Raw genomic sequence first — 72,089 nt, forward strand, 5'->3', positions numbered from 1 at the left:
ACATTTCAGGAAGCACAAATGCCAAGCGTTTTGACTAATCCATTTGCATTTTTCCTATAAGGAACACTACTAGATTTAGATGAAATATACTTCATTATATAAGTGAGGCAAATAATCTGTAGTACCTACTAGTCATATTCTTTACTACAACAGAGAGAGAGAGAAAAAGTTAATAAATAAAGAGGACATACAACATAAAAAACCCTTTGTATATGTTAGACATTTCAAGAAATACAAACATTCACTCTCTTTTATAAAACCCTATGATGATCAGCTTTTACAGTGATGCAGTTTTCAATGACATTTAATATTTTGCTCCACTGTATTCAGTAAAATACAGCATGAAAAAGGGAATAACCTTTGCATGCTGATTTGGCACCCAGTATGTTCTTGTGTATACACATATATTAATTTCAAATGTACATCACAATTAAATAAATCCTCCTTCGGGTAAAGATATGGAATGTTTCACATTATCGCCTTCCCAAAGCCATAAAGACACATTATCAATAAAATTAGTTCTTTATACATGTCAAGTTAAGCCTTATGGCAATTCAGTGCCCAGTATCTGCATAACAGCCTTAAAAATCATAATTTAATACTACTTTCTAGTTTTGTGTCACTCTCCTCAGTGCATGGCCACATTTCTGATTTTCCTGCTACAAATCTCCAGTGATTTGAATGGATGCCTCATAGGTGCACCAGAAATGGGTAAAAAAATTGAAGGACACCAACATCCATATGTAAGATTTCTTCGTCAATAAATTCTCAAGTGAACAAAAAGAAAAAAAATCCTGAAAGAAAGGAGACAAATTTTGTAGAAAGACATTAGTGAAGTAATACAAGTAAAATGGGGTATTCAAGTTTAATGCACTTACTATCTGTTTGCTAGCTGAGAAGTAGGCTTTAGCCAAACCTCCTTTGGACCTCAAATGATTGCCAGAAAAGGAACACCGGAACCCCCCTCCCCAGCCACAAGAATACAGCTGGAAAGAGTTTGAATGAAGAGGTAAGGAGGTGCATGTTCATTTGCCACTCTATTCAAAGTATTCAGCGCTAGCTGAAACTGGTCGACAGTGGGACTCCAAGTAGACGAAACCCCACCAATCTAGTAAATTTCACCTATTCCTACGATAGAAATCCCCTTTATGTCTATTTCACAACAGCCTATAAAGAAGGCAGTTAATATTGTTGTAAATATCCATTCCATGGGGATCACATTACAACTTCCAAGTAATCAGTAACATGACGAGTAGAGATGAATGTTCTTCATCACCCTCATATTTTGTACACAGAGAAGTTTAGGGTCAGACAGCACATGGTGGATAATAGGATGACTAATACCAGTGTGCTATAGGAAGGTCATAGTAAATTAATAATGAGTGTCAACAAAAATCTAATAGTACTTCTCCGATCTGTAATGGACGTAGGAGTTTCTTCTCACTAACCTCACTAGGCTCAAAGATTTTTATTTTTTTCTCTAAGCCTGCAATATCACACTTACATGTTTCAGGTTGGTAACACATGATGGAGTACCGTATATACTCGAGTATAAGCCGAGTTTTTCAGCAATTTTTGTGCTGAAAAAGCCCCCCTCGGCTTATGCTCGAGTCAACCAAAAACAAAATTTTTTTTTTTGTGTTTATGACCAGCCGCAATAATAATCTATAGAATAGAATCTCCCATAAAATAGTGAAAAAAAAGCTTAAAAAAAATAAAAGTTTTAAATCACTCCTTTCCCTAGAATACAAATAAAAGTAGATTACTGTGAAACACATAAACATTAGGTATCCTGTGTCTGAAAGTGCCTAGTCTACTGAAGATAGGGGATCTGCAGTGCTCCTGTTCTGTCGGGAAGGGGTTAATAGGAGCAGCGCAGATATCCTATATTCAGCCAGGCTGAATTCCAAGTGGGGGGAAGAAAAAAAAAAAAAAGTCCTCAAGCTCAGGGAAGGGGCAGACAGACAACCAAAACACCCCCTCCCCTTCCCCTGCATCTACTGCACCCAAAAACTCCGACCATTTTAATTTTTGAAATTTTCTAGTAGCTGCTGCATTTCCCCCCTAGGCTTATACTTGAGTCAATTAGTTTTCCCAGTTTTTTGTGGTAAAATTAGGGGCCTCGGCTTATATTTGGGTCGGCTTATACTCAAGTATATACGGGTACTTTTCTAAAATAACATTTACCCTTTATCCATTTAGAATTCCTGTAACCTTCATATGCAACTACTCAACACAGCTTTCATACTACAGAAAGCAGAATACAAAATGAAGGCTACACACAACAGACAGGTTTTCTTTTACACACTTATAAATCTCCTCTACAATGGCTTGCAAAAGTATTTGTACCCCTTGAAGTTTTTCATATTTTGTCACCTTACAACCACAAACTAAAAGTGTAACACGAAGTAGCAGATAATTGACAAACGGAACAAAAATGATAAATGGTTTACAGGTTTTCAGTGTGACGTGTAAAACCAACCAGCCCCCTCTACTCCCCCTGTACTCTGATACCCCTAAATAAAATCCAGTGCGCACAATTGCCTTCAGAAGTCACTTAGAGTCCAGCTGTGTGTAATTTAGTCTCCGTGCAAGTACACCTGTTCTGTGAAGGCCTCAGTGGTTTGTTAGAGAACACTAGTGAACAAACAGCATCAAGAAGACCAAGGAACTCACAAGAAAGGTCAGTGAAAGACGTGGAGAAGTTTAAAAGAGGGTTAGGTTATAAAAACATATTTCAAGCTTTGAGCATAACAAGGAGCACTGTTCAATCTATTATCCAAAAATTGAAAAAGTATTCTACAACTGCAAACCTACCAAGACATGGCCGTCCTCCTACACTCACAGATCAAGCAAAGAGAGTGCTGGTACTGGTCAGAGAAGCAGCCAAGAGGCCCATGGTCACTCTGAAAGAGCTGCAGAAATCCACAGCTCAGGTAGGAGAATCTGTCCACAGGACAACTATAAGTTGTGCACTCCACAAATCTTACCTTTATGGAAGAGTGGCAAGAAGAAAACCATTGCTGAAAGAAACACATCCTGACATTTGCAGTTTACTACAAGCCATATAGGGGGACATAGAAACATGTGGAAGAGGATGCTCTGGTCACATGAGACCAAAGTTGAACTTTTTTGCCTAAATACAAAGCTCTGTGTGTGATGGAACAGTAACACTGCTTATCCCCCTGAACACACCATCTCCACTGAGAAACATGGTGGTGGCATCATGTGGGGATGCTTTTCTTCAGCAGGGACAGGGAAGCTGGTCAGAGTTGATGGATGGTTGGATGGAGCTAAATACAGTGCAATCTTGGAAGACAGCTTGGCTGCAAAAGACTTGAGACTGGGAAAGAGATTCACCTTCCAGAACGGCAATGACCCTAAACATACAGCCAGAGCTAGAGTGGAATGGTTTAGATCAAAGAATATTATCCCATTGAGCTTCTGTAGCAAGACATGAAAATTGCTGTTCACAGATGCTTTCCATCCAATCTGGCTGAGCTTGAGCTATTTTGTACAGAAGAACGGGCACAAATCTCTAGATATGCAAAGCTGGTACAGACATACCCCAAAAGACTTGCAGCTGTAATAGCAGAAAAAGGTGCACTACAAAGTATGGATATAGAAGGGCTGAATATGTTTGCACGTCAAACTTTTCAGATTTTTATTTCATTAAAAATTTATTGATTATTTGATTTTGAAAACCATGCATCATTTTGGTTCACAATTATCTGCTACTTTGTGTTGGTCTGTCACTTAAAAGCTAATAAAAAAACGTTTGTTGTTGTAAAGTGACAAAATATGAAAGAGTTCAAGGAGTATGAATACTTTTGCAAGGCACTGTATATTTTTACATGCCATTATTCAAAAGAGGCACGCTGTTAGCTATGATTCTATTGATCTTCCCTACCTCATGGATGTTCCACATGTGTAGGGCATGGTTGGCTATGTCTGTACTGCATAATGTAGACTGTAGACTGGTGCCACCAATATAACATTACCACAGCTAGAATATGCCACAGCTGATGACTGGAACCAATATAGTTTAGCTGTCCTGTGGAGGAGACAAAAAAAAAAAAAGTCACTGGAAACTCAAGAACTATACAATTTAATAAGTCAAGGATAATATATGGAAACATAAGGAATAGAGATGAGCGAACAGTATTCTATCGAACTCATGTTCGATCGAATATTAGGCTGTTCGGCATGTTCGAATCGAATCGAACACCGCGTGGTAAAGTGCGCCATTACTCGATTCCCCTCCCACCTTTCCTGGCGCCTTTTTTGCTCCAATAACAGCACAGGGTAGGTGGGACAGGAACTACGACACCGGTGACGTTGAAAAAAGTAGGAAAAACCCATTGGCTGCCGAAAACATGTGACCTCTAATTTAAAAGAACAGCGCCGCCCAGGTTCGCGTCATTCTGAGCTTGCAATTCACCGGGGACGGAGGTTTCCATCCATTTATCTAGGGCTTAGATTCTGGGTAGGCAGGGACAGGCTAGGATAGGAAGGAGAAGACAACCACAACAGCTCTTGTAAGAGCTAAATTCCAGGGAGAAGCTTGTCAGTGTAACGTGGCACTGACGGGCTCAATCGCCGCAACCCAGCTTTCCCAGCATCCTGAATGGAATACACTGACAGTGTATTCCCGTATACCCAATATATACACACCAAATCCCCGTTCCAACGGTGCGCCCCCCCCCACCTTCACCTCAGAAATACCCTGCAAGTCCCCTAGCAATAGAATTGGGGCTATATACACCCACTATTTTTGCTACTGCCATATAGTGCCATTGTCTGACTGGGAATTCAAAGAATATATTGGGGTTACATATAACTTCAATTCCAGGGAGAAGCTTGTCAGTGTAACGTGGCACTGACGGGCTCAATCGCCGCAACCCAGCTTTCCCAGCATCCTGAATGGAATACACTGACAGTGTATTCCCGTATACCCCAAATCCCCGTTCCAACGGTGTGCCCCCCCACCTTCACCCCAGAAATACCCTGCAAGTCCCCTAGCAATAGAATTGGGGCTATATACACCCACTATTTTTCCTACTGCCATATAGTGCCATTGTCTGACTGGGAATTCAAAGAATATATTGGGGTTATAAATACCTTCAAGTCCTGCCACTGCCATATAGTGCCATTGTCTGACTGGGAATGCAAAGAATATATTGGGGTTATAAATACCTTCAAGTCCTGCCACTGCCATATAGTGCCATTGTCTGACTGGGAATTCAAAGAATATATTGGGGTTACGTGCACCCACAATTTTTGCTACTGGTATATAGTGCCAGTTTCTGAGTGGAAATTCCCCAAATAATTTGGGGATTCATTCACCCTACATCTCAGGCTCTTGCCATATTCACCCAGGTTGTCAGTGCTGCACCAGCTCGTTCCCAGACAGCTCGGCCCGAAAAACACATTACCTATATAGAGGATTTGGACAATGAAGACAACATGTTCTAAATCTAATGTCTGCACCTTCTCCAGAATTAAAATAAAGGCAGCGTTTAACTTTCAAATAGCACTGCACAAAGGAAGATCTTATCAGCTTGTCTCATGACATGCTACTAAAAAGTGTCATTTGTGTATCTTAATGTAAATATAGTTGTATAAGCTTTTTGGGTTTTAGGCACTGCCAAGTTATTTATTACCACCCGCTCCCTTATAATGATGATGACGCCAAAGTCACTGTGGGTGTTCAGAGCTCGAGCTCACAGCTTTGGTTGACATTTGTCTTGCTCTCTGTCGGTACCAGCTGTCTTTTTGGATACGGTAAAGTTATGTTGACTTTATTAAAAGCTATAGAAGCTTTAGCCAGGTTGTGACGGTGTGTAACCCTAACAACACTAAGTGGGATACACATTAATAGTCAGTCTATGTACGCTAAACGTATCACTGAAGTAATTTTTTTCCCCTCTCCCCTAATATAAGAAAGGAACAGACATTAGACCTAGGCCGGGGTTTGAGGCTTGTAAAAATCCAGTATTATTTGTTCTTCATGATGTGAAATATGTGTTGAAAAGCAACCCAAGATGAAGTCAGCCATGTGTGCCAGTGTGTTACTTGGCATGCCTTTGCTGGCCCCAACTGTAAGGGTCACTCTCCATTTCCTCCATTTTCCACTCCCCTTCACACCATTTGTGGTGAAGCAATGGGATGCACTGAAGTGCACCCTCTAGCCTCGTGTGGGACAGGGACATCAGATGCCACTCCAACCCCCTCGTCTTCCTCCGCCAGCCAACGGTGTGAAGATGAGAGGAGTGTGCTCTGAATGTTTTCTGCCTAGCAGAGGCTAGTTCTCACTTACGAAAATGGCCCCACTTTGACCTGTATATCAGGCACAATGGTGTAGGTTTCAAAGAAACATGGCACCAACAAGTTGAAAAACGTGGGCCATGCGTGGACCGTGTTTGAGTCTGGCAAGCTCCAGATCTGCTACCAGGTTCCAGCCATTATCACAGGCGCAAAAATGCCAGGCCCCAGGTGTAGCAGGGAAAAAAAAATGCCATCTCAGCCAGGATGGCATCCCTGACCTCGGAGGCACTGTGCTGACTGTCCCCCAAGCTGATCAGTTTCAGCACGGCCTGCTGACATCTCCCCACGCCAGTGTTAGAGCGTTTGCCGCTAGTAGCTGGGGTGGAGGTTGCAGCATCGTAGGGTTTCAGTCTACTCCTGCCATGAATTTTGGCCTGGGAGAGGAGATAGGCCACCCCAGTTTGCACCCGGGGACCAGACTCCACCACATTCACCCTGCCTGTCATTAAAGATAAGCACTGCAGCATCCCTGACCACAGTCGCTTGTCCATGTGTCGGTGGTCAAGTGGACCTTGCAGCAAAGCGCAGAGCTCTGGGCCCGACTGATGTTATGGGACACATGCAGGCGCAAGGCAGGGACAGCACACCAAGAGAAGTAGTAACGGCTAGGCCCAGCATAGGGAGGTGCCCCAGCTGCCATCTGCTGACGGAAGGCCTGGGTATCCAGAAGCATAAACAAACACCAACATCTCCAGGGCCAGCAGTTTATCGATGAGGCTGTTAAAGGCTTGGGCATGGGGGTGGGTTGTGTTGTACTTCTGCCTGCAATGAAAAGCTTGGGAGATGTGGAGTGGCTGGGAAGAGGCGCATGATGGTGCAGGTCAAAAGGGCGCATGAGGGTGAACTCCCCAATGTGTCAGAGATAGGTGTGTAGGTGTCCTTGCATCATATACTTGCACCATACTTGGCTTTGGAAGTTAATTTTGTGCCAAAAAGTGGTTAAGACAGCGATACCTCAGCTACTCCCGTTACACTGTCTATTGACAACTCCAGCCCTGAAATTACCACCTTTGGAAGTGGACCACCACTTCTAAGATCCCAAAGGAAGTAGGCAAGAGATGTGCAGTGCAGAAAAAAAGATGAAAAAATAAGTGTAGGCAGTAGAGCACAGAGGGATCGGAGAGGACAGAGCTGGTGTCGGCCAGGTATTCCCACAACATGCGCCTATACTTGTCCCTCCTGGTGACACTAGGCCCCTGAGTGGCAGTAATTTGTCCGGGGGGGGGGGGGCATTAACGTGTTCCAGACCTAGGAATAAGTCTTCCAACAGGGTAGAGTTTTGCATGCCTTTGCTTCTACCCAGTTTTTGCTGCTTAGCTTCCCTCCACATCTACACTGCTTTAGCCCCTAAACATCACCCCAGTTTATGCCTTTGCTTCTACCCTGTTTTTTTGTTGAATTAGCTTCCCTCCACATCTACACTGCTTTAGCCCCTAGACATCACCCCTGTCCATGTGGGGTCGGTGGCCTCATCATCCACCAACTTCTCTTCCAATTGCGCACTGCCCCCTTACTGCAAACCGCACATGACCACAGCTTGCCCTGATGGCAACTGTGTCTCATGATCCCCACTGAGGTCCAGACAAGTCGGTGGCGGGTCCAAAACCCCAAAATTGGAAGGAAATGGCGGATGCTGCAGTATTTCTAACACCTGTTCCTGGTGCTCGGGCCTGGTCTGTGTTGTACCCTGCACCCTGCTTAACGCAGCTGCCATATCCGGAGTTGTGCTGAGCGCATGCTAATGTTTCGTGTCCAGTGCAATGGATGGGATTTCACATAAGTCTGCCACCCATGGCCACTCATGGTTGAGCAACTGAGGGAGTTGACTTTGACGAACTCGAGGGTTTTGGAGTTGGAACTACATCAAAGGTCTGTGCTGCTCACACACTCTGCTCAACACATGATATGTTTAGTGCCAGCAGTGTGGAGATGTCGCACAACAGCCGTTGTTCCAGCAGGTACAGGCGTTGTAGGAGTGCATAGAGGCTAGCAGTGGCAACTATAGACTTTAAAAACTATCCGCACAAGCGCCACACTTTACCAGTAGCTCAGGAACATTGGGGTACCTTTTTAAAAAGATTAGCAGCAATGAGTTAAAAACGTGGCCCAGGCATGGAATATGTTGCAGGCTGCCAAGCTACAGAGCCGATCCCAGGTTACAGCCATTATCACACATGACAACATGCCTGGGCCCAGGTGCAGTGGCAAAAACCACATTGCCGTCTCATCGAGGATGGCATGACTCACTTTGTAGGCAGTGTGCTGTCTGGCCCCCAAGCTGATGAGCTTCAGCACGGCCCGCTGACGTCTCCCCACACCAGTGTTGCAGCGTTTCCAGCTCGTAGCTGGGGTCAATCTAACAGCGGAGGAGGAGGAGGGTGGTGTTTCAGCCCTCCTCCCAGGAATGTTTTGTGGGGAGACAAGTCAGGAAAATTCTTGAAACAGGGGAGAGTTTTGCATCTTTGCCCTTGCTGCCTATGGATATCCCTTTGCCTCTAGCCACCATTTTCCCTGCTTTGCTTGCCTCCACATCCACACTGCTTTTGCCCCTACACATTACCCCTATCCATGCCTGTGCCTCTAGCCATAACTCTGCCACCCATGGAAACTCATGGTGCAGAAAGTGAGGGAGCTGACTCTGAGGAACCCTTGGGTTTTGTAGCTGGTACTCCATCAAAGGTCTCTGCTGCTCACACACCCTGCTCAACATACGGTATCTAGGGTTTGAGCGTGTGGTGACCTCGCACAACAGTAGGTGCTTCAGGCAGATGTAGGCCTTGCTGGAGTGTATTGCGGCTAGCTCCAGGTACTGTAGACTTGGGAAAGTGGGTGTCCAAGTGCCCCACTTTCACCCTTATCTCTGCTAATTTGGGGTATGTTTTTAAAAATCGTTGCACCACTAGATTGAACACGTGGACCAGGCATGGAACATGTTGGAGGCTGGCAAGCTCCAGAGCCCTCCAACAAGACAAAAAAGCCTGGCCCCAGGGGCAGCGGGGATAAACAAATTGCCATCTCATCCAGGATGGCATCCCTGACCTCAGAGGCAGTGTGCTGTCCATCCCCCAAGCTGATGAGCTTCAGCCCGGCCTGCTGACGTCTCCCCACACCAGTGTTGCTGCGTTTCCAGCTCGTAGCTGGGGTCAATCTAACAGCGGAGGAGGAGGGTGGTGTTACAGCCCTCCTCCCAGGAATGTTGTGTGGGGAGACAAGTCAGTCTACCACATTTTGCGACCCGGTCCATGCCTCAAGTACATTCAACCACTGTGCCAAGATTAAAAGTTAGCGTCCCTGTCCGCATGCACTTGTCCATTCATAGCTGGTCACGTGGAACTTTTGGGCAAAGCGCTGAACTTAGGGACCGCCTCATGTTTGGGGAAAAGTGCTGGTGTGGACGGCACAGTGAGGTGGCGCAGTAGCCAGCAGGCCCAAAAAGGGCAGAGTGTCCACAAGCCGGGACCCCAACATCTCCTGGGCCAGAATTTTTGAGATGAGGCCGTTGAAGCCTTGGGCATGTGGGTGGGTTGTGCTGTACTTTAGCCTGGAATGAAAGGCCTGGGAGATGGGGAGTCGCATTGCAAAGTGTGTAAACCACACTCAGTTTGTCCTCGACCTATACATTTAGAAATTATCTCCCCCAGCGAGGAACGTGGCCTCGATGGGGGAATTTTTCTAAGGAAGCTAGAAAAGAGGGCATCTTGGGCCTTGCTGGCTCAGGCCTAGCTTCTGTCATGCAGCTGTCTTCTGCCTCTGGACATCCCTTTGCCTCTAACCACCTTTTTCCCTGCTTAGCTCGCCTCCACATCCACACTGCTTTTGCCCCTAGACATCACCCCAGTCCATGCCTTAGCTTGTACCCCCAGTTTTTGCTGCTTAGCTTGCCTCCACATCCACACTGCTTTTGCCCCTAGACATCACCCCAGTCCATGCCTTAGCTTGTACCCCCAGTTTTTGCTGCTTAGCTTGCCTCCACATCCACACTGCTTTTGCCCCTAGACATCATCCCTATCCATGCCTCTTCCCCTAGCCATAACTCTGCCACCCCTGGAAACTCATGGTGCAGAAACTTTGGGAGCTGACTTTGAGGAACCCTTGGGTTTTGTAGATGGAACTCCATCAAAGGTCTGTGCAGCTCACACACCCTGCTCAAGATATGGTATTGTAGGGTTTCAGCGTGCGTGAATGACGGACAACAGCCTGTGTTTGGACAGATGTAGGCCTTGCTAGAGTGTTTTTAGGCTAGCAGCGACTCCTGTACACTTGCAAAAGTGGGCGCACAAGCGCCGCATTTTCAACAGTAGCTTCGGTACATTTGGGTATGTTTTCAAAAAACGTTGCACCACTAGGTTAGACGTGGGCCAAACATGGAACGTGTTGGTGGCTGGCAAGCTCCAGAGCCGCTACCAGGTTCCAGCCATTATCACAGGCGTAAAAATGCCAGGCCCCAGGTGTAGCAGGGAAAAAAAAATGCCATCTCAGCCAGGATGGCAACCCTGACCTCGGAGGCACTGTGCTGTCTGTCCCCCAAGCTGATGAGCTTCAGCACTGCCTGCTGACGTCTCCCCACACCAGTGTTTTAGCGTTTGCCGCTAGTAGCTGGGGTGGAGGTTGCAGCGTCGTAGGGTTTCAGTCTACTCCTGCCATGAATTTTGGCCTGGGAGAGGAGATAGGGTACCTCAGTTTGCACCCCGGGACCAGACTCCACCACATTCACCCTGCCTGTCCTTAAAGATAAGCAGCATCCCTGACCACAGGCGCTTGTCCAAGTGTCGGTGGTCAAGTGGACCTTGCAGCAAAGCGCGGAACTAAGGGCCCAACTGATGTTGAGTGACACGTGCTGGTGCAAGGCGGGACGCCACACCGGGAGAAGTTGTGACGGCTAGGGACGGCATAGTGAGGTGCCACAGTTGCCATCAGGTCCGGGAAGGCGGGAGTTTCAACAAGCCGGAACGCCAACATCTCCTGGGCCAGCAGTTTAGCGATGTTGGCGTTCTAGGCTTGCGTGGGTGGGTGGTTAGTGGTGTATTTCTGCCGGCGCTCCAATGTCTGAGAGATGGTGGGTTGTTGTAAAGAAGCGCCTGATGGTGCCTTTGATGGTGCAGGAGAAGGAGATAAGACAGAAACAGGAGAGGATGAAGGAGAAGTCAACAAAGTGGCGGAGGCAAATGAAGTGATGTCCTGGCTCGTCCTCTGGAGTGCATCGCCAGCACTGTGAGCAGAGGCAGTGGCATGAACGGCGGGCGACGTTTGTCCTGCAATTGCTGCCTGCCACTGATTCCAGTGCTTGGATTCCAAATGACGGTGCATTGAAGTGGTGGACAGGTTGCTCTTCTCAGGGCCCCTACTCGATTTCGAGAGGCAAATTGTGTAGACGACACTATATCTGTCCTCGGCGCATTCCTTGAAAAAACTCTACACCTTCGAGAAACGTGCCCTCGATGGGGGAGTTTTTCTGGGCTGGGTACAAAAGGGAACATCTTCGGACATTCCGGGTCTGGCCTGGCTTCGGCAAAGCAGCTGACCTCTGCCTCTGGACATGTCTCTGCCTCTAGCTACCCTTTTTGGTGCTGCACCTGCCTCAACATCCACACTACTTTCCCAGCTTGACATCCGCCTTGTCCAGGTGGGGTCGGTGTCCTCGTCGTCCACCACCTCGTCTTCCAACTCCTGTCTCGCCTCCTCCTCCTGCACAATGCGCATGTCAACTGGCTGCCCTGACAGCAACTGCGTCTCATCGTCGTCGATGAGGGTGGGTTGCTGGTCATCCGCCACCAAATCGACCGGAGATGGAGGAGACTCTAGTGTTTGAGCATCTGGACACAGATACTCGTCTGTTAGGTCCGTGGAATCGCGAAATGGAGGGGCAGGTTGCGGTACAGTCAAAGGAAGGGAGAACAGCTCTGGGGAGCAGGGACAGTTGGGGTTATTGTTCTGGGAAGATTGGGAATTTTGGGTGGAAGGAGGACAAGACTGTTGGGTAAGAGGAGGTAGAGGCTGACTGGCTGGTGGACAATGTGCTTTAAGCGTTATCCGACAGCCATTGCAAGACCTGTTCCTGGTTCTCGGGCCTACTAAGGCTACTAAGGTTAATGTTGAACTTTTGTGCAAAGTGCAGAACTTAGGGCTTGCCTGATGTTAAGGGACACACGCTGGTACAAGGCTCAACTCACCCTAAGTGCCAAAAACACTGCTGGTGCAAGGCTCTACTCATGCCAAGGGCCTCAATCTCTGCTGGTAGCTCAGCTTAAGGTCCTGTAACTTTGTTTGGAAGGGCTCATGTTAAGGGCTAGAAAAGTGAATTTTGGAAGGTCTTACCACATCTCACACACATACACACACATACACACACACACACACACACACTCAAAATGACAGTTAAGGGTGAGGGCTTTTGGATTTCCCATTGTCTATTCTATCCGTGGTTGTCATGGGGAACGTGATTTAAAGGGGTGGTTGTTACTGTTTGTTGAGCTTAAATTGGGGTTTGTGTTCATCCATTTGGGGAGTAAAGAAGGTTTCCAGGTATTTTGCCACTTTGATAGAGGTTTTTTGGAATGTGTAAAGTGTGTAGTTGTTAGGCTGTGATGTTGGGGTAATAGAGGGTCCTTGGTGTGTTAGATGCCCCCAGACATGCTTCCCCTGCTGTCCCAGTGTCATTCCAGAGGTGTTGGCATCATTTCCTGGGGTGTCATAGTGGACTTGGTGACCCTCCAGACACAGATTTGGGTTTCCCCCTTAACGAGTATATGTTCCCCATAGACTATAATGGGGTTCGAAACCCGTTCGAACACACGAACAGTGAGCGGCTGTTCTAATCGAATTTCGAACCTCGAACATTTTAGTGTTCGCTCATCTCTAATAAGGAATTATATTCATAGCATACCCATTATCTTTTGTGATTGCTTGCAGAATGCACTTTACATAAATTATTTTATAATGTCTTTAGTTATATAATTCACTTTTTCCCTACCACATCTGTATGTGGCTATATCCACAAGAACTAATGGAAGATATTGATAATGCTGTCTGAAATTGGGATCCATTGTTGTCCTTCATTATCCAGAGCAGTTTTTCTATAGTTTTAAGTGTGTTTGTTATATGATATGAAGAACCAGAAAAAAAAAAAAAAAAAAACTTTAAGATTTTAGGTATAGCTAAATACAGTCCTATGAAAAAGTTTGGGCACCCCTATTAATCTTAATCATTTTTAGTTCTAAATATTTTGGTGTTTGCAGCAGCCATTTCAGTTTGATATATCTAATAACTGATAGACACAGTAATATTTCAGGATTGAAATGAGGTTTATTGTACTAACAGAAAATGTGCAATATGCATTAAACCAAAATTTGACCGGTGCAAAAGTATGGGCACCTCAACAGAAAAGTGACAATAATATTTAGTAGTTCCTCCTTTTGCAAAGATAACAGCCTCTAGTCGCTTCCTGTAGCTTTTAATCAGTTCCTGGATCCTGGATGAAGGTATTTTGGACCATTCCTCTTTACAAAACAGTTCAAGTTCAGTTAAGTTTGATGGTCGCCGAGCATGGACAGCCCGCTTCAAATCATCCCACAGATGTTCAATGATATTCAGGTCTGGGGACTGGGATGGCCATTCCAGAACATTGTAATTGTTCCTCTGCATGAATGCCTGAGTCAATTTGGAGCGGTGTTATGGATCATTGTCTTGCTGAAATATCCATCCCCGGCGTAACTTCAACTTCGTCACTGATTCTTGAACATTATTCTCAAGAATCTGCTGATACATTGGCCACACAGCCCCAAAGCATGATGGAACCTCCACCAAATTTTACAGTGGGTAGCAAGTCTTTTTCTTGGAATGCTGTTTTTTTGGACACCATGCATAACACCTTTTTGTATGACCAAACAACTCAATCTTTGTTTCATCAGTCCACAGGACCTTCTTCCAAAATGAAGCTGGCTTGTCCAAATGTGCTTTTGCATACCTCAGGCGACTCTGTTTGTGGCGTGCTTGCAGAAACGGCTTCTTTCTCATCACTCTCCCATACAGCTTCTCCTTGTGCAAAGTGCGCTGTATTGTTGACCGATGCACAGTGACACCATCTGCAGCAAGATGATGCTGCAGCTCTTTGGAGGTGGTCTGTGGATTGTCCTTGACTGTTCTCACCATTCTTCTTCTCTGCCTTTCTGATATTTTTCTTGGCCTGCCACTTCTGGGCTTAGCAAGAACTGTCCCTGTGGTCTTCCATTTCCTTACTATGTTCCTCACAGTGGAAACTGACAGGTTAAATCTCTGAGACAACTTTTTGTATCCTTCCCCTGAACAACTCTGTTTAACAATCTTTGTTTTCAGATCATTTGAGAGCAGGTTGTCCATGCTCAGCGACCATCAAACTTAACTGAACTTGAATTGTTTTGTAAAGAGGCATGGTCCAAAATACCTTCATCCAGGATCCAGGAACTGATTAAAAGCTACAGGAAGCGACTAGAGGCTGTTATCTTTGCAAAAGGAGGATCTACTAAATATTAATGTCACTTTTCTGTTGAGGTGCCCATACTTTTGCATCGGTCAAATTTTGGTTTAATGCATATTGCACATTTTCTGTTAGTACAATAAAACTCATTTCAATCCTGAAATATTACTGTGTCCATCAGTTATTAGATATATCAAACTGAAATGGCTGTTGCAAACACCAAAATATTTAGAACTAAAAATGTTTAAGATTAATAGGGGTGCCCAAACTTTTTCATAGGACTGTATATTACTTCGACTGCTAAAGCAACACTGAACATAGAAAATACAAGATCATAAAAAAATAAATAAATAATATCCTTATTTGGGTCTAATAAGGTACTTAAGGTAAAGCCTTAGGGACTGGTCCCATGGTGTGTGCCAATATACATGAGCCTTTGGGAAGTAGAATAACTTTAACCAAGTTAATAAGGCCTGGAACAGACAGTGGGAGTGTCTTCCATGCCTTACATTTAGATTCCACATAGCCTAGCAGTGTATAGAGAGTATTTGTAATATACACTGTGATATTTAAATTCATCAACTACCAGGAGATTATGAAAAGTCATGAGTCAGTCAGGACTCCAACGAGGCATCAGAGATGATTTACTCCAATTAACAGACAGACCAGAAAAGGGGCCAGTCTTCCAATATCTAAATATCCCTAGGTCACCATATATAAACTAATTTAGCCCTCCCTCTTACCTAGAGCTATCCCCTGGAAAACTGGACCTGCCAATGGCTCTACTGCCAGAGTGAAACAAGGGGCAGGCCACAACCTGGGTTGGAAGAAAAAAAAAACAAAAACAAAAAAACCCCAGAACACTGATAATTAACCGACAGGTTCACTTTAGGATTTTTATATAGGGTTGATGCCCACTGTACAAATTTCAGTCCTATACTGAACCAGCGAACACCATCAGCAGCGAAGTCCACAGAATCAAAGATCTTGGCTGCATCTGGGGAGGCCAATGCCCATTGCTCCCCTCTAGCCACAACAATCTGTGCTCTCCTATTGTTATCAGTGGTACTTTTGCCTGGAATGATGTCCGACTGATCAGGATGGACTTTGTTAAGAATATGAATTGATGCATGTGAACCAAATCAAAATCAAATCAAATCAAAAAAATGCTTTATTGGCACGTCCGAATAGGTATTTGGCATTGCCAAAGCTAGTAAAGTGGGTGGGTGGGTGGGGGGGGAGTTGGGTTGGGTGGGTGGTGGGTATGAAGGGGGGGGTTCGGTTATAACAGTCCATGGAGTCTCATCTTCCTCTTCGTTGGTGACTGCTAAATGGGGAGGTGGGGGTGGGTGGGGCAGGTGTTTTGGGATAAATATAACAGTCCATGGAGTCTCATCTTCCTCTTGTTTGGTGACAGCTGGACACGTATTGGGCAGCGATCTCCACAGTGGCCTCTTCTTCTCCCAGTAGGATGTAGAGTTTCCTCTTCTCGTCTGCAGATATGAAGTCTGGGATGTGGGCAGAGAGTCTTTGGTAGTAGACGGCCCTCATAGCTGAGTATTTGGTGCAGTGTAGCAGGAAGTGGGTCTCGTCTTCTAGGGCCCCCTGGTCACAGTGCTGGCACAGTCTCTTCTCCCGTGGCTTGTACGTCTGTCTGTATCGCCCCGTCTCTACCTCTAGGTTGTGGGCGCTCAGTCTGTATCGGCTCAGGGTCTGTCTGTGCTTGGGGTGGCGTATTCTCTCCAGGTAGGTGGCCATGGTGTAGTCCCTTTGTAGGGATTGGTACACGGTGAGTTTCTTGGAGTTATTTATTTCGTTTCTCCATTCTTCAATGTACCGCTCTCTGTTTGCCTCTGTGGTCGCCTTTATTTCGGCCTTGGTTATCATCTGTTGGAGTTTTTGGTTTGGTGGTTGGCTGCTGTTTGGTTGTTGAATGTCTGGTTTGCTCAGGTGGCTTAGCCATGCTTGGTGGTGGTAGGAGTCAGGCTTGCTCCCCTGGATGTGTGCCTGGAAAGCTAGCGCCCTCTTCTGTATGGTGAGCCATAGGGGGAGTCTGCCTAGCTCTGCCCTGCAGGCTATGTTGGTGGTGTTGCGATGGACATGTAGCAGGTATTTGCAGAACTCCAGGTGGAAGTTCTCTGTTGGGCTGGAATCCCACCTTGACTGGTCTGGGTAGGTGGCTGGGCCCCAAACCTCACTGCCATAGAGAAGGATCGGGGAGATGACAGCGTCAAATATCTTCATCCAGACCCTCACCGGTGGTTTGAGGTGGTACAGTTGTCTTCTGATGGCGTAGAAGGTTCTGCAGGCTTTTGCTTTCAGGGTTTCTATTGCTGCTTTGAAGCTTCCTGATTGGCTGAGCTCCAGCCCCAGGTAGGTGTAGCTGTTGGTTTTCTCCAGTGTGGAGCCGTTCAGTGTGAATTGTGAGGTGGTGGAGGCTTTATTGTGGCCCTTCTTCTGGAATACCATGATTTTGGTCTTCTTCTGGTTGATGGGTAGGGCCCATGTGGTGCTGAATTTTTCCAGCACTGACAGGCTTTCTTGGAGGTCTTTCTCGGTGGGGGCCAGGAGTAGGAGGTCATCGGCGTATAGCAGGAACTTCACCTCTCGATTGTTCAGGGTGAGGCCTGGGGTTGGTGAGGCCTCCAGGGCTGTAGCCAGTTCATTGATATAGATGTTGAAGAGCGTTGGGCTCAGGCTACAGCCTTGTCTGACCCCTCGGGCCTGTTGGAAGTATGCTGTCCTTTTCCCATTCACCTTCACACTGCACTGGTTTCCGGTGTAGGAGCTCTTGATGACGTCGTACGTTCTTCCTCCTATTCCACTCTCTAGGAGTTTTAGAAGTAGGCCTGGGTGCCATACTGAATCAAACGCCTTCTTAAAGTCCACGAAGCAGGCGAATATCTTGCCTCTTCTGGTGTTGTGGACGTGCGTCTTGATGAGGCTGTGCAGGGTGTAGATATGGTCTGTGGTGCGGTGGTTTGGCATGAACCCTGCTTGGCTCTTGCTGAGGACCCCGTGTTGTGTGAGGAAGGTGAGGATTCTGTTATTGATGATGCTGTTGAACAGTTTCCCTAGCGTGCTGCTGACGCAGATCCCTCTGTAGTTGTTGGGGTCATATTGGTCCCCATTCTTGTAGATGGGGGTTATGAGCCCTTTGTTCCAGTCTTCGGGGAAGTGTCCAGCATTGAGCACGAGGGTGAATAGCTTTGCCAGTGCCGCGTGTATTGCTGGAGGGCTGTATTTGATCATCTCTGGTAGGATGCCGTCAGGGCCACTGGCCTTTTTGCCTTTCACCACGGCAATTCTTTCCTGTATATCTTTTATGGTGATTGGCGAGTCCAGAGGGTTCTGGAAGTCTTTGATGACTTTCTCCATGTCCCTCAGTTTGGTGATTATCTGTTGCTGTTCTGGAGTTAGTTCTTCTTCTGGGATGTTTTTGTAGAGACCTCTGAAGTAGTTGAGCCAGATATTGCCATTTTGGATGTGGAGAGAGTTTCTCTTGGGCTTTGTGCCCATGTGGTGCCAGGTCTCCCAGAATGAGCTGTCCTGGAGGGAGTCCTCTAGTTGCTCAATTTTGTGGGAGAGGTATCTCTGTTTCTTCTCTCTGAGGGTGCCCTTGTATTGCTTGCATAGATTGCTGTAGGCTTCCCTCACCTCCTTGTTGTTGGGGTCCCTGTGTTTTTGGTTGGAGGCTGTTCTTAGGGTATGGCGTAGTGCTTTGCAGTCGCTGTCGAACCATTTGTGGGACTGTTTGTTGGTTTGTCTTATGGGTTTGGTTCGTTTCAGGCCTGCTAGTTCTGCTGTGGTCTGTAGGATGTACTTGAGATCCTTCACAGCTCTGGTGACTCCCTGTTGGTCTGGCTGATAGTTGTTTGTATGGAAGTTTGTGAGCAGTGTCTTGATTTCGGGTCGGTTGGTTGCGTTGCTATATTCTATGGCCTGGTGGTTGGCCCATTTGAAATGTCTTGGTAGGTTGTAGAGGCCGGACTGTTGGGGCTCATGTATGGGTGTTTTGTTCCTGGTTCTCATGTATAGTAGGATCTGGTTGTGGTCTGATAGATGGGAGTCAGGTGCGATTGTGAAGTCTTCAATGTCTGACAGGTCTGCGTCTGTAATGGCATAGTCCACCACGCTGTTGCCCACTTGAGAGTTTAGTGTGAAGCGTCCTCTGGGATCGCCTGTGGTACGTCCGTTTATTATGTACAGTCCTAGGCTTCGGCACATGTTCAGCAGTTGTCTCCCACTCTTGTTGACAATTCTGTCTTGGCTGTTTCTTCTTGTCTGTGTGGGTTCTGGGTGGTGGATCTCACTACCGTGCGTATGTGGGTTGTCGTCAGGAGGCAGGTAGTCTAACTCTGTGCCTGTCCTTGCATTCAGGTCTCCGCATATTAGTACTCTGCCTTTGGGTTGGAAGTGGACAGCTTCCCTTTGTAGGACCTCGTAAGTGTCGGGGTCGTGGTAGGGGGACCCTGGTGGGGGCATATATACTGCACAGAGATAGATGTCCTGCTGGCCGCTGAGGATGGAGCTGCTTATTTTTATCCATATGTGATTAGTTCCACGTTTGGTAGCTTTTACGTGTTCTTTGAGCTCCTCCTTGTACCATATTAGTATGCCTCCTGAGTGGCGGCCATGTTTGGTGGTCTTATTTTTCTGGGCGGGCACTGAGAATTCCTTGTAGCCCATGGGTGTTAGGGACTCGTCATCTGCCCGGGTCCATGTCTCTAGGAGGATTTGAATGTCTATGTTTTTTAGTCTGTCTATGAAGTCTGGATCTTTTGATTTAGATCCAAAGGCTGAGGCGTTCAGCCCTTGTATGTTCCAACTACTGATAGTTAGTGATTTCATCTTCAGTGTGTAAACCTTGTAATGAGCTGTCCTGCAGAGGACGGGCTGGGTTCTTGGTTGGTTGCAGTGTGGCCAGGTATTGGTTTATGTGCATTGCTGTTGTGGCCATTGTAGTGACCGCATGCTCTATTCTCTTTATTGTCTCTATGTTGGTGCTCTGGGTTGCTCTGGTTGGCTTTTTCTTGATAGGTGGCATCTTTGGGGGGTTCTGTCTTGGATATTGGCGGTTGTCGGGTATTATTTCCATGGTTCTTTGTCTTGTTTGTTGTCTAGGCCCGGGGGCTCTGTTGAGCACTAAATCTTTGAATTCCTTCGCTAGGAGGCTGACGCCATGTTTATTGAGGTGTTTGTCATCATATAGGTAACGCTTATCTATGGAGGGGTGTTGTGCCAGGGTGATGCCTGATGTTTGTCTGATTCTGGTCGCCAGCTCTTTGTTGATCCCCATGATGGTAGCTTCAGAGATGTCTTCTCGTGGGAGCAGAGATGACAGGATGATACTACTGTCTGGGAACTGTTGCTTTGCTTTCTCTGCTAGTTGGACCAGTTGGCCCGCTGTCTGTTGGGGCTGGTCAGTGAGATCTTCTGTGCCTGTGTGTATGACAATGTGTTTCGGGGTAGTGAAGAAAGGCTTGCAAATGACGGTATTGGCTTTTTCAATGGTTGGGCTGTGGATTTTCTTGACTCTTTGCCGTGGGAAGAGCTTTCTTGTATTAATGTACTTGCCATTGGAGTCTATGATCAGGACTATATCTGGGTTTGAGGTTCTCGTTGTTTGGGTTCTCTCTGGCTCTATGTCTGGGGTGATGGGCAGTTCTGGGCTTTCTTGTGATGTGTGAGGCATTTCTGGCTTATTGATACCTTGATCAGAGTCTGTTGTGTTTTCCTCCCCCTCTTCCTTAGATCTTATCTCTTGTGTCTGTAGTTTCAGGCCTGATAACTCTTCCTTTACTTCTGTGATTTCTTGTAGGCACTGCGTCATTTTATCCCACAGCTTGACATTCTCTTGCTGGCAGGCTGCTATCTCTTTTCTCAGATTTGTGTTTTCCTGGATAAGTTTGTGGATGGCTTTTGTGTCGCCATTTGTGCTGGACAGTTCGTTGACATTACAGTTTCTGTTATAATTGTGTTTATAGATAGTAAAATCTCTCTCCAGCCGGGATACAATCTCTGTGAGGGACTCTACTGAGAGGTGTGAGGAGTCGGGGGAGGGCTTGCTGGCTTGTGTCTGTGTACTGGCAGTGTTGGGGGATGTCACGGGTAATTCACCTGAGTCAGTGGGTGATCCTGTGTCTGTGCCCCTTTTTAGTTGTGCCTGATTCTTGATTTCTGGGAATTTTTCTATATATTGGTGAAGCCTATCTTCTCTTCCTTGAATCATTAAAGTCCCATTATTAAAAATGGTTGTTGTGAGAATCACTTCGCCGGCCCCTTGTGGGTTTTTTATTCTGATTGTTATTTTGCCTGTATCCGCCTCTTCTGTTGTTGTACTCTTGTAGCAGTCACATATTGCATGCTGCCAGGCTCTTATATAATCGGTGTGCATAATGAGGTTAGTCATTCTTTGGTTTGATGTGTAATCAGCAAACAGGGTCTCAGCATGGGCTTTGAGGAGAACTTTCTTTGCATTTTTCTTTTCATTGGCACTCATGTTATCAGGGTATGTAATCTGTAGAGTGGCCTGCCCCCCACTGTGTACAGAGACAGTGCTCTTCGCATAACAGTCAATGTCCTCTGTTGGCTGCATTGCTTCTTTCACACCTTCTGGGATGCCTGACCCCCTGCTGTGCTGGGACCTTGTCCTAGGTTCTGTTTTATCCATGGCTATGGAGCTCATACTAGGTTCATCTAAGAATTCCATATTATAATCTCCCAGGTTCCCAAAATCTGAGGGTGTCCCCGATTTCCTTATTTCTGAGGGATAATCTACTTGCTTATGGGATTAGCCAAGTGATGGCCCTACCTTCTGTGATGTGGGATCCTGGGGTCAGATGTGATGTTCCTGTTGCATTCAGCCAGTCTGAGGTCTGTAGGAATCTTCTCTTGTATTTTAAAATCCTTTTTCTGTTCTTATTTCATTTTTCTCTTGGGATGTTTTTAGTCTCGCTTAGTTATGTCTTCCATGGAGCCGATATTTCCTGGTTTTCGTCTTGCAGGTAGCTCAATTACAAGGTTTTACTTTGATGAAAGTCAGGAGCTCATGTTGGGAGATGCTTACACTCCAGTAGTCAGTAGTCAGGATTTTTGTTAATTTATCATCTCAATTTGTAATGAAATGGGTCTATAAGATGCACATTCCAAATGTTTCTTGTTTGGCTTCAAAAGTACTATTGTTGCTTCATATAACAAGTCTAAAAGAGTAAACCTGTCAAGGACAGCTTTAACCATCTCCAGGAGCAGGGGGAACAAGTTGTTTAGAGTACCTAAGATACACCTCTAATTGGAGTCCATCTCAACATGGAGATTTTCTCTTGGCTGTATCAAACATTGCTTGCTCTCTTTCAAAGTAATGTCCGAATCAAAAAAATTGTTGTGCATTGTTTGTTAATTGGAGAAAGGATTCCTCATCTAGGTAGCTAACAAATCCCCCTTGGGAGCAAGCAAACTGGGTAGAGTCATTCATAAAACTCCAGGGCCCTCATCAGATCCTCTTGATCAGATGTGCAAGTTTCGGCCTCCTTTACTTTTGAACATTGTGAAAGTATTGTCTGATCAGTCTAAGCTCCACTTTAATCTTATCAATCTTCCCCATAAGGTTAGTGTTGTTTGTAGTTACTTCATTAAGAAGTTGGTCAGAGATCTAAGTTAGAGTAAATTTGGGCTGTTGTGTGATGTAGTGGCTCTATAGACTGATGCAGGGGGGGAGGAGAAGGTACTGAAGGTCTGGTGAGACCCTGCATTTAGTCATGGTCTCTAATTGTCTCACTTTATAATATTTAGTCTGGCACAAGGTAATCTCGACAGAGCGGTCAAGATTAGTAGCACATAATAGTAGCTACATAAGTCACAGGAGTGGGCTAGTCTGCAGTAGTCAGTAGTTTAGTGGAAAAGAAACATCAGTATATTATCGCTTCTCAAAGCACCAGTCCAGTCTAGTGTACAGATGCTTGAAGCAACAGGTACTGAGTTACCAGTGAATCCAGTACAGGATGGGGAACACAGAAGACGTACAGCTCCCAGCACCAGGTGTGTCCCACCGACCAGATGCTTGTGCTTGTTGGCGGATCAAACAAGCCGCTTTATTACTAGCCTTTCTATAGTACAGCCTTTCTGTGTGCCTTTATGTTGCTTCAGGTCATGGAGGTTTGTGGGTATTGATTTAAGCACAGTTCACTTAACCCCTTCCCGCCGATGGCACTTTTTGACTTCCTGACCAAGCTCGATTTTTCAAAACTGACATGTGTCACTTTATGTGGCAATAACTTTGGAACGCTTTAACTTACCAAAGTGATTTTAAGATTGTTTTTTCGGAACACATTGTACTTCATGTTAGTGGTAAATTTTGGTTGATATGTTTTGTGTTTAATTATAAAAAAAATTGGAAATTTGGTGGAAATTTTGAAAAATATGCATTTTATAAAGTTTGAAATTATGTACATTACATACAGATAGTCAGACCGCTTAACAGGAATTAATACAAAATGGAGGTGAAATTTTCAAATTTGAATTTATTTTACTAATATTTTCGTTTAGCCCTAGAATTTGCACATTCACAAGGGGTTAAAGGAGAAAACGCACCCACAATTTGTTAGGCAAGTTCTCCCGACTACCATAGTACCCCACTTGTGGGTGTAAACTAATATATGGACGCACAGCGAGACGCAGGAGGGAAGGCGCGCCAAAGAGCTTTTAGAGGGCAGATCTGGCTGTGATCAGTTTCAGGAACCATGTCGCATTTACAAAGCCCTTGAGGAGTCAAAACAAAGGAAACCTCTAGAAAGTGACCCCATTTTGAAAACCGCACCCCTCAAAGAATTTATCAAGTGATGTAGTGAGCATTAGTAACCCAGAAGTGAATATGTAAGCTGTGCGGAGTAAATTGGGCACACCAAATCCCATTCTATTTTCCCACTAGCTCCTATGACGCGGACGGGGAAGAGGGGCATTCTGGGGGATCAGCGCTGGTGTCTTCTCTCTCATAAGCTCTAAATATGGGGGGTCCCCTGAAAACGCTCGCACCGCTTACACATTTCCTTCTAGTCCCAGCCACTTATGTCCTAATGATTTGGCGACTTTTGGGGTTTTTGTTTTCACATTGTACAAGCTAGATTTTTATTTTTATTTTCTGGCAATGTGGCCATATGAGGGCTTGGTGTTTGCGGTATTAGATGTACTTTTCAATGCCACCATTTTGGGGCCTGTAACTTATTGACTACATTTTATTAACTCTTTCTGGGTGGGATGTAAAAGGAAACATCAATTCTGGCATTGCTTTTTAGCATTTTTTTTCCCGTGCAGCATACAGCATAAGTAACATGTTACCTTTATTCTGCGGGTCGGTACGGTTACGGCGATACCTCATTTACAGTGGGGCAAAAAAGTATTTAGTCAGTCACCGATAGTGCAAGTTCCACCACTTAAAAAGATGAGAGGCGTGTGTAATTTACATCATAGGTAGACCTCAACTATGAGAGACAAAATGAGAAAACAAATCCAGAAAATCACATTGTCTGATTTTGTAAGAATTTATTTGCAAATTATGGTGGAAAATAAGTATTTGGTCACCTACAAACAATCAAGATTTCTGGCTCTCACAGACCTGTAACTTCTTCTTTAAGAGTCTCCTCTTTCCTCCACTCATTACCTGTAGTAATAGCACCTGTTTAAACTTGTTATTAGTATAAAAAGACACCTGTGCACACCCTCAAACAGTCAGACTCCAAACCCCACTATGGTGAAGACCAAAGAGCTGTCAAAGGACACCAGAAACAAAATTGTAGCCCTGCACCAGGCTGGGAAGACTGAATCTGCAATAGGCAACCAGCTTGGATTGAAGAAATCAACTGTGGGAGCAATAATTAGAAAATGGAAGACATACAAGACCACTGATAATCTCCCTCGATCTGGGGTTCCACGCAAAATTCCCCCCGTGGGGTCAAAATGATCACAAGAACGGTGAGCAAAAATCCCAGAACCACGCGGGGGGACCTAGTGAATGAACTGCAGAGAGCTGGGACCAATGTTACAAAGCCTACCATCAGTAACACACTACGCTGCCAGGGACTCAGATCCTGCAGTGCCAGACGTGTCCCACTGCTTAAGCCAGTACATGTCCGGGCCCGTCTGAAGTTTGCTAGAGAGCATTTAGATGATCCAGAAGAGTATTGGGAGAATGTCCTATGGTCTGATGAAACCAAACTGGAACTGTTTGGTAGAAACACAACTTTTCGTGTTTGGAGGAAAAAGAATACTGAGTTTCATCCATCAAACACCATACCTACTGTAAAGCATGGGGGTGGAAACATCATGCTTTGGGGCTGTTTCTCTGCAAAGGGGCCAGGACGACTGATCCGGGTACATGAAAGAATGAATGGGGCCATTTATCATGAGATTTTGAGTGCAAACCTCCTTCCATCAGCAAGGGCATTGAAGATGAAACGTGGCTGGGTCTTTCAACATGACAATGATCCAAAGCACACCGCCAGGGCAACGAAGGAGTGGCTTTGTAAGAAGCATTTCAAGGTCCTGGAGTGGCCTAGCCAGTCTCCAGATCTCAACCCTATAGAAAACCTTTGGAGGGAGTTGAAAGTCCGTGTTGCCAAGCGACAGCCCCAAAACATCACTGCTCTAGAGGAGATCTGCAGGGAAGAATGGGCCAACATACCAACAACAGTGTGTGCCAACCTTGTGAAGAGTTACAGAAAACGTTTGACCTCTGTCATTGCCAACAAAGGATATATAACAAAGTATTAAAATGAAATTTTGTTACTGACCAAATACTTATTTTCCACCATAATTTGCAAATAAATTCTTACAAAATCAGACAATGTGATTTTCTGGATTTGTTTTCTCATTTTGTCTCTCATAGTTGAGGTCTACCTATGATGTAAATTACAGACGCCTCTCATCTTTTTAAGTGGTGGAACTTGCACTATTGGTGACTGACTAAATACTTTTTTGCCTCACTGTATATGATTTTTTTAATGCGTTGCTATTTGTGCAGAATAGAATTCAATTCAGGGAAAAAAAATCTATTGTTTTTGCATCGCCATCTTCTGAAAGGCATAACGTTTTTATTTTTCGCTAGACAGAGCTGGTTGAGGGCTTATTTTTTGCGGGAAGACCTTCTTTTTATTGGTACCATTTTGGTTTTCATCTGACCATTTGATTACTTTTTACTCAACATTTTGTAAGGGAAAGGTGGTGAATAATCATTATTTTGTGCGGTTTTCTACGTTTTTTTTTTTTACGACATTCGCCGTTCGGGTTAAATGTTTTAATTTATTGTTCAGGTTATTACGGACGCGGCGATACCAAATATGTAATGTTTTTTTCTATTTTTCTTTATTTTACATAATAAAATTTTATATGGGGGAAAAAGGGATTTTTGGGGCTTTATTTATAATTTATTTTAAACTTATTTAAACTTTTTTATTTTGACTTTTTTTTCACTTTTTTTTTCTGTCCCCATGGGGGATTGAAGCAGTGATCGGCTGATCACTGCTTCAATAGAGATACGCTGCAATACACGTGTTACACGTGTATTGCAGTGTATAGGAAGCTGTCAGCCTGTGTAGACGCACAGGCTGACAGCTTCATTTACGGCAGGATCGGCCAGGTGCGAGGACGGGGTAAGTGAAGGGGCAGGCCCGGGGTCACTGATCAGACCCCGGGCTGCCCCCTACGAACACCTGCACCCCCCGAAACCGGCGCGGGGGGTGTCGATCGGCACCATATGACATTGTAACCCCGGAGGTGCTGGTGGTCATGTTGATCACCGGCATCTCAGGGGTTAACACCCACGATCGGACCCGGTTCCGACCGCGGGTGTTACGGGGCATTGTCAGCCGTGTATTACGGCTGACACCCGCTGTGCATGGTGCGCACACAGTTTCTGTGTGTGCACCATGCATCCGCAGTAATAGTACGGCGGTTTGCGGGAAGCCCTTCCCTGCAGCGCCGTACTATTACGGCGAATGTCAGGAAGGGGTTAAGGTCCTGCCACAACACTTCAATTGGTTTGAGGTCGGGAATTTGACTGGGTCAATGGAACACCAGATTATTTTCTTTTTAAAGCCACTCTGTTGTAGAATTACTTCTCTTCTTTGGTTCTTGGTCATTATGCTGTTGCGTGACCCAAATTTGGCCAAGCTTTAACGGATGGATAGATGGCCTCACATATGACTACAGAATACACTGGTATACAGAGTTCAAGGTCAGCTCAATGACTGGTCCTGTGGTTGCAGAACAAGCCCAAATCATCAGCCCTTGACATTTCGTATGAGGAGTGTGTGTTTTTGCCAAGATGTAGCTTTGTACATTATAGAGAAACATCTCCACTTTGGTCTGTCCAAAGGACATTGTTCCAGAAATCTTATGGCTTGTTCAGATACAACTTTGTAACCTTAAGCCATGTCAGGACATATATAGATATAGCACGTTAACATGATTGGCAGATCTACTTAGCACAAGCCGCCTTCAAAGATGCAATCAGATATATTCATTTAAATTGCTGGGCAGCTCTTTCCTCCCATTTCCCCTGCCCCCTTCCCTGTGGTCTACAATATAAACAAATTTTAATATTATATATATATATATATATATATATATATATATTGGAAGCGCCACTGCTGACAGCTGAACCATTGCCAGCAATAGCAGCGAGGGTCCCATTATGTTGCCATAGTACAGGAATAGTTTTTATTTTATATTATAGATTATAGATAGATATTTAAAAAAAAAAAAAATAAGTTAGCTCTGGCAATAAATTCACATCAATCACAGAAGCGCTTCAATTGATGGGCAGTTTCTAATTAAGACATTTACACTAAAGTCACGTTAAATGCTACAACAGACATCTTAAAATAAATTTGTCAAATATACTTTCTGTATCAATTCCTCATAGTTCTCTAGAGCTCTGCTTGCGGTCATTCATTCTGCTTCAGTGGATTTAAAAAAAATAAATAAAAAAAAAATCAGTTTAGTAGGGCTGGCCAATTACCGTATTTTTCGGACTATAAGACGCACTTTTTTCCCCCAAAATTTGGGGGGAAAAGAAGGGTGCGTCTTATAGTCTGAATGTGGCGCCTGGCATCCGCTGTAATAGAGAGGCGGAAGCCGGCAAGTGATAGACGCCGGGGCCTGAGACATCGCTGCGCTCCTCTGCCCTGCATGAAGCCAGCAGCGGCAGGGGCGATGCTACGGTATTCCGCTCCTCCGTCCCCCCGCCGCTGGCTTCATGCAGGGCAGAGGAGCGCAGCGATGTCTCAGGCCCCGGCACCTGTGATGGCTTCTATCCCTCCCCGGCATCCGCCTCTCTAGTACAGCGGATGCCGGGTCAGTATCGGTGGCCTCTTCTCCCCCGGGGCCGGTCCCCACCGGCCCCGTACCTGTGACGTTGCAGGCCGGCTCCTGCGCGGCGATATCGCAGGAGCCGACCTGTTCGGGTGACAGCCGGGAGCCTAATGAGGCTCCCAGGCCTGTCACGGCTATATATTAGTATTGCGGCTGGGTCTATGACCAGCCGTAATACTAATAGACAGAATGTCCCATAGACGGCAATACAGTTGTATTGCCGTCTATGGGACTTGCAATCAAGTGACCGCAGGTTCAAGCCCCCGGGGGGGAATAAAATAGTAAAAAAAAAAGCTTTAAAAATATATAATAAAAATATAAAATAAATAAAAGTTCTAAATCACCTCCTGTTTTTTTTTCAATACAAGGTGATCTAAGAAATAGACATTCCCCAAAATGGTATAACTAAAAAGTACATCTGGCCCCGCAAAAAAAAAACGCCCTATACATCCCCGTACAGCTGCAGGGTCACCTGTCAATGTGGCCTTGCAGCTGTTGCAAAACTACAACTCCCATATATTAAATATTTTACCAGTTTTTGCTTCAAAATTTTTTTTCCCTATTTTCCTCCTCTAAAACCTAGGTGCGTCTTATAGTCCGAAAAATCAAAAAAAATAAAGTCAACCCGGATAAATAACATGATTTTGTTCATGGTGGTTATTTTAGTGTGGTTATTTCAGTTTGGTTCTTCAATATTTGTGAGATTACATTTGCAATTTTTTTTTTTTCGGGCTGAAACTCCCAAAGTATGAGAACAAGACCCCAGAGTATAATAAGCGGAGGCCCAGGGGATATGAACAAACATAAAAAAATAGTGTTACACACCTATCCTGGGCTTTGCCACTGCTCCTCCTTCGTTTCCAGTCTTCTAACTGACATTGAGGACTGCTGAAGCCTGCGCTAGGCCCAAAGAGAACAGGAAGCTGTACCGGAGCCCAGGAGAGGTCATGGTTATGTGATGGACACACAGGTGCACAGCTTGTTACAGTCACAGCACAATAAACAGACATCTGCCTGGTAATGAGCTGTGGACATGTGTGCTCATCACATGACCATGGACTAGTGCTGGGCAGTTATATCCTAAATCAAAATCACAATTAATCGCGCATTTTACCTTGATTATGATTAATGGCAGTGCAAGTAAGCATATGTAATGGGCGAACCTTGCAAGATTCGTCTCCCATGGTTTGTCTGGCAGTTTCACCAAATTGAACATGTCCCATCCAAAACTGTTGTTATACTCTTCAGACCCCAGAGTATAATAAGCAGAAGGCCAGGGGAGGAAATCAAACATAAGAACAGTGTTAATCTCTCTTGGGCTTCAGAAGTACCGTATATACTTGAGTATAAGCCGAGTTTTTCAGCACAGTTTTTGTGCTGAAAAACTGCGCCTCGGCTTATACTTGCGTCACTACGGTAATTGAAAATGCCACATGACCGGTCCCCAGTGAAAGACATCTATTGGAGGCCGCTGGAGCAGCGATAGGTGAGTGGTGAGGCATCGCTGCCTCCAGGACCACCCCAAGATGTTTCCAGAGCATCTTCTCTGCCTTGGAAACATCTTAAGGCGGCCCTGGAGACAGCGTTGCCTCATCGACCACCTATCGGCAGCAGCACTGTTCCAGAGGCCTCTCACAGATGTCTTTTACTGCGGACCAGTGAAATTATCACTCGAGTCAATACGGTAATTGACTTGACCGTATTGACTCGGCTGCAGCGGGCCTCCGCTCCAGTCCTGGCCCCCTCCCCCGGCTACAACACACGCTGGGTGACGTGGCCATGTTAGCTCAGGCCCGCGTCGATGACTTCTTACTGCGTCTCAGCACAGGCGGTGTCATCACACCCCCTACACTGAGATGCAGGAGCAGCCGCAGGAGAAGACAAGCAGCCGCAGGAGAAGATGAGCAGCGGCGGCAGCGGGAGCAGCAGTGCGAGGTCGGTAAGTATGAGCGCTTAATGTTTGTTTGTCCCCGGGCCTGCTCACTGCTGACCCCCGCGTCACCTTATACTATAGGTTGCAGAGGCTGGCAGTGAGTAGGCCCAAGCCCCGGCCGTGATCCCACTGCCGCTATTATTATACTCGGGGGGTCTTTTCAGACCCTCGAGTATAATAATCGGAGTCCCAGTGGAGGTGAGAGAAAATAATAAACAGTTTTATTCACCTCTCCGGGATCCGATGTTAATCCTAGCCGGCTTCAGGCCTATATGGTAAAATTCCAGATGTCACGTGGTCTGGGATATTACCATATAGGCCCAAAGACTGTGGTAGTAGTAATAGCCTGTTACTGCTAGCACAGGCTTTGGCCTGTACGGCAAAAGGCTGCTATTTTTTTCCCTGTTTTTTTGAGGTAAAATTAGAGGGGGGTCGACTTATATTCGGGTCGACTTATACTCGAGTATATAAAATGAATGACACCAAGCAGAGAGCTAGAAAACCACAAGGAACTGATACAGAAAGTACACTGTGTAATTTATACATTAAAATTTTCCAATCGATAATATTAATTTTTTAATATGTTTGTCTGAAACTTGACAACCCTTTTAAATCCTGAAAAAAGCAATGCATTTTACACAGACCAAAAGTGTTTGTAATTTCATAGGTGTGTTTTGTTACCTGGAAAATATCTCTCAGGAACCTTAGAAATATAAAACAGAAATGCAGATGCTGCAATTAGATACATGACAATTACACGAGGAGCAAATTCCTAGAAAAGAAGAAATAAAAACAGTAAATACAAAACGTGCAGAGTGCCATTGAGATTCAAGAAGGATTCAAGGACCTACCTCATAATTTGTACCCACCTGGACTATAGAAGCCCCAATGCCTCCATTGAGCCAAATCCAATGGATAGTAGGAATAATTCCATAACCAGAGACAGAACAAAATATAAAAGAGCGCAGTCTGTGCCACTGTTGAGTGAGGTAGCTAGGATGAATCTGAGCGAAGAATACAGCCAAGATCATAGCCAGCACTGTGATTAAATACACTTGGCGCCAGTACTGCAGAAAGAAAAAAAAAAAAAAAAAGCATAATAATGCTATGAACATAAAGCAAATACATTCAGGACAACAAACTTCACTCCTAGAAAATAACATAGTATAGTGCAGTGGTTTCCAAACTGTGGGTTTTAGCGGTGTGTTGCAAGGCAGTGGAAAATAGGCTGCGCAGTGCAAAACAACAGTGGCAATACAGCGACTGATAAAGATCAGCCCTCAGTATCAGTAGTACAGCACAGTCTACTGTGGTGTACCCAGGGAAGAAGAGTAAATATAATAAAAACTTATGCTCACCTCTCCTGTTTGTATGGTACTGTCCTGTGACATCACCCACCCCTGAGGTCAACGCCGAGGCCTATGATGAGGTACACTGACGTCATAATGCTAGGTCAATGCATCACGGCTTCAACGTACCACATTTGATGTCCCTCTTTCAAGGCGCGTCACAACACAGGAGGCCTGAAGATCATGCATGGTGTGAGAGGATACGCAGGAGACATGAGATAAGGTGAATATGAATCTTCGTTATTTTCTCTCACTTTCCCTCAGCCTCCACTTATTGTACTCTGGATTACTAATGGAGCAGCCCAAAAGATTACACAGGAAGATTACAGCGGAATAAAAAGCTAGTAGAGAGGGGTCTCTAGCAAAATTGGTCAAAAATTGTTGCTGCCTTCAGAACGTTTGGAAACTGCTACACCAGTACTGCAGCCCGTTCACTCTTCAGATTACAGGGGTTAAACACAAACAAAACAGTACATACAGCTCACCAATGTATATCCAATGTTTCGAGACATACATCCCTTAGGCGTTTTTTTCTCTGACTGCTATGCGCATGGACTTACATGAAGATTAAAAGTTATATTTTCTAAAAATGTATCATTTTGTGGCTTGGTGCCGAGTAACTTTTTATTTAAGTGTTTATTACAGGGTTACTCTAGTTTCCAAAGTGGTGAGATCAGTATAAAGTCTCAAATTATTGAGCAAAAAAGTGCAACAAAATTAGAAACATTTTTGGATTAGTAAATATAACTTCGTCTGACAGTTGTTAGGGGGAGTTCATACTAATGTTCGATGCGGTCTTCCACAATAGGATGATAGAACGGACATTACACTGTCACAGAGAATGGTCAGAGCCTGATCCTGTGTCCTTTCCCTTTGACACGAATATAAACAAAATGAAGGTAGTTTCAGTCATGTTTGTTTACATTTTGTAAAGGTCAAGTCCTGCAGGCTCCACTTTATCTTCTGTTAGGGGGCGTTCACACTACAGTCAGTGTCCGACAGGTAGTGTCGCTCAAAATCTGTCACGGACATTAGGAGCGGACACTAGCTGTGTCCGTGACACCTGTCATTTATTTAAATGGGCATCGGGTGCGTTCTTTTGCACTCCGTGCCCTTCCTTCACTGTCCGCAAGTGAAGATGTCCGACTTCTCAAGCGGACAGAAAAACCCGACGGTAGTGTGAACGCCCCCTTACAAAAGTAAACAAACATGATTGTTTATATTAGTGTCAGTCTGTGACCGTTCACTGTGACAGTTTAATGTCCGTTGCCATAATCTTATGAAGAAGACTGCAACGGACATTAGTAACTGTAGTGTGAACTGCAATCCGAAACACAATTTTGCCTGGTCCATATCAGACACATTCATGCTTTGACTAGAGAGTTTGGATTCCAAGAAGACACCAGTGGTGCTACTTGAATTCTGTTTGAGACATGCCATTTTATTTTTTAATTAGAAATGTTTGAGGGAATAGCACTACATGTGAAGACACTCCTGGCTGCTGTTAAAGTGTTATTCCCATTATTTTCTTTCGTGTCTGATGAATATAATATGAAACCTTATACATGTAGATGAAAATTATTTATATTTCATTAACATATATGGGTGACTGGCAATCTAACTTATAGATGACCTACTTTGTTAAAGAAAATATTTCCCAAATATAACAAAAAAATGAATTACTATTATGTTTCATGCAAATAGATGACATCCACCTCTGAAAAATCCTCCCATGATGCATAAAGCTGTCAAAATCACATTCCCACAAGACACCAAAACTCAACCCATGAGAGATTAAATTTACCAGCAAAGAAAAACAAAAAAGAACACCGCGCGGCACCTTGCGCATTATCCTTGTGATGATTCTCACAAAAAAGTGCATCAATAGTAATCACCTTGATTTGCTGTGATAATGATCACAGCATACAAGCAAATCTTTCAGCAAATCTTTCAGCAAAATGATAGCAAGCAGATCTTTTAACCGTGTATCCACGTATAGAACAATGCAATAAAGACCAATCCAAGGGAAAAACCTTCTATAGAAGTTACCAATGGACAAATAGATCCGCGCTTACCAGCTGTATTCTTGTTATATTCGTTTATTAATAGCCTTTCACACAACGCGTTTCGAAACAATACAAGTTTCTTCTTCAGGTGAACAAAGGACAATGTTACAAACACTGCTCAAACAGAGTATAAATGGGCTTTTAGGGAACCACCCCCCACACATGACCATTTCCATCATAAGTAGGTGTCACACATATAACACAGCATATATTGCAAAAATAAAAAGCAACAAACACAGCAAATATAATATATAATGTAATAGAATAGACAGACCTGTTGTTAAGTTTAACCGCACCCTCGGCGTGTTACTCGCATGGCGTGTATCTATTCAGAGAAGGACCGCACGGAAGTTCCCAATTAGGTCACTTCCGGTTATCATGGAACGCACATGCGTACCAAACTGTCCTAATCGGCCAACCTAATATATATGCCACAATATATATTCATACTAGTGGTCCACATAAAAAAGTTATATATCAGGTATTAGTGGGATACTCACACAACCGGGCACCAACATAGCTCAAAAGAGAAAAGAGCCGTCCGAGAGCGACAAGCGCTTCACTTCCGGTATCCCTCGTGGAACGCATATGCGCTCCACAGACACAACCACCGGAGCGCACATGCTATCCAGAGGCCGGAAACCAAGTGAAGCGTGTACATATCGATGTATCTATTGTATTCATTAATCTATACAACATGAAATATAAAGATAAAAATTATAAAAATACATATATTACCAACAACCATAGTATGAAACACACTATGCATTAGTACTTGTATATATAAAAAAAGGGGACCCCACATATCAAACCCGAATTTCCCCATTAGATTTTACAATAAAGGCATCCAATAGTAAAATTAACAAGCGAACAGCAGTTCCTGCTTGTATCTATATATAAAATAGAATGTATAGCACATATATGGTGAGTCTTTTCTTTTTTTTTTTTTTTTTTTTCAAGACTCACCATCTTTTTTAATTCACTTTCAAGATGTGATATCTTCTAGGGTCTCATTCAACCCAACTGGACTAAGTGTATCCAGCTGATAAATCCAATATATTTCACGTCGTTTTAATGTTGTAAATCTATTTACCCCCAATAGATTTACAACATTAAAACGATGGATGCCTTTATTGTAAAATCTAATGGGGAAATTCGGGTTTGATATGTGGGGTCCCCTTTTTTTATATATACAAGTACTAATGCATAGTGTGTTTCATACTATGGTTGTTGGTAATATATGTATTTTTATAATTTTTATCTTTATATTTCATGTTGTATAGATTAATGAATACAATAGATACATCGATATGTACACGCTTCACTTGGTTTCCGGCCTCTGGATAGCATGTGCGCTCCGGTGGTTGTGTCTGTGGAGCGCATATGCGTTCCACGAGGGATACCGGAAGTGAAGCGCTTGTCGCTCTCGGACGGCTCTTTTCTCTTTTGAGCTATGTTGGTGCCCGGTTGTGTGAGTATCCCACTAATACCTGATATATAACTTTTTTATGTGGACCACTAGTATGAATATATATTGTGGCATATATATTAGGTTGGCCGATTAGGACAGTTTGGTACGCATGTGCGTTCCATGATAACCGGAAGTGACCTAATTGGGAACTTCCGTGCGGTCCTTCTCTGAATAGATACACGCCATGCGAGTAACACGCCGAGGGTGCGGTTAAACTTAACAACAGGTCTGTCTATTCTATTACATTATATATTATATTTGCTGTGTTTGTTGCTTTTTATTTTTGCAATATATGCTGTGTTATATGTGTGACACCTACTTATGATGGAAATGGTCATGTGTGGGGGGTGGTTCCCTAAAAGCCCATTTATACTCTGTTTGAGCAGTGTTTGTAACATTGTCCTTTGTTCACCTGAAGAAGAAACTTGTATTGTTTCGAAACGCGTTGTGTGAAAGGCTATTAATAAACGAATATAACAAGAAAACAGCTGGTAAGCGCGGATCTATTTGTCCATTGGTAACTTCTATAGAAGGTTTTTCCCTTGGATTGGTCTTTATTGCATTAAATTTACCAGCACTTCTTTAGTTACAGCAGTGATATCCTGCGGGTTCATTCTATAGAGTGGGAGGTTTATGGAAATGTGATGTTTGCAGCACTGATCATAATCTGAGCCATCAGAATGATGTACCTGAGGTGAAAGTCGCCTATTTTCAAAATAAAATAAAAAATTTTGCATTTCATTTTTTGTGCAGGTTAATTCTTTTGTCAGTTAAAGAGGACCTTTCACCATTTTGTCCACAGGCAGTTTTATATACTGCCGGAAAGCTGACAGTGCGCTGAGTTCAGCACACTGTCGGCTTTCCCGATCTGTGCCCGGTGTGAAGAGCTTACGGTCCAGTACCGTAGCTCTTCTATGGTCAGAAGGGCGTTTCTGACAGTTAGCCAGGAACGTCCTTCTTCACAGCACAGCCAATCGCGCTGTGCTGTGAGAGTCGGGAGGAACTCCCCCCTCCCTCCCTGATAATGCTCGTCTATGGACGAGCTGTGTGAGCAGAGGGAGGGGGCGTTCCCGGCGCGATTGGCTGTGCTGTGAAGAAGGACGTCTCTGGCTAACTGTCAGAAACGCCCTTCTGACCATAGAAGAGCTACGGTACCGGACCGTAAGCTCTTCACACTGGGCCCAGATCGGAAAAGCCGACAGTGTGCTGAACTCAGGGCACTGTCAGCTTTCCGGCAGTATATAGAACTGCCTGTGGGCAAAATGGTGAAAGGTCCTCTTTAAACATAGGGGCCTCTCTTGGTCATCCAGATTAAAGCGGTGTCAGTTTGTAATCAGTTTTTGACCAGTTTTTTTTTTTCTTCCTCCTTTATTTTGAGTTTTGAACGTGCGCAAAAAAATGGACACAAATTGATTGCTATCAGTAGGTAATCAGGGCTCGTTCACATCTGCGCCTGTACTCCATTCTGCAGGTTTCCGTTTCCTGCACAAAACAGAGGCAGGAGACGGAAACCCGCCAGCATGTTTCAAGCCCATTCATTTGAATGGGCTTGAAAAATCTTCGTGTGCGCCGGTGAGCGTTTTATGCTCTCCGTGGCGAAACAGTTTTTTTTTTTTTTTAAACCAGACACAGAGTTGGACATGCAGTATTCTGTGTCCGGTTTTATACAGAAAAAAAAAAAAAAAAAAAAAAATCGGTTTCGCCACGGAGCGCATAAAACGCTCACGGTCAGACTCGGCATGACAGGTTTCTGTCTTTTGGATGCAGAAGACGGAAACCTGAAAACGGAGATCGAATGCTGGTGTGAACCCAGCGTTAGTTTGTAATCCGTTTTCCATAGACCTCAATGTTTAAAACAAACAAAAAAACTGGATTGGTTGCAGTCCGTCTGGAATCCTTATTTTTAGTACGGTCGCAAAGTCCTGCAAATTCTAACTTTCTCTTCACACAAAAAAAAAAAAGCGGAAACTAGACAGAAATGACAAACTGATACATACGGATTACTTTTAAAACCCATTGAAATCAATGGGTTTTAATCTGGATAGTTTGAAATCAGTTTTTAAAGATGTCAAATACTGATTTCGAACAGATTTACCAAACGCACATGTGAACCGGACCTAACATTGTCCAGAGCCACACTTTGCCTAAAACCACCCTGAGATCTTTGCCATGATTTGCAAGATGGGAACAACTCTTTAAGCACTTTAATAAAACGCAAGACCAACACACACACTTAACTACAGGCAAAAACAACAATATCCAGTACATCATTCACACAGAATGCAAGATACAGCAGAACAAGGTGGGTTACACCAAAATGATGTGCTACGCCATCTGAAAGATGTAGAAGAAGTTTGTAATCTGTAGTGTTGTACATAATCTATACTTATGGCTGAAACATCCCAAACAATAACTTGCTCTCCCAACTTTTGCATGTTACAAGTGTAAGGATTATGCAAGTCAATCTGCATCCTATGTACAATCCATTCACAATCCACTGACCCCCTCAATTCCCCAATTACAGAATATAGTTAATGAACCCCAAATGACTCTGTTGGCATTTGCCTCTCTGCCATAAAAGGCTCCTTTTGAAGTACTGCTGTGTAAGCTCTCATGCCGCAGATGCAGTTGGCAAAGCGTGTTCAAACAGGACACACAGAAGGCAGGAGTTCAAATGTCCCTTCACTCATTATTTTTAATATGGAAATTCACTCATGAAAATTATGTGGACTTCAGCTCCCAACAGTGCTCATTAGCAAGATAAATAAGACTCAAGGTCTGGAGAATACAAAATAAAACCTTGCCTGAGGCACTGGAAACCAATGTGATGGCTTCATTGATTTGAGCCAGGAAATGAATGGTTTTCTTCACTGATCAAGTATGAAAACTGAGAATGAATGATTACTTACATTGTTACAGTAGAAAGCATAAAACACCCCAGAGACATAGCAACCCAAGATGCCGACAGAAATGCCAGCGTAATCCAGCGCCATCCATCGCCGGCTAGTTTTTTCTGAGCGGTGACAACAAAAGAGGTGATATCCCACTGAGCATAACATGCACACCTGGAAAATAAAATAAAAAGACATACATTTAGTTCATAGCCAATGATTTATTAAATACAACATGATGGACCATGAAATTAAGAGAAAATTTGGATTACAATATTGCCATCATTCAAAACGTTGCGATGTAGTAATGACTATGAATTAGTCATACACTAGGAAAAACCCATCAAGCACGCTGCTGAATTTTCTTTAGGGAAATTCACTAGTACATTTTCCGGAAAGCTGTTGCAGCAAGAGTCATTTTGTTGTTTGCCGCTGAAGACCTGCAGAAATCAGTCTAGGGTTCCTGCGGCTTTTGACCTTCGAAAGCAGCGGGTACAATTCCCCGTAATAACGGACACACTGAAAGTATAATTCCCACAGAAGCACAGGTCACACTACACTGCAGGGTGTAAGTACAACATATGGATGACATTCGGCTAAAACTTTTCCATCATTCTGTTCTTAGTAGTGATTTAGAGGACAGCAAGTTTGTGGCTGCTAAACCACGGAGATTCTCCTAAATTATAAAAGGTTTAAAGTGTAATAAAATTTGCAGACAATTCTTGATTTTCTGGCATTTGTTATATTAATACATTTTATAATACACTTTATTAAGAAATTACTTCTCCTTTCTGTGAAATCCTCTTTATTCTTTGCCGTACCTCTCTATTGAGAGCTGTACACTACTAACTGTGTAGAGTGTATGGGCTGTTGAGCAATGCAGAGAAAATAAGGAAGGGGGGGGGTCATTTCAAATAATATCTCAGATATTCTAAAACTTAGACATATGTTTCTGATGTTGTATGAAAGATGAGGTTCTCTTGGATGCAGTCCTACCTGTATGATTCCCACATACCATCAGTTGAAAAAAAAAAAAAACAGGACTGGAGAGCAGCTGCATAGAAATATCCCAATTCCATTTCTGATGGGGAACTGTATTCTTAGTGTCACCTTCCAAAGTTAAAATTTGAGCATTTTATAACACCTGAGAACCATTACAAGCAATCCTCCCCTCCTTTCTTGCATTACATAAAATAAAATATAATATATAATTTTTTAGGAGTTACTAATTTTGAAGAATTTAAGCCAATTGGGGACAAAACGCAATTACTTTTGCATCACCATCTTCCGAGATGCATAACATTTTTAATTTCTGGTTTATTGTTTATTTTTTGGGGGATGCCTATGCTTTTTATTGTTACTGTTTGGGGGTACATATTACTTTTTGATCACTTTTTAAAGCATTTTTCTTTAACCCCTTCCCGCCGATGGCACTTTTTGACTTCCTGACCAAGCTCGATTTTTCAAAACTGACATGTGTCACTTTATGTGGCAATAACTTTGGAACGCTACCAAAGTGATTTTAAGATTGTTTTTTTCGTAACACATTGTACTTCATGTTAGTGGTAAATTTTGGTTGATATGTTTTGTGTTTAATTATAAAAAAATTGGAAATTTGGTGGAAATTTTGAAAAATATGCATTTTATAAAGTTTGAAATGATGTGCATTACATACAGATAGTCAGACCGCCAAAATTATATCATAAATCTCATGTCCCAGATCTCTGCTTTATGTCGGCATCAAACTTTAGTCACCCTTTTAATTTTTACGGACATTATAAGATTTACAAGTGAAACAACAATATTCAAAATTTTCAAGAAATTTCCAAAACCCATTTTTTAAAGGGCCTAATCCAGTTATGAAAGCGTTTTGAAAGACCCTTGTATTAAAGCCCCCCATAAATCACCCCATTTTCAAAACTGCACCCCTTAAATAAGCCAAAACAACATATACCTAGTAATTTAACCCTATAAGTGCTTAACAGGAATTAATACAAAATGGAGGTGAAATTTTCAAATTTGAATTTATTTTACTAATATTTTCGTTTAGCCCTAGAATTTGCACATTCACAAGGGGTTAAAGGAGAAAACGCATCCCACAATTTGTTAGGCAAGTTCTCCCGACTACCATAGTACCCCACTTGTGGGTGTAAACTAATATATGGACGCACAGCGAGACGCAGGAGGGAAGGCGCGCCAAAGAGCTTTTAGAGGGCAGATCTGGCTGTGATCAGTTTCAGGAACCATGTCACATTTACAAAGCCCTTGAGGTGTCAAAACAGTGGAAACCTCTAGAAAGTGACCCCATTTTGAAAACCGCACCCCTCAAAGAATTTATCAAGTGATGTAGTGAGCATTAGTAACCCCGAAGTGAATGTGTAAGCTGTGCGGAGTAAATTGGGCACACCAAATCCCATTCTATTTTCCCACTAGCTCCTATGACACGGACGGGGAAGAGGGGCATTCTGGGGGATCAGCGCTGGTGTCTTCTCTCTCATAAGCTCTAAATATGGGGGGTCCCCTGAAAACGCTCGCACCGCTTACACATTTCCTTCTAGTCGCAGTCACTTATGTCCTAATGATTTGGCGACTTTTGGGGTTTTTGTCTTCACATTGTAAAAGCTAGATTTTTATTTTTATTTTCTGGCAATGTGGCCATATGAGGGCTTGGTGTTTGCGGTATTAGATGTACTTTTCAATGCCACCATTTTGGGGCCTGTAACTTATTGACTAGATTTTATTAACTCTTTCTGGGTGGGATGTAAAAGGAAACATCAATTCTGGCATTGCTTTTTAGCATTTTTTTTTTCCCGTGCAGCGTACAGCATAAGTAACATGTCACCTTTATTCTGCGGGTCAGTACGGTTACGGTGATACCTCATTTATAATTTATCATTTATCATTTTAATCAAAAAAATTGTTGTGCATTGTTTGTTAATTGGAGAAAGGATTCCTCATCTAGGTAGCTAACAGATCCCCCTTGGGAGCAAGCAAACTGGGTAGAGTCATTCATAAAACTCCAGGGCCCTCATCAGATCCTCTTGATCAGATGTGCAAGTTTCGGCCTCCTTTACTTTTGAACATTGTGAAAGTATTGTCTGATCAGTCTAAGCTCCACTTTAATCTTATCAATCTTCCCCATAAGTTTAGTGTTGTTTGTAGTTACTTCATTAAGAAGTTGGTCAGAGATCTAAGTTAGAGTAAATTTGGGCTGTTGTGTGATGTAGTGGCTCTATAGACTGATGCAGGGGGGGAGGAGAAGGTACTGAAGGTCTGGTGAGACCCTGCATTTAGTCATGGTCTCTAATTGTCTCACTTTATAATATTTAGTCTGGCACAAGGTAATCTCGACAGAGAGAGCGGTCAAGATTAGTAGCACATAATAGTAGCTACATAAGTCACAGGAGTGGGCTAGTCTGCAGTAGTCAGTAGTTTAGTGGAAAAGAAACATCAGTATATTATCGCTTCTCAAAGCACCAGTCCAGTCTAGTGTACAGATGCTTGAAGCAACAGGTACTGAGTTACCAGTGAATCCAGTACAGGATGGGGAACACAGAAGACGTACAGCTCCCAGCACCAGGTGTGTCCCACCGACCAGATGCTTGTGCTTGTTGGCGGATCAAACAAGCCGCTTTATTACTAGCCTTTCTATAGTACAGCCTTTCTGTGTGCCTTTATGTTGCTTCAGGTCATGGAGGTTTGTGGGTATTGATTTAAGCACAGTTCACTTAACCCCTTCCCGCCGATGGCACTTTTTGACTTCCTGACCAAGCTCGATTTTTCAAAACTGACATGTGTCACTTTATGTGGCAATAACTTTGGAACGCTTTAACTTACCAAAGTGATTTTAAGATTGTTTTTTCGGAACACATTGTACTTCATGTTAGTGGTAAATTTTGGTTGATATGTTTTGTGTTTAATTATAAAAAAAAATTGGAAATTTGGTGGAAATTTTGAAAAATATGCATTTTATAAAGTTTGAAATGATGTACATTACATACAGATAGTCAGACCGCTTAACAGGAATTAATACAAAATGGAGGTGAAATTTTCAAATTTGAATTTATTTGACTAATATTTTCGTTTAGCCCTAGAATTTGCACATTCACAAGGGGTTAAAGGAGAAAACGCACCCACAATTTGTTAGGCAAGTTCTCCCGACTACCATAGTACCCCACTTGTGGGTGTAAACTAGTATATGGACGCACAGCGAGACGCAGGAGGGAAGGCGCGCCAAAGAGCTTTTAGAGGGCAGATCTGGCTGTGATCAGTTTCAGGAACCATGTCGCATTTACAAAGCCCTTGAGGAGTCAAAACAGTGGAAACCTCTAGAAAGTGACCCCATTTTGAAAACCGCACCCCTCAAAGAATTTATCAAGTGATGTAGTGAGCATTAGTAACCCCGAAGTGAATGTGTAAGCTGTGCGGAGTAAATTGGGCACACCAAATCCCATTCTATTTTCCCACTAGCTCCTATGACACGGACGGGGAAGAGGGGCATTCTGGGGGATCAGCGCTGGTGTCTTCTCTCTCATAAGCTCTAAATATGGGGGGTCCCCTGAAAACGCTCGCACCGCTTACACATTTCCTTCTAGTCGCAGTCACTTATGTCCTAATGATTTGGCGACTTTTGGGGTTTTTGTCTTCACATTGTAAAAGCTAGATTTTTATTTTTATTTTCTGGCAATGTGGCCATATGAGGGCTTGGTGTTTGCGGTATTAGATGTACTTTTCAATGCCACCATTTTGGGGCCTGTAACTTATTGACTAGATTTTATTAACTCTTTCTGGGTGGGATGTAAAAGGAAACATCAATTCTGGCATTGCTTTTTAGCATTTTTTTTTTCCCGTGCAGCGTACAGCATAAGTAACATGTCACCTTTATTCTGCGGGTCAGTACGGTTACGGTGATACCTCATTTATATGATTTTTTAATGCGTTGCTATTTGTGCAGAATAGAATTCAATTCAGGGAAAAAAATCTATTGTTTTTGCATCGCCATCTTCTGAAAGGCATAACGTTTTTATTTTTCGCTAGACAGAGCTGTTTGAGGGCTTATTTTTTGCGGGAAGACCTCTTCTTTTTATTGGTACCATTTTGGTTTTCATCTGACCATTTGATTACTTTTTATTGAACATTTTGTAAGGGAAAGGTGGTGAATAATCATTATTTTGTGCGGTTTTCTACGTTTTTTTTTTACGACATTCGCCGTTCGAGTTAAATAATGTTTTAATTTTATTGTTCAGGTTATTACAGACGCGGCGATACCAAATATGTAATATTTTTTTCTATTTTTCTTTATTTTACATAATAAAACATTTTATATGGGGAAAATGGGATTTTTGGGGCTTTATTTATTTATAATTTATTTTAAACTTATTTAAACTTTTTTATTTTGACTTTTTTTTTTCACTTTTTTTTTCTGTCCCCATGGGGGATTGAAGCAGTGATCGGCTGATCACTGCTTCAATAGAGATACGCTGCAATACACGTGTTACACGTGTATTGCAGTGTATAGGAAGCTGTCAGCCTGTGTGGACGCACAGGCTGACAGCTTCATTTACGGCAGGATCGGCCAGGCGCGAGGACGGGGTAAGTGAAGGGGCAGACCCGGGGTCACTGATCAGACCCCGGGCTGCCCCCTACGAACACCGGCACCCCCCGAAACCGGCGCGGGGGGTGCCGATCGGCACCATACTACACTGTAACCCCGGAGGTGCCGGTGGTCATGTTGATCACCGGCATCTCAGGGGTTAACACCCGCGATCGGACCCGGTTCCGACCGCGGGTGTTACGGGGCATTGTCAGCCGTGTATTACGGCTGACACCCGCTGTGCATGGTGCGCACACAGTTTCTGTGTGCGCACCATGCATCCGCAGTAATAGTACGGCGGTTTGCGGGAAGCCCTTCCCTGCAGCGCCGTACTATTACGGCGAATGTCGGGAAGGGGTTAAAGGAAAAATTGCGAAAGATCATTATTTCTGGCACATTTTTTTCCGATGCCCACTATGCAGGTGAAATAATGTTTCAATCTTATTCTACAGATTATTATAGTCATGGCAATACCAAATATGTTTGATATAGATATAGAGATAGATAGATTCCTATGGAATCCCCAATTTAATTTGAGAAGCAGCCAAACACCAAGCTGATATTGTGGCTGAAATGAAGACCAGAGGGTCCAACTACCATACATTATACCACCCCACAACATAATTCCAGGAGAAGAACTAGTGTGAAGTTTCCTTATAAGTATCTGTGGATATGCCATAAATGTCTGAAATTGGAAAACCCTTTTAAGACCAATGAGCACAACATAAAAAAAAAAAAAAAAAAAAAAAAAGACAAAATACCAAATCAACTAAGACTTACCTGAAAACAGAAAAGACAAATGGAACAAATAACGAAGTCTTCCCTGGAAGCATTTGCTGATGGCAAAACTAGCATCATGTCGTAAACACCCAGAATAAAGAAGAGCAAGAAGCCCAGCAGATGGCTCCAAATGTTGACAGTTTCATTGGATAAAATGAACAGGCTGCAAAAGAATCAAAACATTTATAAGATATATTTACACATCTTTGCAGTACATATTATAGCCATTTCATTTTTGCTACATTTTGGCCAATCCTGTACTACAGTACAGACACAACAGTAAAACCCCATGCACATCACAAATGAGCTCTCTGATGGAGCAAAAGGATGTGAAGTACCGTATATACTAGAGTATAAGCCGACCCGAATATATGCCAACCCCCCTAATTTTACCACAAAAAAACTGGGAAAACTTATTGATTCGAGTATAAGCCGAGGGGGGAAAATGCAGCAGCTACTGGAAAATTTCAAAAATTAAAACGGTCGTAGTTTTTGGGTGCAGTAGGTGCTGGGGAAGGGGAGGGGGTGTTTTGGTTGTCTGTCTGTCTGCCCCTTCCCTGAGCACTGTTTTTTTTTCCCCCACTTGGAATTCAGCCTGGCTGAATATAGGGTATCTGCAGTGCTCCTATTAACCCCTTCCCGACGGAACAGGAGCACTGCAGATAACCTATATTCAGTAGACAGGGCACTGTCAGACACAGGGATACCTAATGTATATGTGTTTCACAGTCATTTTCTACTTTTGTATGTATTCTAGGGAAAGGAGTGATTTAGAACTTTTATTTACTTTATTTTTGTATTCTATTTTTTTAAAGCTTCTTTTTCACTATTTTCTGGGAGATTCTATACAATACTATTGTGGCTGGTCATAGACCCCCCTCCCCCCCCCCAAAAAAAAAAAAAAAAAATTATTTTTTTTTTGCTTGACTCGAGTATAAGCCGAGGGGGGCTTTTTCAGCACAAAAACTGTGCTGAAAAATTCGGCTTATACTCGAGTATATACGGTAGTTAAACTGGAGATTCTCTTGGCCTCTACCTTGACAGAAGGCACGGCCAAATTAGTGTGTGTATTAGGTATCACATGATATATCATTTCACAAGATAAATGCACTAATAATTCTATGGTTTTATGCATTTGGACAAAATAAAAACTTCTGATCCTTACCGTGTCTCCCTGAAAATAAGACAGTGTCTTATATTAAATTTTGGTCCTAAAGATATGCTATGTTGTATTTTCAGGGGATGTCTTATTTTATTTTTATGTGCTGCTGCCACCACTGCGCTACGCTGAGATGTGCTTGCTGCGCAAAGACTGTATCAAGAAAAACATTGCAGCCGGCTGAAAGCTGTGTGCAGTGCTTCGTGTGCACAGGAAAGCCGGCCGCTGCTGTGATACCGTACATTGTATCCACTGTTCCTGCTGCTGTGGGATGAGCTGGGAGAGTGGACCCTCCGCCGCATACAATGCTTATTGTATGCACAGCGAGCATCTCCCAGCTCATCCTACAGAAGCAGGACACAGTGGACACAACATATCGCAACGGAGTCAGCAGCCGGCATACCTGTGCACACGGAACATCGCGCACAGTGTTCAGCCACCTGTAAAGTTTTCCTTCAAACAATCTTTGCGCAGAAAGATTAATATTGGGGTATGTCTTACTTCCGGGGGGGTGCCTAATATTAGGCAATTCAACAAAACCTCTGCTATTTCCATGACCGTTATTTGATGGTTTGTAGTAATGGATCAAAATTTGTGCCCTATTTTGGTCTGTTTTCTTGACAAAAATGTAATGTGTGTGGGATCTGTGAAACAGCTACCCCTTAGCTGTAAGACTGTAATTGATATTTTACACCATGTTCTTATTTAATAATACTAGGCCAAAATGTGGAAAAAGTGTGTGGGTAGAAGCAGCCAAGAGCTGAAAGTAGAATTTTAGGCAGTTGGCTGGTCTGGAGAATTCAGATGTGGTTAATAACAATGCCAAAAGTGAATGACAGCAGTAATAATATTAGATATGTGACTGTAGGGTTCTAATATCATTTCCAAAAAACACAAAGTCGTCATTCTGAAAAGAGTCTACAGGGAGAAAAGACGTCTACGGGGAGATCTAATAACAATGTACAAATACATGAAAGGACAATACAAAGAACTTTCTAAGGATCTTTTTACTCCTAGGCCAGTGACAGTGACAAGAGGACATCCTCTACGTCTGGAGGAAAGAAGGTTTCACCAGAAACATACAAGGGGATTCTTCACAGTAAGAACAGCGAGGCTCTGGAACTCTCTGCCCCAGGAAGTGGTGATGGCGGATTCATTAAACAAGTTCAAAGAGGGCCTGGATGTCTTTCTTGAAGAGAAAAATATAATGGGTTATGGTCTCTAGATTTTAAGGACACGTTGATCCAGGGTTTTATACTGACTGCCAGATTTGGAGTTGGGAAGGAATTTTTTCCCCTGAAATAGGGCAATTAGCATGAGCCTCATGGGGTTTTTTGCCTTCCCCTGGATCAACACTGTAGGGATTGTAGGGTTATAGGTTGGACTTGATGGACTAATGTCTTTATCCAACCTCATCTACTATGTAACTATGAAGTGTGAAGGACTGAAGGGTTGCTGGGAGGAATCTTCTTTCTATATGAAAAAAAAACTGGATGACTTAAAGGGGGGAGTCTGCCACCAAAATCCAAACCTTTTCTTAATTAACCGCTTTTTAATGTGTATAGGTTTCCATTCAGGGAAGGGGTCCCCAAGTGGACGCCCCGAATGGAATACTGAATGCAGATGTGAATCAGGCCTAAGAGGCCCTGGTAAATCGAACCTGATTGCAGATCTATGCCAGGTAGTGGTATAAATTTGTGATATAACTCAATTTTCTAGTGTGTTATAGTAAATCTGGCAGACCATGGCATCTCTGCCACATCTAGATTCCAGCTCTGCTCCACCCACTATCTAAAAAAAAAAAAAAAAAAGCCAGCGGAACATAGAGGTTGAGATACACAAGTTGGCACACATTTTTCGCCACTTTCGAGCACAAATGTGGGTCAATGTCTATAACTTCAAGAAGAGCTCCAAAGTAGTAAACATCAGGTATCATGGGTCGAATAACACCTTTTGTCATACTAGAGAAACCTCAAGCTTGAAAAGGAGATTTCAGTCAAGCTCAGACAGAAGCAGACAAAAAATGCTTTAAATCAGGGGAAAAAAAAAGTCAGGTACTGTGATTGTGAAGGTTATGTGTATATACTTTTTATACTTGATATACTTTATGCTTATGATGAAGGCATCTCCATCCAAAGGTAATGCCATGCAATGTCACAACGATTCACGGCTCGATGCTCTGGTAAAAATGTATATACGTGAAACTGGTTATGCACGGATATAGCCTACTGGGTTTAGGCAAAAGACATAATGCATGAGAAAAAAAGATATATCCAGCACAACGATAGATCCAGATAAAACTTAGCTTTTAATGAATAGGAACATTTGGTCCCATAAAAAACCCAACACAGACATCGAACAAAAAAACACAAATTCAGCGTTATTCAAAAAAATTCATGTAGACATACCGGACTAACAATGACAATGCGACATACTGCTAGCGGTTCAGTATGTCGCATCTTCAGTTGTTACACCAAAAAAAAAGATGATTGGACCATGTCTGCGCATAATGCTACGAGAACAATGATGATTGGTCAAACATATACTCTATAAGATAACAATAAACGCTTGTGAGTCTGGTACACCTGCCGCAAGTAGCTCTGTGCGCAAGGAAACTGATAACTGACTATACAGTGAATTATTCTGTGTCCGTGGTACCAGCGCACACTCTCAATTAGGAAGACACCGATCAGAGGTAGAAGGGCTGAAACAGGTCCTTGACATGATTAGAAAGTAAGAAGAACAAACCACAAAGTTATTTGGCTTCAGATGACACCTGACAACATCAGAACTGGCTAAGTGATACCTTCAACAATTGTCCATGAAAAGGAAGAAAGCTCTGGAAGGAAAGGAAAGTAAACCAATAGCAGCCAATCTATGATGGTGGCTTATGTCTCTGCGAGAACAAAAAAATTGTCCAGTTCTTTCATCCTACAATACTGTTTGGTAGGGTAAGAGTCTGTTGGTCAAAATGAAATCTCAGTGGGTTCGGACAAATGTTCTCTTACGTGTATTGGAGCCTAAAACATATGACACATAGGGTGAATGCACTGCAGATTTTCTTCAGAAGAAAGTCTGCAGCATATCTGCTGTAAATAAATAAAAACAAACAAAACGATGTATTTTTAGCTGCAGCTCCACAGTGAAAACCTGCAGCATAAATTTCTTAAAATCCCATTTGCAATGCTCTTAAATGTTGTTGTAAACTGCAGCATTGCAGTCCTGTGTGGAAATAGCCTAACATTATAGGTATAATTTTACCGATTCTCTAAAATGTAAGTCACAAATACTGATCTCACCTCTTCAGACACAAACGGGATGGAAGATAAGCTCTGTAGCCATCAGTAATGTATGGATTGTCTTTAAGGAAGACTGGGATCTGCTCATAGGTATAAAGCCGAATTCCCCTGGGGAGAAGGACTGGCCAGTACTGGTAACTGCCCAGCTCTATGTAATGGGCACTCTTCAGCAATTTCTGATGCATGTTGGGAGAGTTTCTTCACCAACCCTAGATAATATAAGAGGAGAAACAAATCAACAGCAATTCATCCCTCCCTTTCTCAATAGTTAAATTACAATGTGTTAATGCAGGTTAACTGTATTACAGTACAGCATGCAGAATCACTGAAAATCATCTAGACTGGTGACAAATGTGTCTACCTCTCAGTTATTAGAATTATTAGGTCTCTATAAATTGCAAGCTCTAGATGTAAAGGAGAATATTTACTTTTACTGACAGCCTTAAGAATGGCAATTCCTGAAATACTTGACCACGGAATAAGAGTCACTCATACAGAGAGTCTGTTAAAGATAATGAGTTGCATATATCAGAGACATATAGTTTCTTCATGAGATAACCCATTTTAAAAGAATGTCACTAGAACCCATCATAGATCCAAGAGAAAAGAACTCTTAACTTAGGTTATCAATTTATATGGGGTATGCTGTGATATCCAGAAAGATTTTGACATTGTAAATACCCAATAGGATGGGTGGTATTGCTGGAAAGTGCGCTTTTCTCTATAATATTCCTGCACCATACACTCCTCCTCATGTGCTACCCATGCTGTATTTAAGAATCTGATGAAGGTGCTAGTTAATTGAAACATCAATATCTTGCTGAATATCACAGATTTACAATCTAAAAAAATCTATTTGTAGTCCACATTTCTTTTTTTTTTTTTTTGGATGTACACTGGGATGGACCCCTACTCCTGCACCAACCAGGACAAAATGCTGCTTGATCCACTTACTACACAGAACCCAGCCCAGCAAATAGAAAGGTTAGGGTCACCAGAATGAAACTGTGTTTTTCCCTTCTGAATCAGTGCCTCAATTGTGAAGAAATTGCCCTTTTTTAAAATATGCAAATGAGCTCAACAAGGGCACTGCCACTGCTAGAGGTACGCCCTTGCACGTGAGTTCAGTCTGTGGAAAACGGTCTACAGTACCCAGAATGAACACGGTCATGCACATAGAAGACACTGCATCATAGTCCGTTGTGATGCATCAAAATGCCAAACAGCCCAATTAGTACAGTAATGAAGTGACAGCATTATGTCAGTTCATTACTGTAGCAACCAAGCAGTTTGGGAGCTCACTGCTCACCTGTCCCTAGTGCTCCGGTGTTTCCTAAAGCAGTACGGTACTACTGTTCCAGGGTCTTGTTTTGACGGGAGTCCTCGCCACATGTGACCACTAAGGCTAGTCAGCAGACTAACTAAGGATGGGTTCACACTACCACCACTGTCCACGACGGAAAACGGACAGGAGATGGCTTGCTAGCAATCAGCTTTAAAACCCATTCATTTAAATGGGTTTTTAAAGGTGACTGCCAGTGTCTGTATGCAGCCTCTCTGCCTGGAAACAGTTTTAATTTTTTTTTTTGCACAGACACAAAGTCCTGAATGTAGGACTTTGTGTCCGTGCAAACAAATTGGTTTCCAGGCAGAGAGGCTGCATACTGACACTGGCGGTCACCTTTTAAAAAAAAACATTCAAATGAATGGGTGTTAAAGCTGACTGCTGACAAGCCGACCGCTGTCGGGTTTACAACAGAAACGGGGTGGTAGTGTGAACCCAGCCTTAATGAAGCTAGACGTCACATGTTCCTTCCTCAGGCCTGAGCGGTCACGTGTGCTGGGGACTCTAACAAAATAAAATCGTGGAGCAGCAGGACTGTACCAGGGACAGGCGAGTATGTGTGTCCTCTTACAAAAAAAAAATAAATAAAAAGTTACTCTAGACAACCCCTGTAAGGGCTCATTCACATCTGCGCCCAGGGTCTCCATTATGCAGGTTTCGGGCAAGAAATGGAAACCTGCAGGCATTTTTCAAAACCCATTCAAATGAATGAGTTTGAAAAGTGTCTGTCCGTGAGCGCCGGTGAGCGTTTTGTGCTCTCTGCTGCAAAACCGTTTTTTTTTTTTTTTTTTTAACCGGACATAAAGTCGGACATGCAGGACTTTGTGTCGGGTGTAAAAAAACCGGTTTCGCCGCGGAGAGCACAAAACACTCACCGGTGCTCACGGCCGGACTCGGCATGACAGGTTTCCTCCTTCCGTCTGCAGAAGACAGAAACCTGAGAACGGAGACCACACTGGTGTGAACCCAGCATCAGTTAAATGAAGTTGTATCTATGTAAATGTGTACACTCCTTTAATATTCCATAATAACATTATCCAAGTTGCCTCACACATGAAGTGTTCCCCAGTGTACACCATATTCAGGACCTGTCACAAAGGCCAACAGTGACCATTGTGAACAACACACAGCATACGGCCACCGTGTACAAATGAAAGCTAAACAATGAAGCACACGCCGCAGTCAGCCCTGCGCAAAGTTCATTACGAGGATTATATGAGGAAAAGGACAATGGAGCGCTGATAACACACCAGCTATTCCCTGCAATGTCCCTGGCCGCACGGTCCGTCACATGTCCGGTCAGCTCGGCGCCTTGTCACTCGGTCCCGGGCTGCCCACTCACCCTCACGTTTCTCCCTCTTCACAGCTCTCCCCTCATACAACACAATAACACTGCAGCGCCGAGCAGCGTACGTGTCCAGTCAGCTGCATTCGTGACGTCATCACGTCCCGCCTCTCCGCGTAGACTGCGCTGTTAAAGGGATATTATCATATTACCAAGCCACTAGATCTGAGGGAAGATCGACTGCTGTCTGTGTTGTGTCCCGGGCACGCATGCGTGCTGCTATAGTGCAGGCGCTAAGACTTGAAGCTCTTTGGGCATTAGGCAACATGGCTCCCACCAAGTGCTATTTATTGTACTGGCGTTTTCTTGTGTTGTTAGGAGCTGCCTCTGCTCTTAAGTCACATATACATGACCTAGTTATACAGAGCCACTGCTCACTGAGGGGATAAGTTTCTGGAAAACCAACAGAATTGTCAAAGCAGAAATCAAAAATCCTAAAATTTAACTTTTATTAACAACTTGATTAAATTAGAGAATCCAATAATGACTGGACTGACCATATGCAGAAGCAATAGGCTGGATATAACTATGGGGGTGATCAGTTCCAGGCCCCTCAGCACATATAGGGATTACGTACAGACTTGACAGTCTGGTTAGAAGGGCCAGCTCTGTCCTGGGGAGCCAGTAGGGGGGGCTCAGTGCAGATGGTGGGTAATAGAAGGATACTGTCAGTGGTGAGCTCCATGCTGGAGAGCAACTCCCATCCTATGTATGAGACAGTGACAGCACTAGGCAGTACTATCAGTGACCGACTGCACCCCAAGTGTGAGAAGGAGCGTTATCGGAGATCCTTTCTCCCAACCACGGTCAGGCTGTATAATTAACATCAGGATAAGCGGAGATCACTCCGCACAGAGAACTAAATGATCCTGAAGTCTTTTCTTTTTGGTTGCTATAACTCCTACTATCTTCTCCATCTGCTATTCTGAGCTTGTATGTGTTCTTTCTTGTAATATATTACTGTCTTATCCATGCTGCTGTAACACACTGAATTTCCCCATGGTGGAACTATTAAAGGATTATCTTATACGTACTTCAATCCGTATGTCCATCCATGTTCTTACTAAAAGAGTGAAAATAATAGGTCAGGTTATAGTTATGCTAAATGATGCAGCAGTGTAGATGAAAAAATTCCAGTGTGAACTGCAGTTCCCAGCATGCAGATGGTAGGTGCTAGTACTAATGGTATGGTATTACATTCTCCTGATGAGATAGTAAGGGAAACGCGCCGAGATTTTAATACAGAGCAGAGGGATACACGTTTAATTGCTATAAAGGCAATCTGTTTTCTCTGCTAATGAGTTACTATATCACAGTTTGTTAGACTGGACATGTGGATTCAAATACATATGTAGTCCCTATTAGAGATGAGCGAGTACTGTTCGGATCTGCCGATCCGAACAGCACGCTCGCATAGAAATGAATGGACGTAGCCGGCACGCGGGGGGTTAAGCGGCCGGTCGCCGTCAAAGCAGAAGTACCAGGTGCTTCCATTCATTTCTATGGAGCGTGCTGTTCGGATCGGCTGATCCGAACAGTACTTGCTCATCTCTAGTCCCTATATGTGCTGATAGTCACTCCCAGATTCAGATGGGATATTTGATACATCGATATATCCAGCTAATTTCTTATTCTGCGCCTGGTCAGTCCAGTGATTTTTGAATACTCTATTTTAATTAAATTAAATTCTTAATAAAAGTGATAGTTTAGGATTTATTATTTCTGCAATAAATCTTACAACTTACTTCTCATGCACACAAAGATGGTGAAATCCTTGATCTGGTCTTCTTACGTCTTTTTTCTGTTTCTGACTTTACTAACGCTTGTCTACCAATTTCCTACCTCAACCTTCTTTCACCTTCTACTATAGGTTCTTGTTTTTGGCAAAACACACCAACCTATTGAAATACAGGAGTCTACAGGCTGTACACATGGAGCACCTCTCAAACACTAGTCATCACTGTCAGTGGCGTAACTAGGAATGGCGGGGCCCCGTGGCGAACTTTTGACATGGGGCCCCCCCCCCCATCCCAACTGACGCCGAAGACCTCGACTGACCCCCTCCTCCGCACTCTATTATGTCCCTTACTTACTTGCCTCTGCACACAGTATTAACCCCAATAGTGTCCCCTGCACACACAGTATTAACCCCAATAGTGTCCCCTGCACACACAGTATTAACCCCAATAGTGTCCCCTGCACACACAGTGTTAACCCCTATAGTGTCCCCTGCACACACAGTGTTAACCCCTATAGTGTCCCATGCACACACAGTGTTAACCCCTATAGTGTCCCCTGCACACACAGTGTTAACCCCTATAGTGTCCCCTGCACACACAGTGTTAACCCCAATAGTGTCCCTCTGTGGACACCCATAAACAATTATTATACTCTGGGGTCTTTTCAGACCCCAGAGTATAATAATCGGAGACTAAATCGGGAATAAAAACATTAAAAAAAAAACCCACTGTTGCTTCTTACCTGTTCCCCGGCTCCTGTGCTGTACTGTCCTCCTCTCGCGTCCTTCGTTAATGACGTCGGACGTCACATGACCCGGGAAGCATGCCGGGTTCATGTGACGTCAGAGACGTCAGACAGCAGTAGGACAGAGGCCTGGCAGGATCGCGGAGAGGTAAGTAACAGTTTTTTATGTTTATTACCTCTCCCGATCCGCTGGTCATTATACTCGGGGGTCTGCAAAGACCCCCGAGTATAATGATAGCCTCTGTGGGGCCCGCGGTGTCACTTGCCGATCCCGGCCCAGCCAGGATCGGCAAGTGAATAGGGCCCGTAACTGCCTATTGAAAAAAACCGCAGCGGTAGCGGCTGTCACCGGGCCCCCTAATGGCCCGGGCCCTGTGGCAGCTGCTACTGCTGCTACCACGGTAGTTACGCCCCTGATCACTGTCTCCAATCTTTTCTCCTGTCTTGAACCGGCCACTAAACACTACAATGAGACTCTCAAAACCGCCCTGGATAAAATAGGACCCTTAACCATCTCAAAATCCTGACACAGACAGCGGCAACCTTGGCACACTCCTTAAACACATTTTCTTTAGTGGAGCTCAAGATGTTCTGTGGCAAAAATCTAACACATGCACAGATTTTATTCACTTTAAGTTTATACTCAAAGCCAATAATTCTGCCTTTCACCTTGCCTACTTTACCACTCTCATCTCTTCTCTCTCTGATAACCGTAAAAGACTCTATGACACCTTTCACTCCCTCCTTATGGTCTATTCCTGCCTAATCTGCTATCTGTCTTCTGGATTTCTTATAATCAGGTTTTGGTGTAGTGCACTACACTCTACAGAAATGGTGCTTAAAAAAGTCTTCAACAATCTCCTGACTGCTAAATCTAAGTGTTAGGAGTAGGTCCGGAGCCTCTGCAATGCTGTGCGGAGGTTGCCGGCCCTTTCCTCTCTGCTCTCCCGAGTTACCTGCTTCAGGGTCTTGGGGGGCAGGCCGGAACCTCTGCAGCGATGTGTAGGGGTTGTCGGTCTCCTCCTGAGCCGGACCAGGGACTTCCTGTTTTACAAAAAGAGAGATTGATCTATTTTTGCACTTGAAAAAGGGACCAGGGTGTCCCGTAACGCGTAGTGATGAAGATCCCTGTTTGTGATTTTTAAATAAAGGCGATTATTCAACTATCCTGAGGGTAAGCGCGGATCTTTTACTTCTTAACTCATACTGTGGCAAATACAGTTTATATGAAGTTGGTCCTACTTTTCTGGTCCCTTCCTGTTTTACAGGCCTAGTGGCGGGCCAGAACCTTTTTAAAGATGGGCTCATGCTCCACATCGCGTTTTTTCTCCTATATCTGATTGCCTCGTTTCTGACTCCTGCTTTGACCTCTAACTCAGCCTTTGTCTCCTGATTTGTGTACTGTGCCTGCTCCTGTTTATGGCCCCGCCTTGCCTTTAGACCTCCACTCCTTGAAATTGATTTTGTGCTGCTCTGCCTCTCCTGTTACCGACTCGGCCTGCCTGACCTTCCCTTTGAATTACCGTCTGTACTGTGCTGTCCTCACGTTGATGACTCCGATTGGACGACTATGCTTTGGCTCTCTGCTGACACCTGCTGAATACCACCCGCCGCTGTCTTCTGGTTTCTTGGACCTGCACCATTATTCTGAAGACCTGCTAATAAGAGTTCCCAGTTTCTGGTTCTGCTGTGATTTGTGGTGTGCTGTGTGTCTGGCATTTCCCGACCGGTACCGCTCTGCCTGGCAGTGCCGCCAAGTCCATCCCTTCCATCTGGGACTCTGGTGAACACCACTGTGAGGTTGGAGTTGGTGTAGCCCAGGAGGTGCTGGATGCTCAGCACTGTGCTTACTATTTTGGTCAGTGTATCTAGTACTGGTTCTCACATTTGGCTTAGAACTGCATCTGCTATCCTAACTCTAAGGGGAACTATTCACTACTTATTCTTCTGGATCTCTCAGTAGCATTTGACACTCTAGACCACCAACTTCTCCTCACTATGGTGCACTCTATTGGCCTCAGGGACACTGCTACCTCTTGATTTTCTTCCTATCTTTCTGAACACTCCTTTAGTGTATCACTCGTTGGTGCCATCTCTTCTCCTCTTCCCCTTGTTGGGGTTCCTCAGGGCTCAGTCCTATGCCTCTTCCTTTTCTCTCTATACACAGCCTCTTTTGGACAAACATAGTTACATAGTAGATGAGGATGGAGAAAGACACTGGTCCATCAAGTCCAATCTATAACACGATAGTGTTGATCCAGAAGAAAGTAAGAAATCCCATGAAGCTTATGCCAATTGCTCCATGTCAGGGGAAAAAATTTCTTCATAATCCATAATATTTTTCTGTTTGAGAAAGGCATCCAGGTCTTCTTTGAATGTTCTGATTGAATCCACCATCATTATTTCCTGGGGCAGTGAGTTCCATAGCCTCACTGTTATTACAGTAGCCTATTCACACGGAGTAAAATGGAGTGTGATTTGGAGTGTAATTTTTACACGTGTAAAAAATTTACACGCGTATTTTGGAGCGTTTTTTTTTACATGTGGCGTTTCAGTAGCGTTTATGGAGCATTTTTTGGAGCGTTTAAGCGTGTAACAAAACACTTCCGTAAACACTCCAAAAAACGCTCCGTAAACGCTACTGAAATGCCACGTGTAAAAAAAAAAGCTCCAAAATACGCGTGTAAATTTTTTACACGTGTAAAAATTACACTCCAAATTACACTCCATTTTACTCCGTGTGAATAGGCCCTAAACAATCCCCGTCTGTGTTGCTGGTGAAATTTTCTCTCCTTCAGATTAGTGGATGTCACTGTACCTGGCCTAGAAGTAAAAAGATCATTAGAAAGTTCTTTGTGCTAGCCCTTCATGTATTTGTACATTGTTATTAGGTCTTCCCATAGACGTAATTTTTCTAAACTGAATAACCTCAAGTTTATCTATTTCTCATTGTATTCCAATCCACCCATTCCCCTAATAATTGTGGATGCCCTTCTCTGCATTTTCTCTAGTTCAATTATGTCATTCATGTATACTTGGAGCCAAAATTGCACGCAATAATCTGTATGTAACCGTAGCAGGACTTGAACCACCAGCAGATTTGGCTTTCAATACCATCTTTATTCTGATGACACCCAGCTGTATACCTCATCCTGTGTCATCACCCCTGCACTACTACAGAAAACCAGTGACTGTCTCTCTGCTGTCTTTAATATCATGTCTATTCTTTATCTGAAACTAAATATTTGAAAAACTGAATTTCTTGTGTTCCCTCCATCTACTAAACATCCTAATCCTGATATCATCAGTACCTATAGTCTTACTACAGTGGCTTGCAAATGTATTCATAACCCTTGAACTTTTTCATATTTTGTCACCTTATAACCACAATCTTAAATGTGTTTTAATGAGATTTTAAGTGATAGAACAACACAAAGGATCAAATAATTGTGAAGTGGAATGAAAATGATACATGGTTTTCAAAATTTTAATCAAATAAAAATCTCAGAAGTGTGACGTGGAAAAGTAATCAGCCCCTCTGTACTATTTGATACCCCTAAATAAAATCCATTGCCATCAATTCCTTCAGAAGTCACTTAATGAGTTAATAGAGTCCAGCTGTGTGTAATTTAGTCTCAGTGTAAATACAACTGTTTTGTGAAGGCCTCAGTGGTTTGTTAGAGAACACTAGTGAACAAACAGCATCATGACGACCAAGGAACTCACCAGATAGGTCAGTGATAAAGTTGTGGAGAAGTTTAAAGCAGGGTTAGGTTATAAAAACATATCCAAAACTTTGAGCATCCCAAGGAGCACTGTTTAATCTATTATCCAAAAATTTAAAAAGTATTCTACAACTGCAAACCTACCAAGACATGGCCGTCCTTCTACACTCACAGATCAAGCAAAGAGAGTGCTAGTACTGGTCAGAGAAGCAGCCAAGAGGTTCATGGTCACTCTGGAGGTGCTGCAGAAATCCACAGCTCAGGTAGGAGAATCTGTCCACAGGACAACTATAAGTTGTGCCCTCCACAAATCTGACCTTTATGGAATAGTGGCAAAAAGAAAACCATTGTTGCAAATAGATTTATTTAGAAGGTATTTTTTCTCCCTAACACGTTGTCTTCTCTGGGCCGTCGTTCGGTAGAAATACCGGTTTTTACTGGTATGCAAATGAGTTCTCTCGCAGCACTGGGGGCAGGCTCCAGCGCTCAAACAGCACTGGGGCGTCCCCAGTGCTGCCAGAGAACTCTCTCCAGCGCCGCCTCCATCTTCGTCAGGAGCGTCCTCTTATTGTGTCCTCTTCCTGCGTAGGCGGTGAAACTTGTAGGCCTTGGGCCTGGGCAGAGCCAACTCCGCATGCCCACTGGCCATAACAAAATGGCCACTTACTTACCATTATATCAAATCAGCCTTCTTATCTCGTGTCTTCCTATTTCCTTATAGAATGTACGATCTCATGAGCAGGTCCCTAACTGTAATTGTTATAATATTTTAATGTGACATTGTAATGTCAAGTACTGTCTGTTCATGTGCCATCTGATTTGTAAAGTGGTTCAGAATATATTGGCACTATATAAATATTAAGATTATATGGGAAAGGGCATTTTGGGGGCTTTATTAATTTTTCTTTTTAATATACTTTATTTTTATTACATGTCCTACTAGGGAACATGAACCAGCAATGCTTTGACCATTGGTTCAGTAGTATACACTTGTATTGCACTTGTACTAATGTGACGGAAACCTCTTAGATACCCCAGTCATGTTTCACTGTGGCATCTGAGGGGTTTCTACCAGGAAGACACTATACCCGTGTCTGCTAGAACCTATGGGTGGTTTAGTGTCCCAAATCGACTTGACAGGTTCTCTTTAAGCAGTTCTCCAAGCCCCACCTAAGTCTCATTTGTCTCAACCAATTCTTATCATGTTTGTTTATGCCCTAACACAGTAAGAGAGCCCTTCAATTTATAGCATACAGTGATAATGGGTCTACCATACAGTATATTGTTCCTCAGGTGGCTCAGACAAATTATAATGCCCCCATAGTGGCTCCACACAGCACGTAATGCCCATTCAGTGGCCTCCAAAAAGTATAATACCCCTTAGTGGCGGGCCCTCACATAGTATAATGCCTTCTCAGTGGCCCATCACACAGTAAAATGTTCTTGCAGTGGCCCCATTTAATATAATGTCCCCTCAGTGGCCCATTGTAAATTACGCTATGTTCACACTTGCATCAATAAGTTTTAAAACAAACCATTCAGAATCAGCCTTTGAGGTGTTTGAGACTGTTTCAAAAACAGATTTCACTTGGAGAGCCAAATGCAGATGTGAACCCAGCCATATTCAACTGCCTCCACAGTCTGATTCTGAACGTTAAAATACATTCAGAATCAGCGCGTATAAATCAGATCCCATTCATTTCAATGGGGAGCCGGCATACGAGCGCTCCCCATTGAAATGAATGGGCTGCTTTTTTCTTTACGAGCGCTCTCATTGAAGTGAATGGGAAGCGCTCGCGTGTACGGCTCGGAGTGAGCTGAGCTAGCCGTACACGCGAGCGCTTCCCATTCACTCAATGGGAGCGCTTGTAGAGAAAAAAGCAGCCCATTAATTTCAATGGGGAGCGCTCGTATGCCGGCTCCCATTGAAATGAATGGGATCTGCTTTATACACGCTGATTCGGAACGTGTTTTAACGTTCAGAATCAGTCAGTGTATCCATAGTGTGAATGCACCCTAAATCCTAATGGGCTAAAGGACCTGGTCCCTCTGCTCACTAGGAATTAGCTTTCTTATATAGAGCAGGCTAAAAGCTAGTGGGCAGAAGGACCTGGTCCCTTAGCCCACTAGGATTTAGCCGATTCTACAGTCCTATGAAAAAGTTTGGGCACCCCTATTAATCTTAATCATTTTTAGTTCTAAATATTTTGGTGTTTGCAACAGCCATTTCAGTTTGATATATCTAATAACTGATGGACACAGTAATATTTCAGGATTGAAATGAGGTTTATTGTACTAACAGAAAATGCGCAATATGCATTAAACCAAAATTTGACCGGTGCAAAAGTATGGGCACCTCAACAGAAAAGTGACATTAATATTTAGTACATCCTCCTTTTGCAAAGATAACAGCCTCTAGTTGCTTCCTGTAGCTTTTAATCAGTTCCTGGATCCTGGATGAAGGTATTTTGGACCATTTCTTTCTACAAAACAATTCAAGTTCAGGTAAGTTTGATGGTCGCCGAACATGGACAGCCCGCTCTCAAATGATCTGAAAACAAAGATTGTTCAACATAGTTGTTCAGGGGAAGGATACAAAACGTTGTCTCAGAAATTTAACCTGTCAGTTTCCACTGTGAGGAACATAGTAAGGAAATGGAAGACCACAGGGACAGTTCTTGTTAAGCCCAGAAGTGGCAGGCCAAGAAAAATATCAGAAAGGCAGAGAAGAAGAATGATGAGAACAGTCAAGGACAATCCACAGACCACCTCCAAAGAGCTGCAGCATCATCTTGCTGCAGATGGTGTCACTGTGCATCAGTCAGCAATACAGCGCACTTTGCACAAGGAGAAGCTGTATGGGAGAGTGATGAGAAAGAAGCCGTTTCTGCACGTACGCCACAAATAGAGTTGCCTGAGGTATGCAAAAGCACATTTGGAGAAGCCAACTTCATTTTGGAAACAAAGATTGAGTTGTTTGGTTATAAAAAAAAAGGCGTTATGCATGGCGTCCAAAAAGAAACAGCATTCCAAGAAAAACACTTGCTACCCACTGTAAAATTTGGTGGAGGTTCCATCATGCTTTGGGGCTGTGTGGCCAATGCCGGCACCGGGAATCTTGTTAAAGTTGAGGGTCGCATGGATTCCACTCAGTATCAGCAGATTCTTGAGAATAATGTTCAAGAATCAGTGACGAAGTTGAAGTTACGCCGGGAATGGATATTTCAGCAAGACAATGATCCAAAACACCGCTCCAAATCCTCAGGCATTCATGCAGAGGAACAATTACAATGTTCTGGAATGGCCATCACAGTCCCCAGACCTGAATATCATTGAACATCTGTGGGATGATTTGAAGCGGGCTGTCCATGCTCGGCGACCATCTAACTTAACTGAACTTGAATTGTTTGTCCAAAATACCTTTATCCAGGAACTGATTAAAAGCTACAGGAAGCGACTAGAGGCTGTTATCTTTGCAAAAGGAGGATGTACTAAATATTAATGTCACTTTTCTGTTGAGGTGCCCATACTTTTGCACCGGTCAAATTTTGGTTTAATGCATATTGCACATTTTCTGTTAGTACAATAAACCTCATTTCAATCCTGAAATATTACTGTGTCCATCAGTTATTAGATATATCAAACTGAAATGGCTGCTGCAAACACCAAAATATTTAGAACTAAAAATGATTAAGATTAATAGGGGTGCCCAAACTTTTTCATAGGACTGTATATAGAACAAGCTAAATCCAAGTGTTATAGGACCTTTGATGACATCACAGCTCCTGCTTTAATCGCCTATGTGAATGGAGTGAGAGAGCGGAGAGAGGAGCGTCGGGGGAGCGATGGAAGGTGAGTGTAAGTGTTTGTTTTGTATTAAATATTAAGGTGGAACATAATGAAGGGGGCCCATGAAACTGGGGGGGGGGGGCAAATGAAGGGGAGGGGGGGAACGGCATGACACTGGGGAAGATGAAGGGGGTGGGGGAGAGAACGGCATGAAACTGGGGACAGAGATGGACGGGGCTCAATGAAACTGGGGGGCAAATGAAGCAGAGGGGGGAACGGCATGACACTGGGGAAGATGAAGGGGGTGGGGAGAGAACGGCATGAAACTGGGGACAGAGATGGAGGGGGCCCAATGAAACTGGGGGGGAACGGCATGACACTGGGGCAGATGGGGGGGTGGAACAGCATGACACTGGGGCAGAGACGGGGGACATGAAACTGTGGGCAGATGAAGGGGAGAACGTGATGAAACTGGGGACAGAGATGGAGGGGGGACATGAAACTGGGGGCAGAGGAAGGGTGTATATGAAACTGGGGGAGAGATGGAGGGGGGGCATATAATTTACGGGTGACTGTAGGAGGATTATACTGTGTGGGAGCACATGATAAATGAATGAGAATGGGCGGAATCAACATAAAAGTGGGTGGAGCCAAATTTGCTGCGGCGCACAGAGCGCGCCGCACATTTTGCCCCTCTTTCTACTCTTTAAAAATTGGGAGGTATGGCGTTGGTGACACCACACTCCTGTGTGATGTCACTCACTTCATCTGCGACGCACAGTGTCTCGACACCCCCGCCTCCTTTACAAGGGGGCCCACTGAGGCTCTGTCGCCCAAGGGCCCATAAAAACCTGGAGCCGGCCCTGACACTACCGTCAGTGTCCGACAGCTAGTGTCCGATGCTAATTTCCACGCAAAATCTTGCGCGGACATTAGCATCGGACACTATCTCTGTCCATTAATTACATTTTGCATTGATTTAAATGGACATCAGGTGCGTTCTTTTACTGTCCGTGGGTGTCATTAACTGTCCGTTCCCAAAGATGTCCGACTTTTCAAGTAGGTTTTAGTATCGGACACTAGCTGTTGGACCCCGACAGTAGTGTAAACGCTCCCTTACAGTATTGATTATTAGATCTGACTCAAATTGCTGTAAAATGTGTTTTTCAACAGACATGAGAAGAGATGCTTCCAAATGCTCAGCACTAAAGCTGGGTTCACACAGAGTTTTTTGGAGCAGATTTTTACGCAGGACTCCGCCTCAGAATCTGCTCCAAAACCAGTGGAGGGGCCACTGTGAAACATTATACTGTATGGTGTCTGCTATGGAACATTATTTTGTGTAGAGGGGCCGCTATGGGACATATTACTGTGTGGAGTGGTCACTGTGGTACATTATACTGTATGGAAGCTGCTAAGGAACGTTATACTGTATGCAGGGCCACTATGGGATATAATACTGTGTTGTGGGGCCTCTATGGAACATTGTACTGTGTGGAGGGTCTGCTCTGGGACATTATACTGTGTGCAGGGGCCGCTATGGGACATTATATTATGTGGAGAAGCCAATATGGGACATTATGCTATGTGGAGGGGCTAATATGGGACATTATATTGTGTTGAAGGGCCACTTTGGGACATTATACTGTGCGGAGGGGCCACTGTTGGACATTACAGTATAAATGGAATGTAATATCTATATATATATATATATATATATATATATATATATATATATATATAAAAATATATATAGTGATAGTTGGGGTTATTTAGCAGCAAAGGTAAGCGGTGTTCCTGGGTTTACAGAGGTGTTGGTGGCGCTGGGTGCCAAATAAACAGCAGATCAGGTGGTACAATCCAAAATAAGTGGCTTTATTCAGCTTACACAGGAACAAAACAACAAACAGCCTAGCCCACACACAGGGCACTACCTCACTTCTTGAACCCTGTCTATTCTACCAAGGGCAAGATACTTTTCTGAGGTTTCATCTCACCAGTCTGGTTCAAAGTCCTTTCTGGAATCCAGTCCTCTTGGGACAGACCGTCTGTCTGTCTCTAACTGGTCCAAGGTCCACCTGTGCCTGCAGGTCACAATCCGTACTCTCTCTTTGGAGCTAGGCTCCTTCTGGAATTCAGTCCTTCTTGGGACAGACCTCCTGTCTGTCTCCAACTGGTCCACAGCGCACCTGCTCCCTGCAGGCCACTAACAGCGCTGTGTGCACTCACTCTGGAGTGGAGCCCCTCTCTCAGCTATGGGTGTGGTCAGAGTCCTTTTTAACCCTGTTTTGGGCCGCTCTATAGCACCCTCTAGGTTCACACCCTTACAATAATATACAGTCCTATGAAAAAGTTTGGGCACCCCTATTAATCTTAATCATTTTTACTTCTAAATATTTTGGTATTTGCAACAGCCATTTCAGTTTGATATATCTAATAACTGATGGACACAGTAATATTTCAGGATTGAAATGAGGTTTATTGTACTAACAGAAAATGTGCAATATGCATTAAACCAAAATTTGACCGGTGCAAAAGTATGGGCACCTCAACAGAAAAGTGACATTAATATTTAGTAGATCCTCCTTTTGCAAAGATAACAGCCTCTAGTCGCTTCCTGTAGCTTTTAATCAGTTCCTGGATCCTGGATAAAGGTATTTTGGACAAACAATTCAAGTTCAGTTAAGTTAGATGGTCGCCGAGCATGGACAGCCCGCTTCAAATCATCCCACAGATGTTCAATGATATTCAGGTCTGGGGACTGGGATGGCCATTCCAGAACATTGTAATTGTTCCTCTGCATGAATGCCTGAGGATTTGGAGCGGTGTTTTGGATCATTGTCTTGCTGAAATATCCATCCGCGGCGTAACTTCAACTTCGTCACTGATTCTTGAACATTATTCTCAAGAATCTGCTGATACTGAGTGGAATCCATGCGACCCTCAACTTTAACAAGATTCCCGATGCCGGCATTGGCCACACAGCCCCAAAGCATGATGGAACCTCCACCAAATTTTACAGTGGGTAGCATGTGTTTTTCTTGGAATGCTGTTTCTTTTTGGACGCCATGCATAACGCCTTTTTTTATAACCAAACAACTCAATTTTTGTTTCCAAAATGAAGCTGCCTTGTCCAAATGTGCTTTTTCATACCTCAGGCAACTCTATTTGTGGCGTACGTGCAGAAACGGCTTCTTTCTCATCACTCTCCCATACAGCTTCTATTTGTGCAAAGTGCGCTGTATAGTTGACCGATGCACAGTGACACCATCTGCAGCAAGATGATGCTGCAGCTCTTTGGAGGTGGTCTGTGGATTGTCCTTGACTGTTCTCACCATTCTTCTTCTCTGCCTTTCTGATATTTTTCTTGGCCTGCCACTTCTGGGCTTAACAAGAACTGTCCCTGTGGTCTTCCATTTCCTTACTATGTTCCTCACAGTGGAAACTGACAGGTTAAATCTCTGAGACAACTTTTTGTATGCTTCCCCTGAACAACTATGTTGAACATTCTTTGTTTTCAGATCATTTGAGAGTTGTTTTGAGTAGCCCATGATGCCACTCTTCAGAGGAGATTCAAATAGGAGAACAACTTGCAATTGGCCACCTTAAATACCTTTTCTTATGATTGGATACATCTGGTTATGAAGGTCAAAGCTCACTGAGGTTACAAAACCAATTTTGTGCTTCAGTAAGTCAGTAAAAAGTAGTTAGGGGAATTCAAATCAATAAAATGATAAGGGTGCCCATACTTTCGCACCGGTCAAATTTTGGTTTAATGCATATTGCACATTTTCTGTTAGTACAATAAACCTCATTTCAATCCTGAAATATTACTGTGTCCATCAGTTATTAGATATATCAAACTGAAATGGCTGTTGCAAACACCAAAATATTTAGAACAAAAAATGATTAAGATTAATAGGGGTGCCCAAACTTTTTCATAGGACTGTATATCTCCCTATATTATAAAAATGAATTTCTGTCTGTCTGTCTGTCTGTCTGTGCTCTAATGCGAACCAAACGACTGGACCGATCTTCACCAAATTTGGTACAGAGATACTTCAGATATCCGGGAAGGTTTAAGACGAGACTCCAACTCGCTCGGACGTACCGTTACTGAGATACAGCATTCCAAACACAGTGCCCCCCCCCCCTTAGCCAATACAAACCTGCAAGACTTTCACTCATATTCCAACTGCAATACACACGGTCACTCCACATGCACAATACAACACTGATATCCAAACTGAGATACATGCATCAGAGGATTAGATACACAGATCAGCACACAGTATCACACGCCAGAGGATTAGATACACGGGTCTGCACACAGTCCCACAAACCAGAGAATTAAATACGCGCTTCTGCACACAGTTCCACACACTGAAGGATTTGATACGTACGTCTGCACACAGTTCCACATACCGAAGGATTAGATACAGGCGTCTACACACAGTTCCACACTCCAGAGGATTAGATACGCGCATCTGCACACATTTGTACACGCCATAGGATTAGATACACGCATCTGCACAGAGTACCACATGCAGTAGGATTAGATACGCGTGTCTACACACAGTTCCACACGCCGAAGGATTAGATACGCGCCTCTTCACACAATACCACACAGGGGAGGATTAGATATGTGTGTGTGCACACAGTACAACACTTTGGAGGATTAGATACATGCCTCTGCACACAGTACCACAAGCCAGAGAATTAGATACGCGTCTCAGCACACAGTACCACATGGGGGAGGATTAGATACGCGCTTCTACACACAGTACCACATGCCATAGGATTATATACGCACGTCTGCACACAGTACCACATGCCGGGGGATTGGATACATGCTTCTACACACAGTTCCACACACTGTAGGATTAGATACGCACCTCTTCACACAATACCACACAGGGGAGGATTAGATACACGTGTCTTCACACAGTTGTACACGCCATAGGATTAGATACACGCGTCTGCACACAGTACCACATGCAGTAGGATTAGATACGCGCCTCTTCACACAGTGCCACACAGGGGAGGATTAGATACGTGTGTGCACACAGTATCACACTTTGGAGGATTAGATACATGCCTCTGCACACAGTACCACAAGCCAGAGAATTAGATACGCGTCTCAGCACACAGTATCACACGGGGGAGGATTAGATACGCGCGTCTGCACACAGTACCACACGGGGGAGGATTAGATACGCGCGTCTACACACAGTACCACATGCCGGGGGATTGAACACGCGCGTCTACACACAGTTCCACACGCCGTAGGATTAGATACGCGCCTCTTCACACAATACCACAAAGGGGAGGATTAGATACGTGCATCTGAACACAGTACCACACAGGGGAGGATTAGATACAGGCCTCTGCATACAGTACCACATGCCAGAGAATTAGATACGCATCTCAGCACACAGTTCCACATGGGGGAGGATTATATATGCGCATCTGCACACAGTACCACACGTCAGAGTCATTAGATACGCGCGTCTGCACACAGTTTCACTTACTGGAGGATTAGATACGTGCCTCTTCACACATTATCACATGGGGAGGATTAGATATGTGCATCTGCACAAAGTACCACACCAACAAGGATTAGACACTTGCATCTAAACACAGTACTACACGGGGAAGGATTAGATACAGCTTTACTACAGGTATCCATAACAACTGATCACAGGTTTTTCACTGACATCCAAAATGAGATACACATAATCACATTACGCTTATGGACATACACACAAACCACATACAAAATACACCAGTGCAAAATTGGACAATTCTTATGGGGTCAGTACACAAACATAAATTGTAATATACCCGTGCGAAGCCGGGTCCTCCCTCTAGTATATATATATATATATATACAGCGCCGCACCTCCCATGAGGCGACCTGAAGCGACCGCTTCAGGTGGCGCTATGCCAGGGCCCCAGGGAGGGCGGCATTTTTGCTTACCTAAGCCAGTCCAGGACAAGCTGTCCTGGACTGGCTTAGCACCGAGCGGTGGATTGGGGAGGCCGTCTAGCCCCGCCCCTCCTCGGGGGGGGGGGGGGCTTTCTGTCGTTCGCCTCGGGCGGCGAAAGGGGCAGGTTCACCCCTGTGTATATATATATATATATATATATATATATATATATATACTGTATATATATAATTATATCTTTGTAGAGGCCCACACAGTTTATGATTGAGCACTCCTATTAGCACAGATTAAAGTTTTCATATCACTGTAACAGTATCGGGCCTTGTTTACACAGTGAAATCTGGTGCCAATCCTAAATCAGCAATAGATTTCTCCCTCATTCTGCCTCACATTGAAAACAATTGGAGCAGGAGGCTGGAAAAGAAAAGCATCCTGCTTGATCTTGCCGGGGCTTGAGAGTCCCCACTAGTTAGGGTGCCTTCACACAGAGTTTACGCTCCGTGTATTCTGTCTACGCTCCGTGTATTTTGTCCATTTTACACGTGTAAAAATACATGTGTAAAATGTAGTTAGCCATTGAGTTCAATGGCTTTTTCCAGTGGCGGATCCAGGTTTTGCGGGGCCCTGGGCAATTAACTTTGGCGGGGCCCTACTTACTGGGGGGTCTCGCACTTCTAACCTGTACTTCCCAACTGTTGAAGACTAGAAAGAGGGAACAAAACGTGCGGCGCACGCAGTGCGCCGCAGCAAATTAGGCCCCGCCCACTTTTATGTTGACTCCACCCATTCTCATTAAATTTTCATGTGATTCCACACAGTATAATCCTCCTACAGTCACCCGTAAATTATATGTCCCCCCCTCCATCTCTCCCCCATTTTCATATACACCCTTCATCTACCCCTAGTTTCATGTCCCCCCCTATCTCTGTCCCCAGTTTCATGCCATTCTCCCCCTTTATCTGCCCACAGTTTCATTCCCCCCGTCTCTGCCCCAGTGTCATGCCGTTCTCCCTCTTCATCTGCCCCAATGTCATGCCATTCTCCCCCCCTTCATCTGCCCCAGTGTCATGCCATCCCCCCTTCATCTGCTTCAGTGTCATGCCGTTCCCCCCTTCATTTGCCCCAGTGTCATTCCATTCTCCCCCTCCATCTGCCCCAGTGTCATGCCGTTCTCCCCCCTTCATCTGCCCCAGTGTCATGCCATTCTCCCCCCTTCATCTGCCCCAGTGTCATGCCATTCTCCCCCTTTATCTGCCCACAGTTTCATTCCCCCCCCCGTCTCTGCCCCAGTGTCATGCCGTTCTCCCCCTTCATCTGCCCCAATGTCATGCCATTCTCCCCCCCTTCATCTGCCCCAGTGTCATGCCATCCCCCCCTTCATCTGCTTCAGTGTCATGCCGTTCCCCCCCTTCATTTGCCCCAGTGTCATGCCGTTCTCCCCCTTCATCTGCCCCAGTGTCATGCCATTCTCCCCCCTTCATCTGCCCCAGTGTCATGCTGTTCTCCCCCCCTTCATCTGCCCCAGTGTCATGCTGTTCTCTCCCCCTCTATCTGTCCCCAGTGTCATGCTGTTCTCCCCCTCCATCTGCCCCAGTGTCATGCTGTTCTCCCCCCTTCATCTGCCCCAGTGTCATGCCATTCCCCCCCTTTCATCTGCCCCAGTGTCATGCTGTTCTCCCCCCCTCCATCTGCCCCAGTGTCATGCTGTTCTCCCCCCCCTCCATCTGCCCCAGTGTCATGCCGTTCATCCCCTCCATCTGCCCCAGTGTCATGCCGTTCTCCCCCCTCCATCTGCCCCAGTGTCATGCCGTTCTTCCCCTCCATCTGCCCCAGTGTCATGCCGTTCTCACGCACACACACACACACACACACACACACACACTCACCATTCCTCGTTCCCCCGCAGCTCTCTCCTTCATACACATATTGTAGCCGCGATGTGATGACGTCATCACATCGCGGCTACAAATGCCAGAGCTCAGCGTTAAAGCAGGAGCTGAGCTGTGACAGCTCCTGCTTTAAACGCCTATGTATTCAGCTCATCGGCGTCCTACCGCCAATAAGCTGAATACATAGGCGTTTAAAGCAGGAGCTGTCAGCTCCTGCTTTAACGCTGAGCTCAGTTGGAATTGGGACATGCCGACCAGGACCATTTTGTTAGGTCCTGGCAGCGCGGTTGCCCGGCTCTGGATCCGCCCCTGGCTTTTTCGTATAACGCGTGACTTTTTGTGCGCGCAAAAAGACGAGCGTTATACGAAAAAGCCATTGAACTCAATGGCTAACTACATTTTACACGTGTAAAATGGACAGAATACACGGAGCGTAAACTCCGTGTGAAGGCACCCTTAGACTCACTCATTTGGACCTAATCAGTGGTGGAAAGCCACAGCGGACTGTTTAGGGTAAGTTCACACAGGGTTTTTTGGATCGAACCTGAGGCGGAGGCCGCCAAATCCAATTTGCGCTGAACTTATTTGCAAATTCCAAAGTTTTTACACCAGATCACCCTTCTCAGTCAAGGGGTGTCCGAGGTGCGAAATCTGATTCGAACAGCCGCACACTGTTTGACTGTTCGAACGGATTTTGAACCCCATTATAGTCTATGGGGGGGAAATGCTCATTTCAGGGGTAAGCAAAATTCGATAAAATTGTACTTACCAAGTCCACGAGTGACGGTCGGGCTGGATTCTCCTTGAAGTCTTCTCCCGGCGCAGCGTCCCCGCGTCTTCTTCCGGCTGGAATTCACTCTGCTTAGGCATCGGGGCCTAGGCAGAGCCGACTGCGCATGCGCGGTCATGCGTGGACACGCACAGTCGGCTCTGCCCGGCCCGACGCCTGAGCAGAGCCGACTGCGCATGCGGGGGCATGCCCGCGCAGTCGGCTCTGCCTAGGCCGGATGCCTAGGCAAAGTGAATTCCATCCGGAAGACGCCGCGGGGACGCTGCACGGAGAAGACTTCTAAAGATAAGAGAAGAACCAGCGTTGATTGGCAGAATGTATAGCATTCTGCCAATCAACGCTGGTTCTGCATCGAACCTTAAACTTCGAACAGCTAGTAGTGTTCGATCGAGTACGAGTATTTCGAATACCGTAGTATTCGATCGAACACCTACTCGATCGAACACTACTCACTCATCTCTAGTCACCTATAAAGAAAGAAAAAATGTATTAGTAATGGTAGCAGATAATGTAAAGTCAAATGTTACTTTTAGTAGCATATATGGTATTTTATTGTTTTCTATCCAATTTGTATTAACAATCATTTTTTATAAAAGAGTCCCATTTTTTGCAAGCACAAATAGTGGCAAATAAGAGTGTAGTTTTTCCTACAGGAGTTTTACCTGTATCTTAAAAGAGTTCTACAACCAGTAGAAGCTACTGTACTTATTTGCTAATGTAGGGGGTTGTGCAATCTAGTGAAATCTACCTGTTGAGAAATTCTCTATGCTAATAAGTTCTTGGGTACATAGCCATGTCAGCTGTAGAACTTGTTTTCATGGGTGTTTGTTGAACATTGGGACTTATTAATTATTATGTTTCACAGCTGCAGATGTAGCCACCTACCAGGTGCAAGTTGCAACTTGCAGCTCATTTGCATACATATCAAAACTTAATTTTCTTGGTAGCAAGTTTTCACTTTGCCACAAAAAAGTATGTTCACTTAACCCTTAGGTGCACCAGGATGTACAGTTACATCGGTGCACATGAAAACACATGGTGTCCGCTCTGAAACAGAGCGGCTGCACTAGCTGCCAGGTCTGTGCTGCTTCATACAGCAGGGACCCAGCAACATTGCCTGTGATCAGAGTTGACTCTGATCAAGGGCATTTAACCACTCAGATGGTTACAGTTAGGAACCTGATGCAACAAACACCTCTGTAATGTCCTGGGCAACTAGAATTCCCAAGTACTGAGGCAAAAACAGTCCTGGGTGTGCTACGCTCTCCTAACTGGAGTGGAACCAGGTCCCGGAGTTCTTCGCCAGAGCTCCTGATGGTGGAGTTGGGCTTGGTAAAAGTCCAGGGCCCAGACCTGCAACTGCCCAGAGAGCGACACACACCCAGCAAACCCCAAGTAGGAGGAAATACCCAGACACTAACCTTGGAGTGAAATCCAGAAGAGCAGGATGGTTCAGGAGTACAGAAAGGTTATCAAGGGAAGGAACTTGGAAACTAAAGGAGTAAATTCATAGTCAAGCCAGCTGAATCATTAACTGGAGCTCATGTGGTAGCAGAGGGAAGAGGCAGAAGCAAAGTCAGGAGAGCCGGGGTCATACACAGGAAGTCAGTGGAGTAGCCAAATCAGGATCCAAAAAGGGAGGTCAGGAGAAAGCCAAAAGGTCATACACAGGAGGTCAGGAAGGTGCCAAATCAGGGTCACGGACGGAGGAGAGGTCTGTAAAGCAAGCCAGGTCAAATACATCCAGGAAATCCAAGTACAGGGACAGGAGACAGGTGTCAGGGAGCAAGGAAGGGAAACAAGAGAGTCTCGTCGCTAGGGGAGCTGATGCCATGGGTAAATGAATAACCAGGGGCGGGCCAGAACCAAAATGAGGCCTAAATAACCTCAGGCCCGCCGCTGACCCCAGAAGTGCCGGTCCCACCACTAGGAATATAAACAAATAATAGTAAACATAAACACATTAGGCATATCTAAGTCCAAAAATGCCCAAACTATTGAAATACAAAAACATTTCTCCCATACGGTAAACGGCGTAGCAGGAAAAAAAAACCTAAATGGCTGATTTGGTGTTTTTTCACCAAATTAC

The 72,089-nt window shown here is 44.0% G+C and overlaps 1 protein-coding gene across 2 annotated transcripts; it reads right to left on the reverse strand.

The window, feature by feature from the left end:
• Positions 1–209: 209 nt before the first annotated feature.
• PAQR3 (progestin and adipoQ receptor family member 3) lies at positions 210–51,478 on the reverse strand. 2 transcript variants are annotated; one of them, XM_075283960.1, is made up of 8 exons: positions 51,373–51,478; positions 48,686–48,894; positions 44,228–44,390; positions 37,873–38,028; positions 30,947–31,144; positions 30,759–30,849; positions 3,911–4,054; positions 210–794 (listed from the first exon to the last, which is right to left on the reverse strand). In XM_075283960.1, exons 2-7 carry the CDS (start codon positions 48,868–48,870, stop codon positions 3,912–3,914), a joined length of 936 nt encoding a protein of 311 aa, XP_075140061.1. In that variant the 5' UTR covers positions 48,871–48,894; positions 51,373–51,478; the 3' UTR covers positions 210–794; position 3,911. The 2 variants fall into 2 exon arrangements, with proteins under 2 accessions (XP_075140061.1, XP_075140054.1); XM_075283953.1 differs by having other exon boundaries at positions 51,281–51,478.
• Between the last annotated feature and the right edge of the window lie 20,611 nt (positions 51,479–72,089).

This window comes from Leptodactylus fuscus, chromosome 1 (genome assembly GCF_031893055.1).
Source record: "Leptodactylus fuscus isolate aLepFus1 chromosome 1, aLepFus1.hap2, whole genome shotgun sequence".
NCBI lineage: Eukaryota > Metazoa > Chordata > Amphibia > Anura > Leptodactylidae > Leptodactylus > Leptodactylus fuscus.

Bases quoted from the DNA above. Each gene is read 5' to 3' on its own strand.
- PAQR3 (XM_075283960.1), bottom strand. From the start codon at position 48,870: ATGCATCAGAAATTGCTGAAGAGTGCCCATTACATAGAGCTGGGCAGT. The intron at 44,391-48,685 runs GTGAGATCAGTA...ATTCTTTTGCAG, and splicing joins TCCCGTTTGTGTCTGAAGAG to CCTGTTCATTTTATCCAATG. The intron at 31,145-37,872 runs GTAAGTAATCAT...TTCTTTCTGCAG, and splicing joins ATGCTTTCTACTGTAACAAT to TACTGGCGCCAAGTGTATTT.